Below are 60,948 nucleotides of genomic sequence, written 5' to 3'. Positions count from 1 at the left end.
CTCCATCTCCCACTCCTCCAATATCCCCAGGCCTGCTGCGTTAGGACTCAGCTGCCTCCCTCTCTTTCCTCCGCTGGAAACAGAAGCTCCAGCGAATGTTTTCAACTCCTGAGTCCACTCAGCCATGTCCCCCTTGCAAAATCCTCCCCTTCCCGCACCTCCCTGCACCCAGCCAGCCAATCCGCAGCCTGCGAGCCTCGCCAGACCCATCTCCCAGGGCCTCGGCGGGATAAAACCAGTCTGCGATGCTGGGTGGATGGGAACAAACTTCAGAACCAGAAGAGAAGCTGGGCCCAAGCCACCAGCGTGGGCAGGTGGACGCAGGCAGTGAGGGCCTGCGGCCAGCCGGCCAGGTAAGCCACCTCCGGAGCAGGGAGGTGCCTGGGAGAGAATGGGGATGCAAGAAAAGAGAGGGTCCCAGCAAGACTGGCAGTCTTTTCCCTGCTAAGTTAAATGGAATAAGGCTGGGGCAATGGAGGGAGAGGGTACCCGGCTGGAGTTTGGAGGTTCCTAGGTGTACCCTGATCCCTGATTCTCCAGACAGGAATATTGGCTAGGCCAGACTGAGGTTGGTCCCACGTCATCTAAAAATCACCGGACTCTTGACATTCGATTAAAGTCTAAAGGACAGGGCCTGCGGAGGGTACCTCAGGCTGAGGGCTTCTTCGCTCATGCCCCTTACTCTGGTACCTAATCCGCAGGGCAGCGTGGCGCGGGCACAGCCGCGACCTGCGTGAGGAAGCCCCGAGTGTTCCGCAGACTGTGAGCGACTCCCCGGCGATGCCTCACAACTCCATCAGATCCGGTAAGGACGCGGTGTAGCCAGGACCCCGAGCCCCCGCGTCGCCCGCCCTGCGTCCGTGCGTGCGCTCGCTCGGGTCCGTGGGACTGGAAGCTGACACTGGAGGCTTTCGGGACCCCCTGTGTGGCGAAGCAGCTGGGGGCGCCTCGGCCTGGCTGTCCACTGGGTCTGCCTAGCTGATCCAGGGTCCCCCTCGGCCGGCCGAGCCTCCCTCCCCAGGCCTCGATTTCTGCGGACCACAGGGAGCGGTGAGAGGTTCTTTGCGGGGTCACAAGGGGTGTCCTTTGCTCCTCCACAAACGTCCTGCTCGGCCTATAAGGCTGGACATCGAGCACTCTCTCAGGCCTGGACCGCGCAGGTGTTGGACTTGCAGCACCCTTGCCTCGGACCTCTAAGCCCTGGTCCTGCGCTCAGCGCTTGCGGTGACTGCCTTACCGGGACCAGGGACCATGAGCCTCTCATATCTCTCAAGCCAAAAGGAAAGGAGCCTGCGGTCTGGGGCCTGTAGCCAGGGGCGCACTCTGGTGCTCTGCTCCTAGCTTCTTCCTTGCCTGGCACGGGGCAGGCGGGGAGCCGCGCGCGGGGCGCCTGCTGGCGAAGACCCAGTGGCCTGCGGTTCCGAACCCCTTCCCCACCTGCGCTTGGGCCCAGGGCCTTCAACAGCGCCAGAGCTCCTTGGCCGCCGCGCCTGGTCTCCCCTGCCTGGGCCCAGGCCGGGCGGGGTCTGTCCCGGGAAGGAGCCCCAGGGTCTGGGCTGGTGGACGCGGTGAGCACAGCCACCCAGGCGCACACCCAGTGCGGGGACCCAGCGGGAGTGCGGCTCGGCCCGCGGTGATGGATGGAGCCGGGCCGGCCTCGGGGAAGGGGATTTATGGGGCCAGGGCGCATCGCTATCGATTTGGGCCAGCGAAGTGAGAGGAAATCAATATTTCAGATGAATTCTTGGCGAATATGAAGTCCCGCTCGGCAAACGGGACATTTGTTATAATAAGGAGGGTCTGATCGGGCGCAGCGCGCCGCTAAGGTCTCTATTTAGCCGAGAGCGCGCCGCGGGGCCCGGCTGTGCCGCGAAGTCTGGGGTCCAAGGACCAAGGCTTCACCGGGAGGGGCACTGGCGCAGAAAGGCGCAGAAAGGTTGGGGCGCAGAAAGATTTTTCACCCAGGTTCGCCCTAGAGCAGCGGAGGGCGGAGTCAGCAGGAGGACCCCTCCTTGCCCCCCCCCCCCCCGCCCGGGTCTCCTCTGAAAGTGAGGCTCGAATGCCCGGCTGTCCCCTGCGGGCTCTGGGCAGCTTTAGGGGCTGCGAGGTCTCTACCCCAGGCGCCGCGGGTTTGGTGAGGCCAGGAACCAGGCGGAGCTGCCCAGCACCCCCTAACCGGCTGCTCCCGGGCAGCCCTGCACGCTCCTACGCCACTTTCTAAGACCAGAACAGGGTTTCAGTCCCTTAGCCTTCAGTCAAATCAGGGTACAATACTGGGCGCCGCCCTCTCCCCTGGATGAGAAAGGTTCTCAAGGCCCAGCGCCTGGGGCCCCTTGCCTGATTCCAGACCAAGCTGGTCCTGGCCACTTCGGCTTGGGTCTGGGGTTGGGTTTCCCCCACCCGGATCTTCCACTGACCCTTCGGGCGATGGTAAGAGGAGTGGGTACCCTAGGACCTCGAATTCACCGTCCTGAGCGGGACTCTTTTTTTCCGACGCTCCCTGAAAACTAAGACTCTTACAGGCTCTCCGGCTGGCTTATTAATGTTATTAATTGTTTCGTTACATATTTTCATCTAGAAGCACTCATCAAAATAAACGGGAATTAAAGAAAGGCAAAAGGCACCACTGACTTTTACTTTACTTTTAACCAACAGTCCCAGATGATAAGACCCTGCTTTCCCATTAGCTCAGATGCAAATTACCCTTGGGTTTGAAGAAGCAGCCATCTGCCCTTGGCCCCGCCTAGCATTTTTCTGTCTGGGGGAGCCAAAAGCATTTCTCCCACCCTTACCCCAAAACAAATAAAGAAAGAGGCGAGGAAGGGAAAAGGGAACTTTTTCCATTAGTTTAATTTAAAACTAAACATAAAAAAGAAGAAAAAGAAAATTGCTCAAAACACCTCTACCGAATCAAAGCTGTCCGGGTTTTTTGTTTTGTTTTGTTTTTTGTTTTTCCTTGAAGCCGCTCTCTCAAAAAACCTGAACAAGAGACCCTCTGCCTTTCTGATCCGTTTACTTGACACAATAGCCTGTATTTAGGGCTAAATTCATAAACTGACCATGTTGTCTTTACAAACTCATTTTCTCCAGTTTTAGAGGCTTTCCAGTTTCCCCCAGGCACCTCCATTTCTCAGTTCTGTATTTGGAGATTTCCCCATGTAAGCGTTCTCTGGAGCGAACTCCGGGCGCGAGTGTCAGTTTGGATTTTCGCGCGAGCGAGGCGAAGCGCACCCTTTTCTAATCCTCTGAGTCGCCCCAGAAAAGTTTTCTGCGTGGCCTCTGCCGCCCAGGCCACTAAGGCTCGGCCCTGGCTCATCCTTGGGTAATCTTGCTTTGCAGCGAGATCATAATATCTTGTTTTCTACAGCTTTATTCTGAAGGACTGGTGAGAGAAAATTCTTCTGATGTGCGCAGGTGGGTGATGGGCTGAGCGTTCCGTAAAATCCGCCGGGATTTTTGTTGCATCGGGGAACAAAATCCTCTACAGCAAAATCATTTTTAAAATATTCAAAGATGCATGAGAAAGAGCAAACGCTATGTGAACATTCAAATGTAAATAATACCGTGTTCATGAGGGAGAGTTTTGTAAAATCAAGAATCCCGTTAAAAGTTACCTGAAATAACTTGTCACAACCTTCCCCCCTACCCCAACCTGTGTCCTGAGAAGATAGGTCAGTCAAGTGGTAAAATGAAAACTAAGATCCAGGAGAAAGAACGCCTCTAAATTCCTAAATTCCGTGGCCTGAAATCTAAAGCCCTTTCCTTACCCTTGGTTTTAGAATGGAGGAAAGAGGGATAAATGCTTTTGGGAAGGATCTATTTTCTTCCCAGGTCTCTTGCCTGGGTTAAAAATAAGTTCTTGGAAGAAGCAGGGTTGAAGCTCCTAAAGAGGTATTGGGGTTCCTCAATTCATCTTTGTTTCAAGATGGTCTATCCTCCCATCCTGCTCAATGCAAGTTAATTAGGAGATAATTTAGCTACCTTGTGAATTAGTTTTAAGATAAGTATCTTTTCAAGCTTTGTCACTTTAATTGCCCCACTGATTGATAAGAAGTAATTATTTCTAATTGACACTTTTTGATGTCTATTGGAAGCATTTATTGGGGACTTTTTTGGGGATAGAAGGAAAGTTTATTAATTTTCCAGTCTACACTCAAAAAGACTTTATGTAATTTTGCTGAGGACAAAGGAAGTGAAGGAAATAGAATAAAAATCAGTCTCGTGGAATTTTAATTATTATGAAACATTTGGTTCAAAGGAGAGCATCTAATATAATATGTCAAAACTTTCTATTTATGGCTTAAAATCTCTAATTTTAATAAGATGCATATTTTATGGTATTCTATTTCTCATGAGTATATGTATATCCACAAGCCCTTTCTATACCAACTTCATTTCAGAGTGGGTTTCTCTGCTTTGTAGTTAATTTTTTCAGAAAGTAAAATCAATAGGACTCAGTGCACTCAGAATAAATGAAATCATTTCTTGTAAGAGCTAATTGTAAGAAAGAATTACTAATAGTCATCCTTGTTCTGTAATTATTGATGGAGTTTGGGTATAAAGGTGAAACTTTACTTATGGTAACAAGCAGTCTCATTCCTAAACCTTGGAGTAAACAGTTTAATCATTTACATCCTCCAGAATATTTTACTGTGTGAGAGAAACTAAAGGATAAAGAGAAAAAGACAATGAAAAGGAGACAATGGGAGAGGGGAGGAAAGGGGGAAGTTGCTGGGGAGAATAAAATGAAAGCACTTATTTCAGAAAGGAAGGTAGCCAGGTACCTGGAACTTTTGCCACTTAATATAAGAAAATTGAATTACTGTTTTCAAAACATGTTCTTTTGAACACAGACTCTCCATCCTAAACTATCACTAAACATCACCTTAAACCCCACTTTTCTACACATTAAGAGGCAGACTCTTTGGGAGCCAGCTAGTAGGAATATTTGAGTATCAGAGTTTTGATGTGAGAGTCCACGGAAAGGAAACAAGAAATCGCCCATTATGCTCTGACAACTTATAGCAATTCAAGTGTTATTATTTTTATTTTATTATTAAAGCCCCTGTGATCTTCATCTCTAATTGCATATACCCAGTCTTTTCATAGAAAGACCTATGACTTAGGAACATAAGAAAACAGTCCTGCATTAACTCAAAATGGGCAAAAATGCAGACACACAGGAGAGAGAGAGAGAGAGAGAGAGAGAGAGAAATGCAATCACATGAGATGTGCGCCTGTCAGATTAATTTTAGCCCCGGCCTTTTTCAATCATTTATGTATAAAATCTTGTCTGCTTTTAATGATGTTTCTCCCAGATTACGTGGATCTGCAAGAATGAGGAAATATTTTAAATGAAAAAGAAATTTAAGAGGTACAAACAGCAGATAATATCACATACCAACCCCACTATGAGTGAAACTGAAAAAAATATATAAATAATGCAAAAAAAATCAGCAAGGGAGACTTTAGTAATGGAAAATTCCCCCGCAATTAAATGAAACAGTAATTTAGTGGAGATATGCCTGAATGAATTAGCATTTATTAATTGGTTCTCATAAAAACAATTTGTGTGTGTGTGTGTTGGGGAGGGGAATGTGGAATGTATATATTTTTTCATAGGAAAAGTTCCTCAAATGTTCATGTCAAATTATGTCATTATCAAAATCTATTTTGTGAAAAATCCCACTTCTCTCACTGGCAAGTTTTACCTGCACGCGGAGAGCTGGAGTGCATGGGGAAGAACCCCCTCTAGAAAACAAAGAATGGGGCTAGTCCCACTGTTCTCTTGGTACATTTCCAAATGTGAAACTGGCAGGATCTGCTCTGCTTAGGAACATCCAAACCAGGTCCCCGAAAACTCCCAGGTGACCTAACTCCTCTGGGGCACAGCTGGCTAACTGAGGCAGAGAAGGCAGCTTTGCGGTTCTGGTCCCCCAGCCTGCTGGAGCATCCTCGCTGGCTCAGGCAGGAACTACAGTTTGTAATCTCAGCGAGGAGCTTGCTAGGGTTGATTGGTGCATGGATGTGTTTACTTTCTCTCTCCACAGTTGGTCTGCTTTCAGTTCTAAGCATTTTAAAGCTGCTCTATTTATCAATCCAAGAGGTGCTGAGTTCTCAGTTGAGCTGAGAAGCTTTGAGCTCTATGGTTCTGAGTATAGAAGGAGCCAAAAGATACAAGAAACTGTTTTGTTTAAGAGAGGATAAAAGATGATTTTAAAAGGGGAAGGGCAGGGAAAGACTGAGGATTATTTCTACTTTTTAGTTGAGACTTGGGGAGAGGGTGAGCCATTGGCCCCTATCAGAACCCCACTTGCTTCAGAGGTACACAAATCTTTAAGGGTGCAAAAGAGCCTCTAAGAGAGTGGAATGTGGTCCAGATTAGTGTTCTTTAAAGGAATGATTCCTTTTAGCTTCATTCTGGAACACTTTAACACAAGTTCATTCAGGGAGGAAGCTGAAAGATATCCTGCCTAGGAAATATATGCAATGATTGTTCTAGTACAGGTGTTAGAAGATGGTTCTCTTTCAGAGAAAGAACCAGGGGTCTCCTGGTTTGAAAGCTCCATTTCCCAGCCTAGTCCCAGTTCACTTAGCCCTCATTCAGTGACACTGGGGTGGATTCGGTGAATCAGGGTGTCTTGGGCTGAGATTTCCCCCTTCCTTATTTTCCTGCAGTAGTGATACTTTTCAGTAGATCTTTGAGGTTTGAGGGTTATTTTCTCATGTCCAGAGCTAGACTTTGCCAAAAGCCCCTCCAGACCCCTCTCTTGGCCAAATGGGAACATGATGAAATTTATATAACCTACTGGCCAAAAAACCCTTCATGGAATGATTTCTATTTTAAATCTGTATTTCAGCTCACTGAGGCTAGTCCTTCCCCAAGAATGGGTATGGACAGAAACTAGCATCTCTTTATTGAGGCAAGTCTAAGATTGAGGGTACAGATGTTTAAGGGTCTCCTGAGATATTTGGGTCCTTTTTCTGTACTTATTCCTGAGGCTCCCCCCATAGTCACAAGTGTCATATAAGATGGCAAGGGCTTTGGGGGCTCAGTCAGCATTACACTCTCTCCTTCCCAATGCTATTTTTATGTCCAAAGAAAGAGAACTGATCCATAGGAACTGAGCAGACGGTGGCTCTTAGTCATTTTTCAATAAATGGAAGCTGTGATTCTCATCTCTGAGGAATGTTACAGGTATGGAATTGTGCTGAGAGCACATATATTCATCATCTCATTTAATTGTCACAACTCTGCCAGACAGGTGCTGCTGTGGACATTTTTCTTTTCTTTCTTTCTTTCTTTTTTTTTTTTTTGGTACTGGGGATCGAACTCAGGACCTTGTGCTTGCAAGGCAGCTGTGGTGCCACTGAGCGGCCCACTGTTGACATTTTTTAGAGAAACAAATTGATACTCAGAGAGGATGATCTGACTAATTCCCTTTCCACTGATCCATGCCTGCCTTAAGTCCAGCTCATTAGAGCTCAGCGCAGCAGTAGGGAAGGACCCCATTTGCAACCTCGGTAGAAACACAGCCAGAACCCTTGATAAGAAGGTGCAAATGTGACATTCAGAGCCTTCCATCTGTCAGCTTGTTTTCCTAATTATTGCCCCCACCTCCCCAGCAATTAATTAAAGTTTTCAGCATGGTTCTCAGTCTTCCCATCTGTGAAATGGGGGAAGCAGGCAGTCACTGTCTCAATCCCCCTTCCTGGAAATGCTCTGAGGAAGATGATCACCCATTAGGAAAGGCTTCTTTCACTAGGAAAGGGCTTTCTTTCAACACATTCCCAAGACTGCCATGTCTCCACATGCACAAGAAAAAGCAGCCACCCTTGAGCACCTCAACAGATCAAGTATGCAGGGATCCTAGTTCCCTCCCTCAGCAACTTAAAAACCATACTCAGCCTCCATGCCTGGGTCCATTTTGAGAACTGATGTGTGACACAAATAGCAGGAAGACTTGCCCACTGTGCCAGGGGCCACACTCACTGCCCAGTCCCCTGGTGGCACATCCCAGAGTGGTAGAGCTACTGGCTGGCCCTTCCCCAAGGTTAGGTTTTTTCCCTCTGCAGCTTCCTTGGGTCCCTCTCATTCAGGGGCTCAACAGTGAGGCCTCTGCTCCTTTGAGGCCCTCTTATCTTGAAAGACATTTCATTGTAATGTTTTCACTTTTACCTGTGGAGAGCAGCTGCCTAACTCTTGGGCTTATTGCGTTCCTTAGATGAAAACTGGTCTTTGGTTTAAGCAGAGAGAGAAAGTGAGAGTGAGCATTTCTTCTTTCCCTTCTAACTTTTTTCTTTCTTTCTTTTGTCTTTGGCCACAATGGGCACCAGTTTTGTCTTTTTCACTTGTTTTCCTAATGGCCTTGGAGTGACCTGGGTAGTTAGTGCTAATTAGTCCACTGGGACATATTGTCACTGTCTGGCCAGCCCAGCTGAGAGGTCCAGGAGCGGGCTACGGGAGGCATCTGATAGGAAATGGCTTAATCTGCTGTCGTCCTGTGGACTGTGTGTTTGCACACATCCAGGGCCTCTGTGTGTGTTGTATTTTTGATTCTTAAGCATCTCCAGGAGAACAGCAGAACTATTATTCTTGGGATAAGCTCAGGGGCGTGAGGTGTCAAGAGGGTGAGGGACTTTTGAAAATCACTGTGAAGCCAAGGCCCTGCCACAGGCTTGTCGGCACCAGAGCCCCTGTGCTGCAGCAGCAGGAGGGGAATAAGCCCTGGAGGCTTTGTTCTTGACCCAGAATTTGCTGTTTTCTCCCTGTGTGACCTTAGGCAAGTGGATTGTCCCTCTGGCCTTGATTTCTTCATCTGTATAAAATACAGCTGTTGTATGGTTTCTAGGAAGTAATGTAAATAAAACCAGTGTCCTTACCTGCCACATTGTGACTGCTGAAGACAATTTTCCTCTGTACTATATAGTAGTCACCAGGGAGGGGAGTCTCCTGGGAACATTTCCAAAGGTTCTATTGTCTTAGTATTTCCTATGAAACTCAAGGTGGGGAACTTAATAGTCGGTGCTGAAACTTGGCTCCATCTACAATCTAGGCAAGATTAATAGGCTGGAGACATAGGAGTGTTGAGGCTAGATTAAAAGGAAACATGGAAAGTGCTGGCCAAGCCCCCTGGACAATGGTCAGCTGTTACATAGCCCCATTGAGAAAAGGATTTATTTCATTTTATCAGAAAACCTCTGCTGGCTTTTGATAGAATGGGCTGCCCAACGGACTTTAAATTGGAATTCAGAACATTCTAGGGACTTAGTGGAATTGGTCTGAAGGTGAAAATGCACTCACGCGGGTGTACAATTATGCTGTGTATGTAACTCAGACAGGGCCCCAGGAATACTTGTCTTAGGAACTTGCTTTTAATCACCACAAAACCATTTTTTTTATTTTAAAAGGAATTAAAATCCACCAATTTTGCACGTTCTTCTCTCTTCTCTTTCTTTCCTTCACCAGCTACCTCTGACTTGTACTTTCCTGCTTTGTGTAATAGTGACCCAAGAGTGGCATGCTAGCAACTCCTGGTTGACAATTAAAAGTGAGTAGCTGAGCACCAGCCTCTGCCTTGAGCTCTGATCTGCTTTTTTTTGCTCTAACACTGAGATTCACTGTTATGCAGCATCAAAATGGAAGTGGTGGCAAAGGAGGGACTTCCTGACATGTACTGGGGCCCAAATGGCTGTGAATTTGAGGTGGGAACTCAGAGGAAGAATGAGGCTGGCAGGGACAGGGAGGGCATCAGGGTAGGAAGCGGTACCAGAGTTAAGCTAGGAAGCAGCTAGAATCTGAGGGTCAGTAGCTTAATTCGATTTAACAAGTCTTCCTGGAGTGCCACTCACCATGTGCAGGGCACTATGCCAGCAATTGTGACATTTGTGGCCAGGGTTGTAGAGGTAAATAACTGCCCTTCTGTTATGAAATGAAGTGACAGGCACCTTCTGGGCAGGCAGCAGGGGCCTTGTGATTTCTTTTCAAGAGGTCAACCCACCGAACCAGGAGGGGGAATAATCAGACAAAACAATTCAGAGACAGGACAAGGACAGAATACTGACAACCGGGTTGGCAGTAGCACCAGGGAGCCCCAAAGGTCATTTATCTTGAATAGCCACCCAGTACAACCATGTCATCACTGCTAACAACTAAACCTCTTTGGGCCTTCTAGATTCAGGTTGATCCTTGGAACACTGATTCTACCGGGGCTTGCCAAAAAGCATCCTGTGTAGGATCAACTGACTCCATGACAGTCCACACCAGGGCTCCATCTTGGGGCAGCTGGCCAGCTCTAGACAAAACGTGGCAGAGCTGTAGATGCCAGTGCCCTAGAGGCACAGCTACTTGTGCCAAATGGAAACATTTACTTTCAATGCTTAAATCCCTTTCCCCACATAGGTGGACATAAACTGGACACTTTCAATGCTTAATCCCTTTCCCCACATAGGTTTGCAAACTTTGTAGGACTTTTCCTCTTAGGCCTCCCACCTCCTTTGATGGTAACATCACTGTTGTCCTGAGAATCTCCCTTTCTTGGGGCCTGGCTGGCCCCTAGTAGCTGGAAAATTTCCATTGCCTGGGAAATCTGGGGCCAGGGAGCACTTTGTGCCCCTGCCCACACTGCTAACCAGCTCCACCTTCCTGGAAGTCACTCTCTGTACCACGTAGTATAAACAACATAGTGCACAGCCTCCTATAGTTTACAAGTTTGGGTTTTTTTTTTTTTTTCTGTTTTTCAATCTGTCCCACATAGATGGTTCCCATCTGGAGACAAAGGAACCTATCTTTCCCCTTTGGTGGAGGATAAAAGGGAGCGTTTAAGAGGCTGGTCTTCAGGATCAGACACACCTGGCTTGAATCCCTGTTCAACCTTGATACCTGTGTAATCTCAGGGACCTTGACTTTGCCCCATGGTCCTGCCTCAGAGGGTTGCTAAGAAATGGGGTGAGGTCATGTCTGTGAAAGATGTGCTCCTCCACGTCCCAGTTATCTTCAGCCAATCCAGCTCCAACACTACCTTTCCCAAAACCTTCCAGGATTCCTTTTCCTCCTTTGCAAATCCCCAAGTCCTAATTCTGTACTTGCATAGCATGTTTTGCAGTCTACTTTACATAGGAGCATTTATCTCTGCGGCTCTCTCCTTCTAGGCTTGAGCCAGGTGACTGTCTAGTAGGAGGTAAGGAATTTCATAAGTTTTTGTTACATTTCGTAGTTTTTTGTTACACTTCATGTTATTGTTATGCCTGGACCCAGAGTTGCTCAAGACTGGGAGAATCATAGTGAGGCTCTGTCATCCCATTGTATTGGTAGCAAACTGAGGCCCAGAAAGTTGTACCTTGCCCCAGGATTGACAAGTCTTGTAGTAGAGCAGGGACTCCTCAAACCAGAGACGATGGGGCACCTGGCATTGTGGCAAGCATACAATGAGGTCCTGCAAAAAGGACCCAGAGAGAGGGAGGAGAAGGGGCCTCCCTCACATGCTGACAAGGACTGGAAAGCCCGGTGGGATCTACCAAGACACACAGACACACATTTACACACCCATACACAACATACACATGTATACACAATACTCACACCCAAACATACACAGACACAGACTGACATACAGCCAGGCCTGAGACTGGAGAGAGGTGCAAAGGTTCTTAAGGTATGAAATTTAAGGAGGCTCTCCATCTAAGGCTCATGCAAGGGCAGGGAGCATGAGTGCCTCCTTAAATTTTGTAACCTGGATACGTGGCTGTCTTCAGTCCAGTCCTCCATATATGATACACACACCCATTCACACACCATGTGTACTCACAGACCATGTACTCACAGACATACACATGTACTCAGACATATAATACTCCCTCACGGACAAATATACTAGGAATAAGTCTTTACAGCATACATGTATATATGTTGAATAATGTCCTGAGCCTATGGGTGATAAGAAGAAAAAAGACAGTTCTCAGAGACCCCAAGAGACTCCGCTATGAAATTATAGGAGTAATTCATGAGTCCTGGTTGAATTCACAAGGAAGGAAATGGTGGAGAAGGAAAAAGCAGAGTGCGAGTTACCCAGGCAATGTGGTCTGCGTTGTGGGTCCATTCAGGTATAAGGCCTTCCTGTTCTTGTAACCTACAGTCTGAGGTCTGAATGGACGAACACTGGTATCTGGCCATGTTCTCCCAGGCTCTTGCTGAAATTATGGGACTCATCATTCTTGTTTCAGATGAGGCCCAAGGACAGTCAATCATTTGCCAGTATCATCCTCTAGCATTCCCTGGTCTCTGAAGCTCCTGGTTTCTCTTCTTCATAGGTCAGGACAGAGCTACCAAATGGGCAACGGCAACAGCAGCAGGACTCACCCTTCCACTTCTGGCCTTTTGGTCCCTGAGCATGAAGCATGGAGGGCAGGTGGCTGAGGGCTGTCAAGTAGGCTCCTCTGCTCAGCTCATGAGAAACGTGCTCTCTCACATTCCCTCCCTCGGAATTCCCAAACAGGTATACACCCTGGAGCCTCAAGACTTTTGCTCCACAGCCTATTGAGCAACTACAGCCCAGCTCACACATGCCTCTGATCACTAAAACCTAAAGAGGAAATGTGAAAGCCAGCAACAGCCTCCTGGACACACAGCACCATGCCTGTCACAGCACTCACGGGGACATATTTAGGATTATTGCAAACAATGTAGTGTCATCATGACTACTTTTTACATTTGATCAACTAATATTTGTATAACTTTTATAAATCAGTGATCCTCAAACAGTGTTTTCTTGCAAGGTGAGCAGAGGTGCTTAATGACATAATAAAACATAAAATAGTAGCAGGGCAATGTACATTTTTGAGTAAAATATCAAGTGTAAGGTATACATTTTTCTATTAAAGAGCTGCTACATCATCTTTTCGTTAGGCATCAGGATCTGATATAGCAGCATGTTATGAGTTCTGTTGTGTAAAGTTTGCTGTTTTGCAGCGTTCTTTGCAGAATATTGTAATCTTCCAGGTACCCCGTGTTCTTACAAGTGTCGGAACAGTTAGTATTGTCTTGAGGCTAGATTCATCTCATTTCCCTGTAGTGGACCTAGCTCCCCAATTTTGTGAAGTGATGAGATCGACATGCCTCCGACCATCAGAAGGTATGCTCAGGACACCTTCACTCACCTGTTCTTTTCCTCACAACGCCCTCCCCACACACACACACTTCTTTGCAGCCACATGGCATAGCATACATGTGTTGGTCATTTAAGGAACCCAGCTGCTTTGTAGCAGAGTAAGGACACACACAGAAAAGCCTCCCAAGGCATTCGCCCACTCACTTGTTGCACCTTATGTAGGTTGCTCCTTTGTCTTCTCAGCTCCTTAGTGCATACCTGAAGCCACGATGCCCCACCTTGAGATGTTCTCTGAAGATCTTGATAACCCTGAAGTTTCCATCCAAGCCACCCATAGAGATCACAATTTCTTTTGTCTCCTTCTCAGGTGCATGGACTTCTTGATCCTTTTCTTAGAAGGCTCCAATTCCCAGCTTGCAACCCTTCCCTGAGGAGCCTCTTTTCTCTCCTCAGGACCATTTATCTTGCTGAGTGGGTGCTTAGTCTGCACTCTGTGCCCAGACAGCCTCCTATAAAGCATCTTTTCCACTTCACTCTCTGACTCTGGCTCCCCAGTCCTCCTGCCTTGCTTCTTCACTGCTCGGAGGTGTGCTGAACCCTGCAGTGTGGCAGACATGGAGTTAGCCTTCAGTTTTATAGAATTCATGATTGCTTGCCTCTGCCTTTGTGCTGACGTTCAAGAGAGAAAAAAAAGCAAACTATACTCTTTTTTTTGACATTGAAATTCAAATAAGTTTATTTAAATTGAAAAATAATCAAGCCCTTTTGTTACAAAAATCACCAGGAGTATTTAAGTAAAGCAGTATTTTTAGGTTAACAACCAGATTTAACTCTGGACCTCTTTAAACAAGTGGAGAGAATACAGGAAAAAATAGGCTATTTGCAGAAAACATTATCTACATATGTACTCAGGTACAAATTTGGTGACAGAAGACTTCATTCAGTACATGCTGGCATCTCAGAAGCACTTCTCAAAGAGCTGAGTTTTACTTTTTTGGATTTTAAGAATGCCTAAGATCCTTCTTCATCCTCGATCTTGGGAGCCAAATAGTACTTTAAATGTCCCATGTTAGCAATTTTATACTCTACAACAAGGGGTACATCTGCAGACATATTGAGTGTTACTGTAGGAGAGAGTGGAGTGGCTTTTATAAAGAAGTTCAGGTACCTCAGTGCAAAAGTTAGCTGAACAGGCTCATTCATCTCTATGGTAACAGCTTCTTCCTCTGTCAACATTACTGGTTTGCGACAACTTAATGTTTCCCTTTCCAAGTTCTCCACTTGCAGAGACTTTCACTCCATCTTTTGCACATGATATTACAACAACATTTCCGATGTGACTGAGGTCTCGGCATTTACGTGCAAACTCACCAGAAGGCATCTTTACCACACAACTGTATTCTTGTTCTGGAATTCCAAGCTGTTCAACATCTAAACCCATTAACTTCATTTCATAGTCCGATACTTTCTCCTGATTTGGTGCTTCAAATACTAGTGCCAGGGTGTCTGCATTATCTTCAGCTCTTAGGGTAATGATGTCTTCATTGTCAGAGCATTTTAATATTTTGGACACACTGGTGAGGTTCACACCCATGGCCAGGTTGTGGTCACAGCGTTAAGTGTGGAAGCACAACGTGAGCTGCACGAGGGAGACGTGGGATGAGTCCATGCTCTGCAGGTTCACGCCGCCCGAGCTGATGTCCCAGCAGGCCTCATTGATGAGCTCTTTGAGTGCCTCCAGCACCTTCTTCAGGATGGAGCCTTGGACCAGGCATGCCTCGAACATAGTGGAGGAGTCACGATGACACAGCTGTGCACAGGGAAGAAGGAGTAGAGCCCAGCTGGTTTAGGCTTTCCGAAAATGAGAGCGAGCAGGCAAAGGCGCAGCAAGAGACTCAGACTAGGAGGAGCACGACCAGCTTGCTGCTCCCAGAGCCATTCAATGCTGCAGCTTCCACCAGCAAACTATACACTCAATCACTCTTTGAAATCTCTATTCTAGTCAAAGAGAGAAAGGAAAGACTTCAATCCAGCCAACACGAAATGCTAAGCTAGTGGGAAAGGGAAGCACATAGGCTGTGTCGTGGCAGCGTGGCCCAAGGTGTGTTGGCGGGGCCGGGGTTGGGGGGGGACACAAATGGTTCAAGGAGGGTCCAGCCCCAGCAGAGACGGGAATCCTAAAAATGTTTGCTGTTTGCATAAGTGCAGGAGAAAGCAATGGAAGGGCAGACAGGATTTAGACCAATTGTGGGAAGACTTGGCAAAAGAAGCCAGGCTGTGACATCAGAAAGTCTGTTTTAAGGTATTTTACTGACTTGTGCATGAAACTTTTGTCTTTCTCTGCCTTGACCTCATGCTTCTGTGGTTGGCACTTTTTATATCCTTTTTAGCTCTCTTGCCAAAACCACCTACTTCCTGAACCACCTACTTCCTGACTGTCCCCTTTGGGCTTTGTGGTGTTTTTATTAAGTGGAACAGCTGTGGCAATAATCTGTGATAGCTGTGTTAGTCACATTATCAAAATGTTCTAACTTCTCTCCTCTCCTGGCCCTGTTCCCACAAAACTTAGCCTGGTAATTTTCCAAAATAATCACAGACTCTTGCATGCACTTCCTTTTAATACAATCATTAACAAGCCTTTTGGGATCAGCAGCTGGAGTACAATTGGAGAAGACTCTATCCCACCTTGCTGATCCTATTTCCCACTATTTCTGTATGCAAACCCATGTTCCAACCAACTAGTCATTGTTTTCAAAACATACTGTGTACATTTCCACCTCTGGGCTTTTGCCCATTCAATACCAGCTGTGTGGAAAACCATCCTGGCGAGTACACTCGACAAAGCTCTGCTCCAGCGCCTCCTCTTCCAACAAGACCCTGTCAGACACCCTAAACTTTTAGATACTGCACTATTTGACTTCCTACCACACCTACTTTCTTCTTCTCTCCTGGCACTCAGTTCCTGTTACCAACAAAACTTGTTACTTAGCTTTTTCCAGTGGCTTCCTGCTTCAAACTAGACAAAAGTAAGAAGTCTTCCAGACCTCTCTATACCCCCAGCACTTAAACAAAATCCTATATAGACTGAAGACTTCAAAAATGTCTGTTGGTGACTTTCACCTAGTTCTCCAATAGCAGGTTTAATTATCTTACTAGATGACCTAATTTGTGCATTTGGGTTTTATACAAGTTTTTCTAATGTGAAGCACACCTGATCCTTCCTGGTAATATTGCTGTAATTACTCTTCTATTTTCTTTGTAACAAATGGTAATGAAGGCGCTGAGGAAATAGGGGATATAACCCTTCAGAGGACCAGATGCAGCCATGGAGTCTGGACTGCCCCTCTGGGACACATGCCTAGTTTTGGAGGAATCTTTCTAGCACAAAAGCTCAAATGCAGGGGAACCAGGTTGGACAAAAGTGGCCACTGGGACATGCAAACATGGGCAGACACGGGCCATTTTGACCCCACAAGGGACCTGTCTGATGGACGTGGGGTGTTGACTTGGCAGAGCGGTTGGTTAGATTTAGGGTGAGAGCATCTATGGGGATCAAGGATTACACAATTCTTATAATTCTTGTAGGCTGATGCTAAAAGTCCAAATGATGTCTGGCCATGTGGACATATATTGTACTAGGTGCTTAACAAATATTTTTAAATGAAAGAATCTTTTCTCCTCTCTGTCTGTGTCTGCGCCTCTTTCCTTCCCTTCCTTTCTTCTTCCCTTCCTTCCTTTTCTTGGCTTTAGAGATGTGCTTCTCATCTCTTCTCTAATGTGGAGATGCTTCAGAAGCTCCTGAATTCTGTTAGTAAACGGCTTCCTGGGAATCTGTATCTTTCATAAGTCTCAGGGATTTTTCTTTGGTCAGTGCTATGGTTTGGATATGGTTTGTTCCCAGAGGTGCATGTGCTGGAGAGTTGGTCCCCGATGTAACAACACTGAGAGGTAGTAGAACCTGTGGGAGATGGAGCCTAGCAGGAGGTAACTAGGTCATGGAAGCTCCACCATGCCCATCTTGTGGGAGTGGGTTGGTTCTTGCTGCACTGGATTAGTTACCATGAGAGAGAGTGGTTATAAAGTGAGGCCACCCCATGTGTTTAGCTTCTTCCACATGCACTCTGGCCATGTGACACTATGTATGGCAGCATGAGGCCATCACTAGATGTGGCTGCCTGCATTGGACTTTTCAGCCTCCAAATCCATGAGCCAAAACAAACCTCTTTTCCTTATTAAACATTCACTTTCAAGTGTTTTGTTAGAGCAACACAAAATGAACTAAGATAATCAGCATTTTATCTAAAGTTGCCCACTGGAGGCCTGTCCACATGAAGCTTCTTATCATGGCCCACTGGGGATACAGCCTTTGTCCTTGCATGGTGCCACTTCCTTTCAGAGCCTTCCCATCTGACTGGGGCCAGAAGCTGATTAGACTTGGAGGTAGACTCAGCTCTGCTCCTAACTGGTTGTTCACAATCCACTTAACCATACAAGATGGGGGGCTGGGGATTATCTCAGTGGTTCTGCTGCCTGTCTTGCAAGCACAAGGTCAAGAGTTTGAGCCCCAGTACCAAAAAAAAAAAAAAACCCATATAAGATGGGACCTCTATCTATAAATGGTGTTCACAATGCTAGCCCCATGCCCCCTTGTGAAACATATCCCTGATGCAACCAAGCCCAACAGATGTTTGGTAATTGGAATTAAATTTAGGAATAACTCCCTTGACAGTGGTTTGAAAGGGATGTGAATGTTAGGTAAATGCATAGTCATCCTTTAGACAGGACCCAGTGTTGAAAAGTTCTCAAAAGGAGAAGTATGGAGGTTCTGGCAGACTAGGGCCAATCTAGCCCAATAGTCATGAGTAATGAACAACTTCCTGGAGGCTCTGCTGTGTTTATTTATTAATGCTATTATTATTATTATTATTACTATTATTATTATTTTGCCATATGAGGGATGGGTCAAGAAAAAAGACAAGGTTCTATAGGAAGCATAGTGATGTCAAGAGAAGAAGGTAACTTAAAAAGGGTCAGATGTTAGAAAGCCCTTTTCCTCTGCCTGCCTGATAGAATTGGTGATACTGGAGAGTCACTTGGAGGGATGCTGTAGGGGCAGCCAAATATCCCAGGAGAGCAGCCCAGATACCTACTGTGTCCACCTCAGGGTTAAAAACTATAGATTTACACATTGGTTTGCTAGGACTACTGTGACAAAGTAGAACAAGCTCAGTAGCTTAAATAATAGAAACTTCTTTTCTCACAGTTCTGGAAAGCCAAACTCGTCAAATCAAGGTGTCTGCAGTGTTGGCTGCTTCTGGGGGTCATGGGGGAAGAATCATTTTCATGCCTCTCTCCTGGTTTCTGGTGGTGTGCTGGCAATTTTGGGTACTCCTTGGCTTGGGGCAACACAGCTCCAGTCTTTACATGGTGTGTGTCCTGTCTATCCTTGAGTCATCATTTCTTCTTTTTATAATGGCTTGATCATATTAGATTAGGGCCCATCCTCATGACCCCATCTTAATGTAATCATCTGCAAAAACACTGTTTCCATATAAGGCCATATTCTGAGGTAGTGGGTGGTTAGAACTGCAATACTATATGAATTTGAGGGAAATACAATTCAACTTATAATAACCTGAATGTTGCGTGTCTTTGGTCCAACTCAGCCCATATGCATCCCTGACCTGACCCCCAACTACTTTGGGTCTCAGTGACAGGAGCTACAGAAACCCTGGTCTGGAACTGACATGGACAAGAGGAGAAGCCAACATTGGCCTCCAAAACCTTTCTAGTTGCTCTCCCAAACCCAGAACCCCCAAATGAGAGCCTCACATCTGGGCTCAACACTTAAGAAGATAAAAATGGTGAGCAAACAAGCTGATAAGAAAACCCATAATCTTTCAGAGTGTACCTTGATCCAGAATAAATCCTGCCCGATTCCTGTCATCTTTTCCTCCATTCTGCCAAGATGGCACTTAGATCCCAAAGGGTCTAGGAGATAGTGGAGTGAAGAGGATGGATCTAGGTCAGAAAATGTAAGTATTGTTCTGGCTTTGCCAGACGGTGAGTCTGTGACATTCGATAGGTCGTCTCTGCTTCCCACCTGGGATACTCTTAGAAGTGTCCGGCATAGATAGGGAACACGTCCCCCTCGATATTCTGTTTGACTGCAGCTCTCATAAGGGCCCACCAGGTGCTATTTCTCTCATCTTCCAGCAGCCTCAGGGCCACCCCAGTAGTGTGGGGAATCTGCTCAAAGGCCCCAAAGAGCTCTCTCTGTTCTGCTTTCTGGAGGCTTCTGGCCCCTATTCCTGAGCAATCCCAGAGTTGCCAATATCAGGACTGGTAAGATCTTCTGTTCCATGGAAACTGAGGTAGAGATCTGCACTGTTACAGGTCATAGAGCCTGAGGAAGCCAGGCCTCCTGACTCTCTGCACCCTAACGTTTCTCCCCCCAAACCACAACCTGTGGACCTACAGATGGCATCTGCCCCCTCAGTCCCCTCCTGTTTTCTTCTGCAGTGGTGACTGTGGTTTTAGAAAAATCACCTTTGCTATGGTGCCAGGTTCTAGGGAAGCAGTTGTCGATAGGTGTGGAAATCACAGGTGTGCAGTTTTGTCACAGATTTGCTTGGTATGTTGTGCTCAAAAAAGCAGTTCTTCATTTATTCCTACCAGTTTTGCTCTTCGAGACAGCCAGGCCCCCCTCCTGCCCTGCCTCAAGGCATTCAAATCTTACACACTCAGAGATGGGGGCAGGTGAACACACACACACACACAACACACAACACACATGCAGACACACACACACACACACACAGGCTTTCTAACTGTGCCTGTGATTCAGGCATCAGCCCACTCTTAACTCCTTCCCGAGCCAGTCAATCATCTTATATCTTAGCATGTCAGAAGCAGAGAATCCCAGGAGTTAGAGGCCATTAAGTTCAACTCTCTCAGTGAGGGAAGAGTCCTCTTTTCTTTACTTCATGTGATTTCATTATAGTTAAGACTCCTTCACACTTCTGTCCTCTCAGTCACATTACCCCAATATAGTTGTTTGCCTCCACACCCTCTCCCTCTTCCTTCCTCTCTCTTTCTCCCTCTCCATACTCTACTCTCCACAGTTCACTCTCCACTCTCCCTCTCTCCACTCTCATGTTTCCATGTCCCACCAGGGACTCTTCTAGCCACCTTTCTACTTCCCTCATCTATTTTTTTTTAAATCAGTGCCCACTAAACCCATATTTATAACACTGTAATTCTGAGCTATAGAACCTAGCAGCACATGACAACATATGTCTTGGGGACCTAGATTATTTAGCATATAACCCCCATCCCCACCACACACACACACACACACACACACACACACACACACACCCTCATGCATAATCCGCATGGGTATTCCACAGAGCTGCTTATGGAAAGGAGATAGTGCATGTAAATGGAATGAAAAATTTTAAGGTTCTATAACCCATCAAAGGTTATTAACTTGTAATTAACTTGTAAGTTTCTCAAGGACAGGACTGTCTTCTACTCAGTAACCATCTTGCCATATACCTCCCTGCTAGAATGTTATTACACAGAGAGTGGGCACTCATTGAATTGAAATCTAATGAACTGAAAAGTACTTTAATATCAACTCATTTGTTAAAATACAGCATTCATAGCCACAGGCCTCTGACCCCAAGGGGAGCAAGGGAGCAGCAAGGCAGTTTGTGCACCAGCCTGGAGTATCAAAGTGTGTGCTCAGCAGCTGGCCCTCACTCCCAAATGCAGAGCCCTGGCCCTGGCTGTGCAGCCAAGAGGGTCCTCCCCCAGCCCAGATGTCTGACACTGGGCGTCCACAACCTCCAGGAAGCTCAGTGGAAGGAGCCACAAAGTGACCTCTAGTAACCCTCCAGGAGCCCTAACAGGAAATTCGTGCTCAATTAATTCATTAACTTTTCAATACATAGTTATTGACATCTACTGCGTAGATACAAACTCTGGGTAATCACAGGAGGAGCTTTAAAAATGCAGATTCCACCAGAGATTTAGCTCAGTGGTTCCGGCGCCTGCCTTGAAAGCGCAAGGTCCTGAGTTCGATCCCCGTACCAAAAAAAAAAAACGCAGATTCCAGGACATCCAGCCAAAAGACTGGTTGGACTGACTGAGGTGGAAAGTTCCAGAACTTGGAACTCCTCCAGTGACTTCTATGTGGTGTGCAGTTGGGCCGGAAGCAGTGCTCTGTTCCCTAGGAGGTGAGCCTGGGCACACCTGCCCTCCAGTTGCTCAGCATCCAGGCAAGGCCTGAATACTGAGACTTAGACAAGGAGCTGTAGACAGGATGTCAGCAGGGAGAGAAAGTTCCTAGATATTGTTCCTAGCAGGCCTCTTTGCTCAGGTCCCCAAAGGCCTGAGTACAGGGAGTAGATTAGCCACACTCAAAGTCACACCCACAGAGGGGACTCCCCCCCTCAGGAAGGGGAGCAAGTGGACCTCCTGCTTGGGGAACAGTGTGAGTCTCAGCCATGGGGAAAAAGTGGCCCCTACTCTTTGGCCTACAGATAGAATTCACAGGCTTTAATGAAGTTGACAAAGGCCTCCAGAAATCTTGCAGAGAGCTCCAATGGTCACCCTACCCAGGGAACTCTTGGACTTGATGACATTGAGGTGCAGTGTGGCCTGTGTGTCCCACTTGCTGCCAGCTCTCTGGCCTTGGTGGGCCCAAGGCTTCCTGACTTCTGGAAAGGTCAGGGGCTCAGGATGAGCAGGGAGCCTAGAAGGATGCTGACATTTGCAGCAGCTCCATCCCTGGAAATCCACACCGGAGAGGACCCTTCCAGGGAAGGAGGTGACAGGGTTAATCTGGGGGCTTGGGGGAGGCGGGGAGAAAGGCCTGGAAACCACACAGTGAAGCCAACCAGATTAATAGAGGAAGAGAGAGGGGGGTAGACCATTAGGAAGACAAAGAGAAAATCATGCTGGAGCAATAGAAAGGGAAATCTAATATCAACTAGGGAAAAATAAATGGAGATTAGGGCAAACAAATTAGCTTTAATGGGTTTGATGCTAATACAAGAATAACAGCCGAGCTGCGAATGCCTTTGAGGGGAAGATGGGATAAGGAACTTGAGCAGCCATGCAGGCAATAAAGATTATGCAGGGAAGGGGGATGGCCAAAGGAGCCAGTGGAGGGGGACTGAGGGAGGACTCAGGGTGAATGGATAGGGGAGAGGGGGCATGGGAGGGGTCTGCCATCTTTGACAGAAAGGGACAGGAGCCACAAAAGGGCTGAGAGCTGGTGACAGTAGGGAGGGGGCAGTCAGCATGGGGTGGAAATAAAAGAAAGCTAAGCAAATGGAAGACTGAAGACAGAGGCATAAAAACCCAGAGCAGAGGAGATTGGGAAGGAAAAGGATCGAGTTGGGTGTGAACAAAGAGAATGGGGGAGAATGAGCCTACTTGGAAGAGAAGAGGGAAATATAAAAGAATTAGGATTATTCTCTCACTGAGGAAAATCAGAAAAGGAAAAGTTAGGCTCCAAAGAGATGAAAACCTGGAGAGGATTCTGGAAAGTAGCTACGTTTGGTAGGTTGTGCAAGAGCATGCTCCCTCTCTGCAAAGTGTCTGGCTATACCTGGATTAATAGGCTGCTGCCTAGAGTGGTGGCAGGAGGGAGAGGGGCAGGAGCCCTGTGGTACAGAGTCTTCACTTTGGTGTCTGAGAGTCCTCAGCATGAGGCTCAGTTCTGCTCCTTTGTAGTGAGGCAGTCTTAGGAGAATTACACACACGCCTCTGTTACCTGTAAAATGGGGTGATGTGCTTCTTGCCTCAATGGGCTGTCATGAGAATTAAATGGAAAGATGGATTATGGTGCTCAGCTTGGCACATCACACAATGCTGCCTGTGATGATTATTCCAAAATTCTGACTAACTGGGGAGAGGGGCTGAAGACAGAAGAGAGCCCTTCCTCCCTTCCTCCATCCCCTTCTGAAATACCAGCCAAGTTTCATCTTGCCCAGCTATAGTCTAATATGAGAGAAAACTCTATCCATTCTGCATCTCCTTCCCTCTGCCTTTACCCAACCCTCTGCCCTGGTTGGGGATTAAAGAACAATGCCATGTTTTCACATTGCAGCCACACCCTGGGCTGATCCAAAGCAACAACATCCAAAATTCTGATCCTACTGGGAGCCCCTCTTAGATTTGCCAGAACTTCAGACTATAGAAAATTGGAATTGATCCTCCTGGTTCTTTGAAGAGTGTGGAGGGCCTGGAAGAGGGACAAAGCCCAGCAGACTAGGAGAAACATCAACAAGAACACCACAAGTCAATAAATAACCACCTAGTCATGCGCTCCAGGAGAGGAAGAGAGAAGCTGGCATTATTTCCTGCCCCTCAAGGCATTCAAAACCATGCCTTCTCTCATCACTAAGGATTTTTAAAGAGTGAGGATAGAAAATAATCCAAGCAAGAAGAGGGGCAGATGGGGTGGGGGAGATTTGTCTCTGCTAAGATATGAAAAATTAACTTGAAAGTATTACAGAAAGAATCCGGCATAAAAAATCCTAACCTCCAAGAGGGCAGAGACCCATCTATCTTGATCCCCTTCTATTCCCAATGTGGGGGGCAGTGCCTGTTATGGAAGGAGTGGTGGTCAAGGTGGATATAGTAATGGTGAACAGCATGCCTAGCAGGAGAGGCAGAGGGAAGTGAAGTTCATTCCAAGGTCATAAATTAGAGGTGAAGCAGAGGTTTCCTAATCGCTACCTAAACAGTTTCAGGGAATGAAAATAAATGAATATATGAACCTCATCCACGCATCAGTGCAAGAGGGCAGATTTGAAAGCTGCCTATCAGTTTAAGCTTCTGTGAAGGACTGATAAAGGGGCACTGGGCTGGCAGTAGAAGGATGGAGGATGGTAGAGCGACTTCTTTCTTTTTCCAAGTGGTTCTTGTGCTTGGATGCCTCAGAGCAACAGTCAATCTGGACTCCTGGTCTTCCAGATCAGACTCATATGTCTGGGAGAGCCAAGTCCCCAGCCCATGGACCCTTCCTTCAAGACTCTAGGTTCTGATCCCTCTAGGTCTTCTCTTTGCTTCCTCCAGCACTAGGGGCAGTGGCTACTTCGTGCAGCTATTATAGGTTGTGTATTCTTTATTTTAAATGTTTGGGATCAGAAGTGCTTTTGATTTCAGACTTTATTAGATTTTGGAATAGCTGAATATACATAATGAGATATCTTGTGAATGGGAGCTAAGTCTAAACATGACATTCATTTATGTTTCGTATGCACTATATACACATAACCCTTAGGTAACTTTATATAATATTCCTATGGATGAATTCTCTCCCTCTCCCCCATCATACACGTCAGGTATGAAACTTTTCATTTGTGATGTGTTGTTGGGCTCAAAAAGTTTTAGGTTCTGGAACATTGCACATTCTGGATTTTTTTTTCCAGTACCAGGAATTGAACTCAGGATGTTGCACTTGCCAGGCAGGCGAGGCACCACTGAGCTACATCCCTGGTCCACATTCTGGAGTTTTGATTGGGCTATTCAGGTTGTATCTCAGAATTACTTCTTTTCCTCCTTTGTGCTCTGATCTTCCTCCCACATCTGATAATTCCTTGTATTAAAAGCCTTGTGTCGAAATTCCTAGGAATAAGTTTCTTTTTCCTGACTATGCCTTGTCTCATACATATCTCATACCAGAAGAAGTCTGAGGAAAGAAAATTGCAAGAGCGAGCATGTCTTTGTCCTGAGCTCCTTGGTAATGAGAACCAGCAACCAGTTTCTTTTGTACTGACTGGATCGTGGCAGACTTAAAGGGCAACACTTCCCATAGTATAAGTCAGAAACTTCTGGAATGTGATGTCTGAGTTCTCAGGAAGGGTAGCTTTTGCCACCAACCCAATATCCTCCCTAGCTTGAACTATCTCCCTGGATGTATGTTGAAATATCCCCAACAGAGCTATGAGTCCCATGAGGGCAGAGTCTGTGAAGATCACCCACATCGTTCTCCCTAGCCAGAAATAGAAGGGAAAGGCTTCTTGGCTCAGAATTTAAAGATCCATGTTAATGACAGTTTTCCAGTGGTGTAAAGTGGTGACAATAGCACTTATCACACAGAGTGCTCCCGGAGAGCATGCTGCCACAGTCAACCATAATGGCCCTCATCAAAGTGTGAGCCCCACAGGTGCTCACACAGTTGATGTTGACATCAAAGGCTTTATGTAGACGCCAACAGGGAGACCTCTGCATTCATTCCCGGGCTCCTTCCGCAGCAAGGCAACCCTCTTTTTTCCTGAGCTGTGATATCTGGAACTCCTTCTTTAAGCAACTCATGTCTAACATGTATGTGTATGAGGAAAACAGAATCCTGTTTTAGGCAAAAAAATGTGTGGGCTTTCATCCAACTTGTTACAGATCTGCCTCCTTCCCTCCTTATCTGTCCACCTTGCTTCTTTTCCCCCTCTCCTTCCTTCTTTCTTTCTTCCCTTCCAATAACAAATTCAATCAGCATTTATGGGGTATCCCCTATGTACCAAGCATTACAGTAGATATTATGGTTTCAGAGATAAAGAAGCCGTGTCATCCCTCAAGGAGCAAACATGTAAACAGCAGGCCATAGCCAGTGTATGAGCATGAACAGGGACCCAGGGCAGAAGTCAGATGCTCTGAAACAACAGCAAGCAATTTTGTGTTGCTACAATATCAAGTTCCTGGCTTAGACAGGTAAGAAATGAGGTAGAGAGCAAATCCAGTTAGGTTATGGTGGGCATTGACTGCCAGATTTAGTAACTTGGATTTTACCATGAAGGAAATGGTGCCATGCCTCAGAAGGGTGTTTAAACATGAGAGAGATATGGCCAGACTTAGATTTGGATATGTTGTTCCCTGGCTGCATGGTAAAAGGATACTTGTGCAAGGTTGGATGGAGACCAATGAGTGCAGGTGACTAGTTAACTTCTATTCACCTTCCACTCAAATTATGTCACTTAGAGAGAAATGCCTTGATTGCCTTCAACTAACTTCATCTCACATCCTTCCCTCATTATTTTTTAACACTTCACCTGATTGTATCCTTCTTAGACCTTATCCCAAGTAGCAATTGTACATTTATTTGCCCTTTACCTATTAAACATACCTATCCTAAGCTACCTATCACTGGACTAGAAACTCAATAAAGGTAGGGACCAATTCTACGGAAGTGCTTGGTACATGGTACATATGTAACATATATGTGAGCGGATGAATGAATACATGGATGTTTGAATGCTGAGGAGAGATGGGAAGTAGGCACTGGTGTAAATATTCAGGAGACAAAAATGATATGGTTTGATGAATATTCTATATGGGGGTAATAACCTAAGGCTATTGGTTAATTCATGTGGTATGTATTTACTGAGCACCTCATACAGCTTAATATTGAACAAAGTAGAAGCATCTCTGTCCTCATGGAGCCTTCAGTATAGTGGGAGAAGACAGTCATTATGCATACATATAATTTTGTAAAAACTTCGTACCTACAAAAGCGATTAAATTCATCTGTGATGCCTCCCCAGCACCCATTCCCTTGACAATTAAAGTCTTTATTTCTCTCATTTTCAACCACGTTTTTTAAACAACAGGCATATTTGATGAATGCTATGCAAGAAAGGTGAAAGATACTACGAAGTAGCTGAACAGAGCTCCTAACACACTTTGTAGGATAAAGCAAAGGCACCTGATGAAACAACTCAGTGCTGAACTCTATAGAGTAAGAGGAGGAGATAAGAGGTGCAGGTGGAAGGAAGAGCATGTGCAAAGGCCTCAAGGCAGGGTACCTACCCACTGATAATTCCAAAGACATCCAAAAGGCCAATGACAGTGAGTGTGATGGAAGGAAGCCTGCAGGGGGCAGGCTCTACATTTGCAGGGCACTAGTGTTGCCACTAATCAAGAAAACAGTGGAGGAAGAGCCTCTTTATCACCTAAGAGGACATTTCCAATATGAAGATGAATATAAAAGTGGAGGGAAGACTGGATTAAAGATACCTGAAGTGCCCATAATGTCATCAAATGTTTAGAAAGTAGAACAGTAAGAGTAGGGTCACCGGAGTCACCCTGGTGGAGTGGGAGCAGCACTGAGGTTTTAGAGAAACCTGGGAACAAAACAGATATAATGTAACAAATGATAGAAAGGAATTCCATTAAAGGTATAAGGGACAGGAGATGGCATTTTCATGGAAACCTCTTCCAGAGGGAGAACACAGCACCCTCCACTCTCACCACCCACCCATCACCAAGTGTTCAAGCATATGCTAAGCATTAGACATAAGAGTAAGTTGATTGTTAAATAGGAAAAGAAGAAATAGAAGCAATGGGAACAGCAAGTGTGACTGCTTCTTAAGACATTTGATTGAAAACAATAAGAAGAAAGAGTTTCATAGTCAAGGAAAGAATTTCTTTTTCCAGGTAAGGCTAGCAAGGCAGCATAGACTAGTTTACTTGCATTTGTAGATCCAGAGAAAGGACCTTGTAGAAAATGAGAAGTAAATAACATAAAGGACAATTTATAGAGCAGGTTTCCAGAATAGGTAGCAGGATGAGAAATCAATGAAAAGTGAATAAGAAACATAAGCAGCAGTTTTGCCTAGCTACTGTCTCTCTTCTCCAGTCCACCTTAGGAGGACAAATGGGAGGCAGAGGCATCAGGCATGATCGTGATGCACCATGATGGGGACAAACCAGGTGCATAATGGTGCTTCCCAGCATGCCAGCCCCTTTTTGTCCTAGTTCAAGGGTCTAATGTATCCAGGTAACTCACATGAATGGTGGAGTGGGCTCATGTGTGGAGTTGGGACACCAGGATTCCATGGTATTGGGACAGGGAACAGTTGGAAACAGAGGCCCTGGCCTTTATTTTAGAAAGGCATCAAGTCAAGGGGAGCAGCTGGAAGATTACAGAGGAGAAAACATACTTGTGCAAGAGAGCATGCTAGGGATGGTAACAACACCATCCAGGCTAAGGGCATCCAAGACTGGTGAGCATGGTCAAGGCAATAGGCATAGTTGGATTTGAAGCCTACACCCCAGAAGCAGCCCCTGTACCTCTCGCTACAGCCCTGCCAAGACTCAAGCTCACACCCACCAGACCCTCTTTGAAACTAAAAAAAAACTTCAGATAGTTAAATGAAAATTTTTGCAGATCAACACATTGAACTATTGCCACGTGAAGGTTGAGCAGAGCTGCAAGGGATGAAGCAGATGGAAAAAGAGGAAAGTACTAGAATGTGAGATTTGGGGGAACCACAGTGGGGAGTCCTAGGAATCCCTGTAACAACCACATGTAAAACATTCTTTCATGGCATGTGGACACTGAAGCACTGAGCAAACCCCAGATGAACAAAGACAGGGCCCATGCCCTTGAGGAACTCACCAAAGAATCTAAACTCATAATGCTACTGTTCAAGTGCAGTTAGTGCTATGCAGGGACTTGTGGAAAGGATGGTGGGGACGTGAGAAAAGTACCCTCCTATCTTAAAAGTTTGATGTCAGTGCATGTAACGAGAGTTTTAACTAATGGGCCTCCTTCTCCTTTACCATCCCTACTCCGAAGAGCCTTCTAAGAGGTGAAAAAATTATCAAAGAAAGATCTTGACCCTACCCAAATGTCACTTTTCCAAAGGACACATTTCTGGACACCAAGCTTTACCTAGAGCTTTGCAGAGCTTCAAAACCCTTTCTTTGGGAGGAGAGGGGACTAGGAATTGAACCCAAAGCTTTTACACTGAGCTACAACATCAGCCTTAGCCCCATTGCTATTTTTTATTCAGTGGGCTCAGACTTGCCATCCGCATGCCTCAGCCTCCCAGAGTGCTAATATTACAGGATTTCACCACCTTTACTCTAGGACAAGTCCTGTCTGACCTGGGGAAGCTTGCATTTCCCTGCCTGAGTACTTTGCACCCAGGAACCTGCTTGTATCCAGCCAAGTGGTCTTGTCTTCCTTCTACACACCCACCCCTCCCCAACCACAATGCTCCAGACCTGCAGAGGGCCTTTGCTTATGAAGCCTCACACCTCCTCCTGGTTCACACCTTCCCCTCAACCTGCCTCTCACTCAGCCAGGGGGCTCCTACTCATTGCTGGCTTCCGGCCTCAAGGCCCACCCGTCTGCAGAGCAGCACAGAAAGGGGCTCAGCACAGTGGTTGCCAGGCCCTCCCCAGGGCAGGAAGGAAGCCTGCACCCACCTCTGGGCATTTGGTGGTGACTCACTGAGGAGAGTGCACTCCCCCACACCAGACCCAGGGAAGACAAAAGTCCTTCCATTACAGAGACTCACTTCAAAGCCTCAAACCATAGGCAACCAATGGCCCTTTCCAAACTCCCCTTCCTGCCTGTCCTACAGCCACAGTAAATGTCTTCCAGCTTCCTCAAAGCACCAAGTACCTTAAGCATGGAGTTTTTCCTCTACTTCCTATGGAAACATTTTCATTTGGTTTCCTCTTGCTCATTCCTCCATGCAATTTCACTCTGACTACCTATGGCCCCCACCAGCACCTAGACTGACCTCTTTCGTGGGAGTTTACATGGTAATTCCCAACTTATCTAACTGTATCCCTAAAAGGTTTTAAGTTCCTTGAAGGCCAGCCTTCTTGTCTTGCACAAGGCTGTGTTCCCAGTCCTTTGTACTTGAGTCATCATGGGTACTTGGTTAATATGTGTTTTGATCTGAAAAGAAGTGAAAACAAAACTGTAGAAATAATATTCTTACAAGACAGTGGAGGGAGAGAAGGAATTTGAGGAGTTGTTCTCTTACATTTGGAAACATCTGGAAACATCTTAGAAATACAAATTCTTGGTTGCATCCAAGAACTGCTGATTCACAAACTCAGGGCATTGAGTTCAGCAGTTTCAAACAAATCTCCCAAGTGGTTTTAACACATACCGAGGTGTGAGAATAACCACTGTAGTCCTACAGCCAAGCTCAGGTCATAGCATGCAACCACATGAATATTAAATATCAGAAAAATTTTACATTCATATCAAGTTTTTCAGCTAACCACACACTTCTCCATCTTCACCCGTGTCTTCTTACAGCAGGTGGTATAGGTCAGCAACAAGTGTAACTAGAAATTTGTTAAGCTCCATTCAATAGATACAAAGCCTGCAGTTGAAAACAAAAACAAACAGAACCACTTTCTCAAATGATACGATTAAATCTGGTAGAGGAAAAGGAGGAGTCTGGCCCAAGGCTTTTTCCACAGTAACCCAAAATCATTCAGACACCTGTAAAATAAAGCTCCAGAGAATTCACAGTTCAAGAGCCAGAGATGGGACTACAAAGACACTGGAGATGTAGTAATAATCTTCAGGAGGATTCCTGAGGGATTCAGTACCTAAAGATACCAAGGAGTCCTTCCTCATAATTTAAGACAGTAGCCTGTACATCTTGCAATATAGAAATAGGATAGTAGGATAGTTTTGTTTGTTTGTTTTGTATTTTAAGGAAAAATATCCAACTCATGCCCCCAGAAATGGCATTCTTTTAAACCACAACTTTGCTAAAGAGAAGAACCCCCAAGTACAGGAAACCTCGCTTCCAGATATAGAGATCTTACAAACACCTAAGCTCGGTGGACACAGTAGCAAAAGTTCTGGAAAAAAGGGGACAAAGCTGGACCCCAAGGGTCTTGCCTGTGTGTGAGTAGCTGTCTGGCACCCCCTGGTGTTCAGTATCAGGATGAAAAAGAGCTGGAAGGCAACCATGATGGTGAGTGGTATATTCCACAAATGGCAGTGTGGCCAGTGAAGGGGACAGCAGGATGGGCTCAGGAGTGGATAGGGGTCACTCAGTCTACCATCTGGGATATGCTGGAAGCCTCTCAGACCTCACCCAGTGCTGGTGGAAAAGCATTCAGTGGGATGTGTTGCCTAGAATGTGAAGCTGCATCCAAGCTCACCAGTGGCCTCCACCAGGATGATGGATCATCACGTCCCTCATGCTGGGTGTTTGACCAAAGGGTTTTTCTTCCTGCCTATTGCCCAGAGCAGAGGCTTATAGCCCTTTTTTTGTTTTGTTTTTAAGGTAAATTGACTGCTCTGCAGAAGATAGCTTGGGCCCCTGAGGAGACATTTTGAGGCAGATCTGAATGTGCTAAGTCAGTGGGTGATAATGGGCACTGTGTGCCTAGCAAAGGCACTCCCACCCCTGGCCATAAATAGTTTTAACTGGCTCACACAGAAAACCTGTGTAGCTCTTCCTTCCCGCTAGCTGCTCCCTCTGACTTCCACCCCCCACCCACTTAGGGTTCTGATCCCCCCTGGGCAGATCCCCCAAATTACAGCCCTGGTGTGAAAAGATATCTTTCATACCTAAGCCATAGCACCCTCACCGCAAGTGTGCAGGGCCAACCCATGCTTCCAAGATCAGCTCTGGCCACACAACAAGGGCTTACCCAGGAAGCCGCACCGAGCTGAGCCGTTAACTTTGGTTGGGTCCTGGCTCCTCCTCTTATAATGAGTCATTTAAGTCATATAAATCAAGTCATCAAAAGTCTCCACATCTAGTCTCTTCATTGGAAAATAAAGATCTTGCCCCTGAAATTAGACTGACATAGCTCTAGTGATTTCATAGAGCTGAATATGTTAATCAAACAGATACCTTCCCTCTTACCTTGAAGTCCGCACACATGCTTCACATGCTGTTCACATGTCTGGACAAGTTCCCTGCCTTCTGTCTCTCACTTGAGTAGCACCTCTTCACCTTCAGTCTCAATTTAGACACTTCGAGTAACACTTCTGCAGGTCCCTGACTAGGCTGAGACCCCCTGCCCAGATTCCCATAATCCTCTACATGCTCAGAAGAGGTCTTGAGAGGTGTTCATTGACTGTTTGCTGGTCTGGGCTCCTACTATGATAAACCCTGTAAGACCAGAGCAGGTAATCCAGCCTACCTTACTCACCTCAGCATCTGTCAAACATGCTGCAGTGCCTATCACAAAGTAGGCACTCAATAAGTAATGATTTGACTAGATGAATGAAAAACAGGCTGGAGCCAGAGGGCAGAGGCCAAGTCATAAACACAGCTGTGACTTGGCTTATCTCGTGGCATATCTGTATACTGTGCAAACTTGCCTCCAGCATGAGGTGGCAGTCTTGGAACCCACTGGGATGCATCCTGGTGAGGTCTCTGCTCATTGTTTTCAGTGCTCTGATTGGTCACTCAGGTGGGCCACCCCAAGATAGTCCTGGTCCATTCTGTAGCAGCCAGAGGAGCTGTTTCTATTCTTCTGTGTTTGTAATGATGTTTTAAGATCTGGTTCTGTGGTTCTGAGGAAAAAAGAGAAATGGGGAAACCCTGATTTCATTCTCAGCCTTCATTTTCAGAAAAGGAAAGAAAACCCAGGACAAAGAGGGGATTTCCTTCCCAAGGCCACCTGGCTCAGTATCAGTGTAGAAAGATGCTGAATCCTTCCTTTTTCACATGCTTTTTCAGAAGGAGAAAGAAGATAGGGGATTGATATTTGGAGTGAAGGGCTGAGGGTCTGAAGGAAACAGGGCAGACACACAGTCCCCAATTATGATGTACTTCTCTGCAGCCATCACATGGTTGGGGGGAATATAAGTTCTCCATACCATTCATGCCACATTCCCAAGGAAGTGAGAAGCTCTGACCAAGAGTTCACAGTCATGGTAACACACACACACACACACACACACACACACACAGCACTCGTATTCATGGTTTCTTCTCACCCAACCTCCCTGTCTGACCCTGACAGCTGTCCCTGGGAACGTTGTCGTTTTAGGCCATGGAGGGCTGAACCAGCTGGGAGGGGCCTTTGTGAATGGCAGACCCCTACCGGAAGTGGTCCGCCAACGCATCGTAGATCTGGCCCATCAGGGTGTGAGGCCCTGCGACATCTCTCGCCAGCTCCGTGTCAGCCATGGCTGTGTCAGCAAGATCCTTGGCAGGTAAGCACGAAATTCATCATACATCTGCCTGCCACCCTTGTGACCACAAGCAGACTCACACTTCCAGAAACTAAGGGGCTGCTCCCGATATCCAGCTTTGGTCCTGAGATCTGAACAGGCTGAGGTGGTACTTCAGCCTGTCACTGCTCTTCTGTTGTTTTCCTATCCTTCCTTCTTCCTTTATTTCTTCTTGCTTTAGTTTCTTCTCTCTTTTCACTTTCAATCCATATCAATCCTGCCATGTGCTCCTCAGGCAGGAGAACCCTTTCCAATGGTCCTTCCCCTGCTGAGACCTAGAAAAATGAAGCCCCTGGGGAAGGGACAGTGAGAGGTGGCTTAGTGTTTCAGGAGGAATGTGAGTTTGTGCTTCTCCCACAGCATCTGCAACAGAAGTACTGGGGTTATTTGGTGAAATTCATATTCCCAGGCCCAGCCAGCTGCTGTGAATCAGCCTCTCAGGGGCCAGGGCCTGGATGCTGTGATTCTTATGAAGTGGGCAGGAAACATATAAGAACACTAACGATTGAGAATCATCAATCTGTAAGAACCAGTGCAATACTTATAGCCCTGGCCATACCCAGGGAACCTTAATTTAAACAATACAAGAAATCAGGATTTAGACTCCAGCCCAGAACAATTCAGGAGAATGGGCCCAAGTTTAGGTATAGTGCTAGTCACCTGTCTTCCCAACGATTCCAGTTCTCTGTATCTATGGCTAAGAATGGCTGACTTAAAGGTCAGGTGGGGTCACGTAGTCTAGACTTCCACATAGTCCAGCCTTCAGAATTAGAAGTGACCCTGCACCAGAGCACTTGGGGCTGACTCAGCTCTATGATCCCTTCTTTTAACCCCTGTGTGGATAAAAGAGGCTATGCATGAACCATGGAAAGGCCTGGCTCCCTGCCCAATCCAGTCAGGGAAAAATGTGGCCTTTTGCTGGGGTCAAGAACAGGGGATTCCCAAGATGGGCTGTGAAGCACCAGAGAGGAGATGAGTTCTAGATACTAGTGACAAGCAAATGGAGTTTTAAAAAGCTGAATATAGCAGAAGAGAGCTAAGGGCTTCTGTAACCAGGAGAGGGGTGTATTGTGACCCAGCTCTGTCAAAGCAGCAAGTTGGGAGGGGCAGGGTGGAGAGAGGGGAGTAATGGAGGCCTTGGAAGAAGAGGCTCAGTTTAAGGAGCTAGACCTGGCCAGGGATCTGGAGGCCACAACTCCAGAGTCCAGGAGAAGGAGCTTCAACTTGAACCATGTAACCTGGAGAAACCAGTGAGTAGGGGTGAAGGATACAGCTTAGACTTGGACAGGGCAGGGAGCAAAGGTGAACCAACAAGACAAGGCAAAGGGCCCAGTGATCCCAGCTAGCTTCTCAGGGAGGGGTAAACCCAGGATGGCCAAGAGAACAATTGTGCTTTAGCCAAGAGAAAATGGATGGAGGAGGCCACCATTGTGAATTCTGCCATTGTGAATCCCCACTGCACCTAATAAAAATATCCTTTTGTGCGAGGGACATCTCTTGTGTCTCATACGATGACCCTGTAAATGCAGACACAGAGGACTGGCCAGAGGGATGGGAAGGACAGAAGCCAGGGGAAGGCTTTTGCTGAGGGTTCTGGCTTGGCAGCAGAGTAAACCTACCCAAGCAAGGGAAACAGGCAGTTCTGGGTACGTGGAGTGTTTGAGGCCAGCCTCAGGGCCATCTCACTCTCATAACTCTTCCCAAAAGCCTCAGAGGGGAGAGAGGCTCTGGCTAAGTTCCTGGCCAAAGACCCCACCTGCTTACTGGGTAATTCTCTGGGGTTCTCTATTGGAGTAGGTACTACGAGACTGGCAGCATCCGGCCTGGAGTGATTGGGGGCTCCAAGCCCAAGGTGGCCACGCCCAAGGTGGTGGAGAAGATTGGGGACTACAAGCGGCAGAACCCCACCATGTTCGCCTGGGAGATCCGAGACCGGCTCCTGGCTGAGGGTGTCTGTGACAACGACACTGTGCCCAGTGTCAGCTCCATCAACAGGTGAGGGATAGAACCCCCCAGGTTTTAGGAAGAACCTTGAAAAAGACCAGAAGAAGGGCCCAGCTGGGGTACAGCACCTGCTAGAAGGGCCTTAAACTGAAGAGTCAGGCAGGCACACACAGGTCCACAGTGTCACCTCTCCCTGCCCCCACCCCACGGTGTGCTAGCTACAGCTTCCTCCCTCAAACACCACATCCTCTTTCACTCAACAAAAGAATCTTCTTGAACTAGTCCTTTCTTGACCCCTAGCCTGCCCCTAGTTCAAGCATTCCAGCATTTGATTGGTCCTTCAATTATTCGCACACTATCTCAATCAATCATTTACTTCCTCCTTCATTCATTCACACAGAATTCACTCCTTTATTATGTGCTAGGCCCTGGAGACACACAATCCCTGTCCTTGGGGAGCTTACAGTCTAATGGGAACACAGACATGAATCAAATATCCACACAAACACCTCCACGTCCCACTAAGGAGAGGAACAAGAAGGAATGTGAGCTAATGTAGGGTAACTTGGTTTAGCGAGGTTAGAAAAGGCTTCTGCTAAGCAAGAAACAATGAGCAAGAGTTAACTAGGTGAAATGGGGGACAAAAAGAGCTCTGAGACAGCATATGCTAATAGGTTCTTTTACGAGAAGCTGAAAGCCTGTTGGCAGAAAGGGAGTGTGAGGTACACTGAAGTAGGAGATGTCCACAGAGGCTGCCCTTTAGGTGTTGGTGGGCATATTACATATTCTTGCTGTTGATCAATGAGCAATGGAAAGCCCTTGGCCAATTTTAAGCAGGAGAGTAAAGTGCATTTCAAACAGCCCACTGTGGCTGCAATAAAGAGCATCAATTAGAAAGGGTCAAGAGTGGATAGGGTAGGTCGGTGACCCCAGAAGGAGAGAGCTGGTGATGGCACACACTAAGATGTTGACACTGGGGTGCACAGAGGAGTCAACCCTGGAGAGGTTAACAAGGTCAAACCTACAGAATGTGGTGGTGGGTTTGATATAGAAGCAAGGGAGGCAGATATATTTCTGCCCTGAGCAATCCATGGTGCTAATCATGAAATGTGGACACAGTGGGAGGACCACGTGTGAGGAGCAGGGCTATGGGTTTGATGGTGGACTCATTGAATTGGAGATTCCTTAGAGATACCCAAGTGAGATATCAGAAAGATGACTGGTCTGGGCCAGCCACAGTCTTGTTTCCTCCTCCCCATCTTTATGGACCTTTCTGCTCTTCCCACAGAATCATCCGGACCAAAGTGCAGCAACCTTTCAATCTCCCCATGGACAGCTGCGTGGCCACCAAGTCTCTGAGCCCGGGACACACACTGAGTGAGTACTGAATCACTGGATGCTCACACACTCCTCACACACACCCCATCTGTGTACCCACACAAACACAGAGATGCATAAACACACCCTGGTACTCAGAAAACCTATGTGTGGGCTGAGTTGTTATGATGGCGCAGCCTGGCTTCCTGAACTACTCACTGAATGTGGAGGAGGGGGGAAACACTTCAGACAGCCTTGACCCTGAGAACCTCTCCATCAGTACGCCCTGCAGCAATGACTTCTAGCCCTCTCCAGGGACTTTGAGGGGTGCCACACCTATGTCCTGACCTTCCCTCTCCCTTTCACCCCCTGCAGTCCCCAGCTCAGCTGTCACACCCCCGGAGTCACCCCAGTCTGATTCCCTGGGCTCCACCTACTCCATCAATGGGCTCCTGGGAATTGCTCAGCCTGGCAGCAGCAGCGACAGCAAGAGGAAGATGGATGACAGTGAGTGTTAGGGGGGGCACAGGTGGGGAGCTAAAGGGGGTGGCCACAGGAGGGCACTGTGCTCAGGCTTTGTTGGGAAAAGAAGCCCTTCCCTTTATGATCCAGGACTTTGTAAGGGCCCCACCAGTCCACACATGCAGTCATATGCCCCCTCTCTTAGCTGGCCATGCCCCAGGCCCAGGAGCCTGGCCCTTTCCCTCCCTCTTCAGCCAGTATGCTCCTTCATATTAGTTGGGGGAGGTGTCAATAGGTGCCCTGAAAGCTTTCTTCCTGCTGGGGTACCAGGTGACCAGGACAGCTGCCGCCTGAGCATCGACTCACAGAGCAGCAGCAGTGGGCCCCGAAAGCACCTTCGCACAGACGCCTTCAACCAGCACCACCTTGAGTCACTTGAGTGCCCATTTGAGCGACAGCACTACCCGGAGGCCTATGCCTCCCCCAACCACACCAAAGGCGAGCAGGTGAGATGCCGGGCGTGGGAGGTGAGTAGGGGTGGGTCAGGGCAGGAGCAGAGGCAAGCTCTCCTAAGGAGCCTGGCAGCAAAGCCACTAGAAGTTGCTTCAGTGGGGTCAGGGGCCATGCTTCACACAGTCCCAAGCCCGACATAGGCTTTATTTTATCAAATACCCTGGTGTCTTCCCTCACCTGACACTTTGCAACTGGCCCTTTTAAGAGGTCAATGTAGCCTGGGGGTGCTGTCTTTCTGCCATCAGGGTCACATCCCATACTGTGCAGTGGTGGCTAAATCCTCCCCATGATGACTGCCTCATGTTGGACTGCTCCCCTTGCACACCCTATGAGCCAGCATTACTCATGTCCCCAAGCATGTCAGCTTCATTCACACCTCTTTGCCCTCAAATATCATGTGCCCTCTTTAACAAATGCCTTTCCTCCCAATCTCTGCCTGGAAAAATACCACATAACCATTATGACTCAGCTCACTCACCCTCTCTACCAATCTATCCCTGCCCCTCCTACATGACTCATCTCTCCCACTCCTGGTCCTGCATGTCCCTCACACAGCTCTCAGTGATGCTCACAGAGCTTCGTAATAGTGTAGTGGACAGAGTGTGAAGGCAGCTGACTTCTTAAGGAAGAGACATCTTTCTCTCTGGCACCTAACCTTGTGCTCCTCTTTTAATAGCCACTCAATCAGGGTATGAGGAATGGATGAACAAATGAATGAGTTCAGAAATCCAGAATCATAAATCACGAGCTACAAGGAGTTTTTTTCTTTCCAGTACGTAGTGTAGGAGAAATGGCTTCTAGTGGATTGGCACTTGTGAAAAGCTGACCAAGAGGTGAGAGGTCCCACTCTGAGGCCAACAAAGATGCTACAATGCTGACAACCACTGACCTCTCAATTTGTTGTTATCTGTCCATGGTTTCAGTGTCTTCCTCACCTCATCCCACCAGCTGAACTAACTAAGGAGTATCTAGGGTGTGGTCCATTGCCTCCTTGGTTCACGCTGTCATTTTGTCTAGAAGTGAGGCCATCCTGAACATTTGCCTTTAAGATCTGAGTAGGACAATGGCAATGGTGCCCATAATGAACTGGACCATTGCCAGTGACTGGCTGGGCTGCTGGTCCTGTGCCAGCCCCCACAGCTGGGTAGGCAACCTGCGTCAGCGATTTTATCAGCTTTGGCTGCAACAGCTACTGGGGTGCAGAGAAAGCTGGCCTTCAGCAAAGCCAAGAGAAGGCCTGGGTGCTCATCCCAGTCAGAACAGGCTCCAGGAGGGATGTGGGGCTCGGGGATGGACCTGCAGGAAGCCTGCTCTTTGAGAGTAAGCCTGCAAAGCCCGTGTGCCAGCACCAGCAGCCCTGGGAGAGTCAAGAAACCCTGCTGAAGAGACCCCAGGCACCTGCTGGGTCCCAGAGCCATATCCTGGCTCCATCCAAAAGCCCCCCAAAAGAACATATGTGATTACAGAGAGCTCTTGAACCATGCTGGGGTACATACATGATGAATCCTGGAATGAGAGACTCGTAGAGCAGACATGAGGTCTTAGAGACCCAAGTGACCACTTACTTCTGTATTCCCATTCGTGTGGTGAGATCTCAGGGTCAGGGGTACAGAGAGGGACTGAGGAAGCAGATCTTGGCAGAGCTCAGACCTGTGAGCCCTGGTGTCACTCAGATGGATCCACAGCTGCCTGTCTTAGAATTGGTGCCTCCATATATTCTTGTTTGAAGACTGAACAAAATGAAAGCATTTGAAAACTACTAAACTGCTCCAACCTCTCTCTACTGAGGAAGAAAAGGAGGCCCTGCAATTATTTTCTCCTTCACTCATACACTTGACTGGGTGGGAAGGGGCACAGAGAACCCAGCCTGTGACAAGGGCTCATTAAGTCTAAGCTCTTGGTTTTCCTGCCCTTGGTGACTGACTGTGCTGCCTCAGTAACATGATGTTCTCTCACCTGGGCACTGGAAGGTCCTCTGGCTGAGGAGCCAAGAAAAAAGCACAGATACTCACTCCAGACCTCAGCATGGGGCAGACTCTGACGTCTTGCTGGGAAATCAACTAGGGGAAAAGTGCTCAGCAGAAAGGTCATGTGGCCTCATTCCTGGTTGCTGTTTTACCACCAGGCAGAGTTAGGAGTCCATATACCTCTTCTTCCTGTATTTTACAAATCCACCAAGAAGATTAACAGAATGTGAATATCGTGGTGATAGAGATCAAAAATTTGGCAGCTTCTGACTCTTCCCATAATCCTAAAATATTACCTGTCACAACCACTTACTGAGCATCTGTTGTGACAAAGCATTCTGTGCTGAATGCTTTATATCAGTACTGTATATGAAAATTTCATTTAATCTTTACATCAGTCTTGGGAAGTGGATTCTACAATCCCTGTTAATACAGGTGAGAAAAACAGCGCTCTGAAAAGTCAAGCAGACTAAATCAACTTGGCCAATCATTATTGAACCAGAGCTTTAACTCACCCAAGTTCGGAAAGTATTATGCCACTCTGTCCCCAATTCAACTTCCATTCCAGAAAAAAATCCAGGCACCACTGCGGTGTTTACACCATTCGATGCAACATTCCCAAAATGTCTGACTGTATAAGTTTCTTTTAAAATTGTTTTTAAATGAATTATGTGGAGCAGAAATTAGATTTTTAGTAAATATTTTCACAACACATCCATAAGTCATTTTACACTTTTCTTACACTCTCTAGAAATTACGTATTTTGTTCAGTTTCATTAAGCCAAGCTCTAAGCAACTCCACCCTGCCTCTAAGTGGGCCTCTCAGAAGGCATGGAACCAGAGCACCATTTAGTCAGTAATTGCTGCTACACGCTGATGGTGCCCTGGTGGCCTCCAGAATTGACTGCAGCTTCCAAAAGTGCCCGGCATGCAACCAAAAAGTGCTGTGGCTCCTTTGAGAGCCCAGCTCCATGGAATCACTGAAAGTGATTGCCTTTAATAGACCTATTATATAACCACAGAGCATCCCTTGATTTCAGTTTTGCACACTGTTTCATACAGTGCAAAGCTGTGGATGTGTGTGACCTGTATATGGGGAATGGGTTGTGCTGTGCCTCCCTGGTGGAAGCGAGTCATGGGAGGGTGGAGGATGCTCTTGCTTTTAGTTGACTAAGTTCTTTTTTAAAGAAGCCCCTTAGGTCATAGCCATGCTCATGGCAGGCAAAGCCAATTGGAGACTACAATGAGGTCTTATTGAACAAAACCCACAAGCACTTGATAAAGAGTTTTTCAAACAAAATTAACACCAAGTTAATTGCTGAACTCACAAGCTTCTATTTGCTTGGGTTCAAAGTAAAAGGAGAAGAGAGCCGCCTTTTCTGTGAACTGGAGCTTCTGAAGTCCTGGTTTTAGTTCTGGTTTCAATACACTGAACTGGGACATTTACCTCCTGGGGGTTCAGACTCTGTAAGAACAAAACAGATTTCTTTCTCAGCCATGACACAGGGCTCCTGAGGGGATTCGATGAGAATAACAGAGGCAAAGTTCTAACGTCAGCTTTTTGCTGTCATCTAGTTTAGGGCAGCAGCTAACAGCTGCAAGGCACTGAAGTCGCCATCTTGGCTCTCTATCCCTTATAGGAGGGTGATTGTCTTTCTTGGCCTCTCTGTGCCTCCATTTCCTATCTGGAGAGGAATAAATTACAAGTAGAACAAAGAACTCAAAACTCCTCCTCACAGTCACACTCCTGTGGACTGCCTGCTCAGGCCTTGGCACTGCCCTGTACTCTGGACCCAAACTTTGTGGGGAGACGAGGATGGAGACTAGTGTCCAGCTAGGTCCTCTGAAGGACACACTCCATCCCAAACATGGACTCCCAAGCCACCAGCTCACCCTGAACTCTGGGACTTGGAAGCCTGGGACTGGGAGAACAGTAGGATTCTGAGTTGAATAGGAATGAATTAAATAAACCAAGTAGTGCTGAGAAAGAACAGGAGGAAGGAGATGAGGAGAAAAGAAGCTTTTCTCAGGGAGATTAGGGTCACTAACTCCAAAGACAGGCTGCAGGGTCTGTAGGAGGACTGGGTGGTCCAGGGGCCTCTGCCTTGCTGACTTCTCTTTCTTTCCCAGGGCCTCTACCCACTGCCCTTGCTCAACAGTGCCCTGGATGATGGGAAGGCCACCCTGACCCCTTCTAACACGCCCCTGGGGCGCAACCTCTCGACTCACCAGACCTACCCAGTGGTGGCAGGTAGGACTCCTGGAGGCTTCTGGGCCATCTCTACCGAGCTGTGAGGGTGGGCTGGAGGGCCAGGACAGCACAGCTGGCTGGCTGTCAGGAGGACAGGGCTGGGGCCTGGACCTGGAGAGGAAAGGTGGGCTGTGCTGGCTGGGTCTCAGTGGGACCCGGGGCAGGGCCTTCAGTCCTAGGCCCCCCACCGGGTCTCTTTGCCCCTCCTGAGGGTTGAGGTGGGCACACACAGTGCAGCCCCTCCCTCTGTGATGGAGGAAGGCACAGCAAGGGTGGAGCCTCGGCTCTCTCACCCACCTGAGAATCACCTGTAGCCCCTCTCCACCCCACCTCAGCTGCCCGGCCTGCCTGGCCTGCCCCCCCCACCACCACCACATCCCTCCCCACATCTCATGGCTTGGTGTGTGCATGTTCCCGCCCCGTCATCTCACACCCCTCTCTCCTTGTTGTCTCCCTCCCTCCGGCAGATCCTCATTCACCCTTCGCCATAAAGCAGGAAACCCCCGAGCTGTCCAGTTCTAGCTCCACCCCTTCCTCTTTATCTAGCTCCGCCTTTTTGGATCTGCAGCAAGTCGGCTCCGGGGGCCCAGTCGGCGCCTCGGTCCCGCCCTTCAATGCCTTTCCCCATGCTGCCCCCGTGTACGGGCAGTTCACGGGCCAGGCCCTACTCTCAGGTATGACAGGGCCGTCCCGCCGTGCAGCGCCGCGTGGGCGGGGGGGAGAGGTCCGTAGTGCCAACCCAGAGTCCCCTGGTTTGGGCTGAGCCCCCTCCACAGCCCCTTGTCCTGTCCATCACCAGCCACCCTTTTACCTGCCCAATTCCGCCGGTGCCAAGGCTTGGGTCGCAATGTCTGCAAAATCTGGGGTCCGAAGGTGCAAGCATTTTGGGGGTGCCATTGGGTCCACCACTCCCAAAACCCCAAGGAAGGATAGAGACCTTAAGGCAAGGAGCCAGTGCTATGAAGTGGGACCACTTGGTCTTGGTTAAACAATAAGAGAAGAAAACTTTGGAGGCAAAAAGGCATTGGCCTTTGAGCCAACTTCTGGATCAAATTCCTGAAAAGGAATGAGGATCAGTGCCAGTTGGTCCTCCATAGTGTAGCTATCAATACCAGCAGAATGGCAGCACCAGTGAAGGGTACCAGCATCTTTCAAGGGTCACCTCAGAGTGACTGGGTTCAGGGTTGAGGGGCCTCCTGCAGGAAACTCACCTGCTTCAAAACATGTGAAGCTATAAGCATGTTAGGTGCTTATGGAGCAGAACCTCTCCTTACACTGTTGAAGAGGAAAACCCAGCAAGGAGGAGGACCTAGTCAGTCTCTAGACAGGAACATGGTATTCCACAGGGTAAGGGCTGGGTCTACACCCCAAGGGTCAGACCTCAGGTACAGCCTGGCAGAGCTGGGTCTCCCTAACAGATGGACATTGTCCTTGGTAGTGAGGACCTGAGCAATGGCTGACAGAGTCCAGATTTGGCCTGGACACAGGCAGAGACCTCTAACAGTCTTCAGATATCTAAAGGGCTTCAACAGAAATGAGATTTGATGTGAAACCTGGGGGGTTCCAGGACTGAGGTAGCTTTGAAATCAGTGGAGCGTTCTTCATGTTAGAGTTTCTCCAAGGAGTGTGGGTCTTTAGTGACAGAGCTAATTCCCCTCTGCCCCCGATCCCCATCCAACAACCTTGAGATGCTACAGTAGAGACCAGTGGGGGTGGGTGGTGGACCTGGTACAACCAGGAGTCAGATAGGCCAACAGGAACAGTGGTTTTCAAATGTGTCAGGCCACGCAAGATGTCTGGCATACTGCCTCCAGAAAGCCACTGGACTTGGAAACCAGTGCACCAGAGAATCGGGGCTTCTGCCAGTCCAGAGGAAGCACAGGTCCTCAGATGCAAGTCCATGGTTCCTTTCTTATAACCGGTGACAAATCCTGTCTGTCTGGCACCTAGGATCATTTCTCTTCCCTGTAAATACCTATGTCTAATGGAGGAAGTCCTTTTCATAGAGATGGACACCCAATGTGTGGGCAGAGAGGCCATGTTCGAAGATCGGAAGCAATGAAAATGTTGACTCAATTTGAAACTTCAAGAGGATGAAATCAGCAGAGATGGGTCATTTGTTTTGACCAAAGTTATTAAAGGAGAAAAGCCCTAGCTGAGTGAATTTATGTCAGCCCTAGGAAATGGGATGGGGAGGATAAAGAGAGAGCAAGAAGAGATTCCTGTCTGCTGTGGGATAGAGAGGCTGGATCACCGGGCACACTTCTGTGTCTTGTGGGAATGGCAGCCAGGGCTGAGGGCTGTGGCCAAACAGGTACGCAGTGTGTGTATGGTGAAGCACATGGTGAAATGAAGCAGATTGTCAGTCACTGTGTGAGGTGCAGAGAGGGTTGGCAGGACCAGCTGAGAAGAAAGGGAAAGACAGACAGCAGCTGGAAACTGATAGATGTATCAGAGCACAGATGTGGGCTAAGGTATGAAGTATAGTGGGAATAGCCCAGGGCAAGCTCCCTGACCCTTCAGCTCCCACACTTCTCTCCTTCTGTCACTCTTTTAAGGGTCCAAGCATCCCTGTCAACATGCAGTCAATCAGGGGTGATGCCCCCAACTTCTGTCAGCTGCTAATTTAGTGGACAGGCCCACACTTCAGCCCAGCTGTAGGACTAGAAAGTCATCCAACCCACGGGACAAAGCAGCTGGCAGGAGATACCAGGTGGTCACTAGGCAGCTGGCAGCCAAATACACAGCGTCAGATGTCCTTCAGGCTGGTGGTCCTGAAAGCCAGGCACCGATGATGCTGAACTAGAGGTGTTAGCATCCATGAAGACCAGCATTGGCTCAAGGGTTACAGATTCAGCACAGAGCAAGGCTCTTAAGAAGAGCGAAGAGTGCCCAGCCTTGGAGGGACTAAGGTCCAGTCAGGTGGCCAAGATGAGGAAGCAAGTCAGGACTATTGTTCACTGAGCTGAGCCCAGTCCTGCAGATGATGGCTATGTCCCTGATGAGCTCAAGTGTTGGGTTGGAGCTTCTTATAGACTGTCTGCCTGAGGCTTCTGGTCAAGATTGGACCTAAATACCTAATACTTGGCCGACCCCTGTTTGGAGAGCTGGGAGGACAGGGAATGACAGGATGGGGGAAGTTTAGGAAGAAAAGAATGAGCCTAAAAGTCTGGGGACTTCAACCCCCCTCCAGAGGAGAAGAGGTGAATTTAAAAGGAAATGAGACCAAATAATTCCTAGGAAATGTTGCAGACAAGGGGAGAGGAAGGAGGATCTGGTGAGTTTTCATTTCATAATCAGCACAGCCATAACCTACATGAATCTTCCCAGCTCCCCTCCTCCTTGTGATCTGCTAAGACCTTCCTACCATCTCCTGCAACTCCGTTTCCTGCTGCATAGAATTTCTCCCTGAGTCACTTCTCTTAGCCCACATCTGAGTGGAATTTCCAGGGTGGCTGCCCTTCTGTCTCAGCTCCCCAGTCAGCCAAGAAAGAGGAAACATTAGGGTTTGGGAGATAATGAGATGGCTCCTAAAATGCCTTCCAGTTCCCTTCAGACATTCTAGTGTGGATTCCCACACATTGACCATGACAGTGACATCAAGGCTGCCCTTGTCCTAGCTGCTCCAAGGCTGACTCCAACTCAGCTGATCAGAAAGCTTGGAGTTAGGTTTTATCATCAAAGAGTCCATTACCCTCCTCCATCCTTTTGTGAAAAATTATATTTAGTTCTGCCAAAGAGGCTTCTGGGTTGCCATAAATTCTCCTTGCTATCAGAACAAGATAAGGAATTGAAAAGAGGTTACACAGAGGGCAGACATCAAAGGAGGCAAGTGAAATAGTCTGAAGTCATCTCTACCCCCTGAATTTCTCCAGCTTATGGCTTTCTGATTGTGTTCTCTACCACTATTGAGATTATTTACCAGTAGCTCTGGAGTGCTAGTTCCCTTAGAGAACCCCACTTCATAGCCAGCCAACAGGGCCCAGGTGTATGTCAACTTCTTAAAAATAGGGCCACATTGGAAGTATATTTGAGTGTAGAACAGAGGGAAGTCCACAGCAATGTTAAATTTATATGATGAAAAGCCTTAAAAACAGAAACGTAGGTAAGAGGGCATGTTAATCCATGATGATGGAGTATCTCCAGCTCATGGCTTCTGTTATTTTGTTTCTGAAAAGGATACAAGGTTCTTGGCTTTCTGGGAGAATTTTTTTTTTACAGTGCTGGGAATGAAGCCCAGGCTCTCATACTCATTCATGCTAGGCAAGAGCCATACTGCTGAGCTACATCCTCAGCCCAGGAAATCATTTTTAAGGAGTTGGAGTAGAGTTAGGTGAGACTGTTAGGACAATTGGTGGCAGCACAGTTTGAGTGAGGGCTGTCCTACAGAAAGTTTTACTGGTCTTTTCAGGAGGGTGGGTTTCGTGAGAGAAACCTCTCAGGGGTCTACTCCAGCATTTAATTCAGAAATCTCTATCCCCTGGCAGAAAATTAGGTGACCAAAGGGAGAATAAGATTAAAATCTCTGAATACAGTAAAGAAGCCCAATGAATTTTATTTGCAAGAGCAAGGTGGGGGTGGAGCACAATAGGTCAACTGTGGATCAGACTGTGGCCTGGGGGGGGAGGGTAGAGGGAGGGAATTTGTGCCCCAAGGTCTGGTGATAGAAAGTGATCTCGAATGTGGCCAGAAGGGAGGGGAGTATGGGACCACAGGTCACCAGGACCAGGAGGAGCCCTGGAGAGCACTGGGCCAGCACTAGCAAATAGGTGGCCTGAGAGCTAAGACTCATCTCCCACTGCTGCACCCCCAACCATGGTAGACAGATGCTGACTCAGAATTCTTCTCAACACAGTGTGCCAGGAAGCCCCTGCAATCAATCCAGAAGTAAGGTAAACCCAAGTTATAAGCTCTCATCGAAATTAGGTTCTCCTGTGATAGAGAGGAAAACGTGGTTTGGAGAAATTGATTTGTCCCTCATTTATAATCTGGTCTGGCTGCAGATCTCCCTCTCTCTCTCTCTCTCTCTCTCTCTCTCTCTCTCTCTCTCTCTCTCTCTCTCTCTCTCTCTCTCTCTCTCTCTCTCTCTCTCTCTTTCTCCACCCCACCCCGCAGAAGTAGGAAGTATGGGGCGAAGAGAAAAGGAGAAGGTATCAGACTAGAGTCAGCCACCACCCTCCTACATCTCTTCCCACCATGCCACCATCCACCCCTGTACCCTGCTCTCACAGACCTCCTGTCACTCAGTCCCTCTCAGTCCCCAGGGCCTGGCCGGGTACTTCCCCAAAGACAAGGAGGCTAAGTGTGAGGGCTAATACTATTTGCAGTCATATTTATATGAAGCTCAGGTTATCCCTTGGCATAACTTCAACCTATTTCTACTTTTACTTCTAAGTATACTATTCTTTTCCTAACCTGTGTTTCTAGTCCTTCCTTTGTTCCCCTCTCCACCCTGTGTCAGGTGAACAGCGCCCATATGTAGAATTCCAGTGGGTTCCACCCTGTTTTGTCCAGTACCAACCATAGCCTGACACTGCAATAAGTCAAACAAATTAGAGGGTGGTGTTCAGCATTTCAAAACCTTCACACAGTTTTAAATAATGCACACTGACATCTCATTTCAAAGAGGGCTTATTCTATAAGAGTTTCACTAACATAACCATTTCCAGAATGTGCCAGTTGTACTAATCATGTTCATCTATGAAACTCTGGGTTTGAATTATGCTAATAACAACCTCAGTATAATAGTAATTCGGTGTGTTAAGGTTACACTTATTTTTCTGCATTTTACTGTAGAAAAAAATGATCTAAAATCACACACATGGCTGGTCTAGGGAACACATAAAATTAGCCATAGAAACAGAATAAGGACCCCTAGCCATTTCCCTTGAGGAAGGGCAGAAGTTGTTCATTGACCCCTTTTGCTTAGTTCCAAATGCCCATCCCAGCCATACCCCATCATGACTTAGTGCCTGGCCTTGCTCTCTGCTCTATCCCCAAGTGCTTAGAAAAGTGCCTAGTACGTAGTACTTATTCAGTACATACTTTTTAATGAACTGATTGTCTTTGGGAAATCTCCAGAGAAAGAAGTAAGGAACAGGAAGTCATGGTGGTACTGATAACTTGCAGGGTTTCGTTGGGCATCCATCATTACCAGGCACCCCTCAAAGAGGCTAGGGTATGAAGGAGCTGGGGTGGGGCATAATGGGAAGAAAGTTGGATAAGCAGTGTTGTAGAGGATGAGACCTCGTAAGTTGATGGATAAGGGCTCACAGGTAGCCCATGTAAGTCCTGGAAGACAAAACAGCCCCCAAAAATATTTGGGTCAAATAACATAGTGGTCTCAGCTGGGAGTGATTTTCCCCCTACTTCGTCCCCACTGGGGACACATGGCAATGTCTGGAAACACTTTTGATTGTCACAGTGGGTAGGAATTCCTACTGGAATCTATTAAGTAGAGGACAGGAATGCTGGTAAACATCCTACAATGTACAGAACAGTCCCACAACGAAGATCTCGCCAGCCTAGAGTGTCAGTATTGCTGGGATTGAGAAACTCTGGAAACATCACCAAGAAGTAATATGATCAAATGACTCATTGTTCAAACTGGACCATTTGGGAGTGAAATGGGCACTGTTAACAAATATGCTAAGACAGCTGTCATCACTTTACCAAGAACTTTGGGGGTGAGGCAGAGTCTAGACTGGACCTGCAGAGCATGGGGTGATGGAAGAGGAACAGGCAAGGGATCCTGGTTGTTGAGCAGAGGGTAAGTGAAGAGAAGGTCATCAAGTCAGGTGGTATCTCCTAAATGCAAAGCTTTCACTTCCTGACATATTGAAGAAATAGAGCCAGGAAGATGTGGTCTTTACAGAGCTACATTGCTGTCACTAAGATGTGAGATAAACAGATATTGTCTGCTTTCCTGAAAGTGATTTTTTTTCAGAAATGCAGTTGACAGAAGTGTGACTCGTGGTCAAGTGTAAAAGCTAAATGTCTCTCAGCCGTGTCTCCTTTCAGCCAATAGATTTCCTGTCCCTTGTAACTCTGGTAGATTCTGTCTACCTGGGAGGCCAAGCCAAGGAGTGGAATTTCCTCCCTGGCTCCCTGGAAAAGAGTGTGGCGATTGATTAGCAATGTCTGCCATGGGCCCAAAAAAGACAAGTGATGGGCCAGAGGGCCACACACCTGCCACCCCTTCACCAGGCCATGTTCTTGGTTTTCTGCAGAGCTGGAGTTGAAAGGGATGCTCTAGGTCAAGTGTCCTCTAGGGTACTTATTTAAGTCAGGTGTGCCTTCTGCTGTGCTGGGGTGGGCGATAATGAAGACTGAGAAGACATACCCCGTGTCTCCCATACATGACATTTTTGTGGGTGACTAAAGTAATATACAAATAAAGCCACTAGAGGACAGGAAAGGAAACCAGACTGCAATTACAAGTGCTCCCTGCATGGTATCTTCTTCCTGACAGAGGAGACAGGAATTTGGGCTCAGAGGAAGCCAGTTTGGAGAATGGCTTTGGAGAGAGTGGGAATAGCAAGCGGGAAGACTTGCTGGCCTCAGAAGAAATGTAACAATCATCACAAGAAGTCCCCATAGACCACCTGATAACTCTGCTGTATTTTTCCAGGGCGAGAGATGGTGGGACCCACGCTGCCCGGATACCCACCCCACATCCCCACCAGTGGACAGGGCAGCTATGCCTCTTCTGCCATCGCAGGCATGGTGGCAGGTAAGGGGAGGACTGGGCAGGAGGGGAAGTCCTATAAAGAGCAGGTGTTGGAGAGAGGGGAACAAATGGGAACACACTGCTGTTAGTGTCCCATTCATGGCCTTCCCAAAGGGCAAGGATAGATGAGCTGGACACCTTCTTATGAATGCCTAGAAAATGCCTCAGGGCCATTCTGGCTTCTCTACTCCTCTCAGCTTAGCCTCTTCTTCCCAGATCTCTCATACTACCCACCATGAAGAAAAGAGAAGGGCCAAGACAGACCTCATTTCAAATCCACCCTCCCCCATCTCTTCTACCCATTCACCGAGTACATTCAAACATGGAGCCAAACATGAGCCCAAGCAGCTCATGGTCCCCCAGTGACTTAACTTTGATGAATCTCAGTTTACCACTTCTAAAAGACCTGAAGCGAATAGTGGTGGTGCTGAAATGATTGAAATAGTCTCCTTCACATTCCACATTCACACAACCCCAGTAAGCAGGATGCAGTTTCTGGGTATTCTAGAGATCCTGTAAAATATGGGGAGAACTGGGAGTGTTTTCTCCACCCTCATTTGGACTGCCCTGGAATCCTGCCTGCCAGTCATTTGGGTTTCTTTGTCTCCCAATGGTCATCCAATGGTCAGGATGTCCAGGTCCAGACAAATAAGGACAATGGGCATTTCTTTGGGAAAATCTCACTTTTAGGAACCATCTGGTAAAGATCTTGAGATGGCTGGGGTAGAAATGAGCTATTTCCGCTACCCAGAGAGGTCTCAGGCCCGGGACCTATGGACAGGGCTCTAAACTGAGGACAGGTGTGCCCCACATTCTAGTCCTGGGCCAGCCTCCCTGACTCTGACCCCAGAGGCTTGCTGCCTCTGCGAAGGTATGCTTCCCCCAGCAGGGGTTAATCTTTGCTAGCCACCCACTCTAGGCACCCAGTTCAGGGGGCGCTGGGCTGTCCTGGGCAGAGTGAGGGAGAAGCATAGGGAGGGAAGGCTGCTCAGTACTCCCTGGGAACCTGCTGAGCTGGCACTTGTTGCTGCCTAGTTACCGTGGAGATGTGCTTAATGCAGCGTTGAAAATACAGAATACTGACTCCTCTCTCTCTCCTGGCTCCAGACTCCCTCCCTCCCTCCCTTCCTCTTCTGGACCGTGAAATGAGATTGGTCAAGATAAAAAAGGAAAAGATTCGGTTATTTTTTTAAGAGTCTGGATAATGGGGCCTCTCAATCAAAATCCCAGACTCCAGTCGGCTCCCCCCATCCCCCTTCCAACCCCTCCACCTTGTCCTGCTGCCTGCTTAGAGGAGGAGGAAGAAACAGAAAGCACAGGCTTTGCTCTTAATTATGAATCATTCCCTGAGGGCAACCCCAGGGCAAGGGGTTCCTGGGACCAAGAATCTGACCTGTGAGGTAGCTGGAAAGCTTGGGCCTTTCATCAAAGACCCCCGGTTGTTTCCAGAAAGACTTCATCCAGAGTGGGTGCTGTGAAACACACACACACACACACACACACACACACACAACTACCACATTGACTGTAAGTGAATCACAAAAAGGAGGAACCTTGCCTTACACAGTGGATAGGCTCCCAGTAAGTTGGATGCAAATTAGTTTTCAGAAAATACAATACTATGTAAATGAATTACCTAGTTCCTAGGAATACTCTTGTGCAAATGAATTCTTAAAGACTTTTATTGTAGAAAAATAGAAAAATTATGTGTCCATCTCTTACTACCACCTGTGATCTCTCAGTTGACTTGAAATGAGGATTCCTTCTATTAAAGTCAGAAAGCTGAGTACCCACTGCATGCATGTAAGATACATAATAAATGCTTAAAGTAAAGCATACCAATAGCAGTCTTCAATCACTTGTGGAAAGGAGGAAATGATCATTTATTATGCACTTCTGCATGCCTGGCCATTTGCACATACAACTTTACTTCTCATTTAATCTTCACTGTAAGACTGAAAGGCTGATATCATCCCAGTTTTACAGATAAGGAACTGGAGACTTAGAAAAGCAAAGTAGTATGCTCAGAATCATAACAATGCTAAGTTCTGAGTTGTTCATACAGATCTTATGATTTCAAATTTAGAGCTCTTTCTACTTAACCACACTGCCTCTCACCGTACCAGAAATAAAGACAAAAGCTATAGGGAGGCAACACAGGAAAAGGACCACGACACAGACTTCTCATATCCATTTGCCTTAGGTTGTTTTCATTCTCTTTCTCTCTGTCTCCAATAACACAGGCACTCAGAACAGTTCTAGAACAGAACCAAAAGCTCAAAATAGGTGGTCCATCCAGCCACTTATTCCTATCAATCTATCCATCCATACATCCTACCACCCATATTTCCATTTTCTATCCATCTTTCTGTCTTTCCATCTCTCCACCCATCCACTCATTCTTCCATTTATCCATCTGTTCATCTTTCCATATAGCTATCCTTTCATCTGTCCACTTTTCTGCTCATTTTTCCAGAATCTATCCTTCCATCTATAATCTTTCTGTGTACACATCCTCTCTTCTATCCGTTTTTCCATCCATCCATCTTTCCATACATCCACTCACCCAGCCATCCTTTTATTAGCAATATTTCCCTCATCCACATTCCACACCTTTTCGTCCATTCACCACTTTTTTGCCTAACAAATACTGTGATGATGGTATGGGATGGTGGGGGTACAAGAATACACAGGATGTATCTCACTATTCATGGAGCTTGCAACCTAATATTAGACAGAAATAGTAAAAAGCCAATGAATGAATAAACATGATTTCAGATTCAGATATATGAGTGTGAAGACAATAAAATGTGATGATGTATAAGGAGCCAAAAGGAGGAGATAACTAATTTAGATTGGGTGATCAGGGAAGGCCTGTCTGAGAGAATGTTCAGAGTGGTCAGCTACATAATAAAGGGCCAACCATCCCTGCCCCAACAGGACAGCAAATACAAAGGCCCAAGGGCAGGAAAGAATGAGTTTAGCATGGTATCACACGGAAAGAAAGTGAATGTATCAAAGAATCATGAACAGTCAGAGAAGATGAGAAGATGTTGGTAGTAGTAGTTGGTCAAGTTTTCAAAGATTACTCAGGCTTCTGAGAAACTAGATTGTAGACAGTCAAGAAAGAAAGCACAGAGACCAGTTAGGGGATGGTTGTAGTAGTTTTCACAAGAAATGACAGTGCCTTGTGCTAAGGATAGCAGAGAAAGAGAAGAAAAGTGATGATGATGAAACATTTTGGTGGTAGATCCAAAAACTCTGCTAGTGAATTGACTATAGGGATTAAAAAAAAATAGAGGAAATAGATAAATATAGATGATAGATAGATAGATAGATAGATAGATAGATAGATAGAGACTAGGAAAGAGATGTAGTGGGTGCCAGGTGGAAATCAAGAGTTCTATTAGGCCTATTAAATCCCCAGTTTAATATTTCAGTAGGCACATGATATATTTCTAAAGTCAGAAAAGAATCTTGACAATAATATAAATTTCAGCCATTGGATAAAGCTGTTATTTAATGGCAAGTGATTAGACATTTCATTTGAAAGAGAATATGGATGGAAATTCACAGAATGCTCTCAAACCAAACTGGATTCTTCTACATAATTTAAGGTTTTAAAAGAGAAGCAGCCTGCAAAGAGGGCAAATAGAAAAGACAAATAAGTTACAAGCAAACTAGGAGATTGGGCATCATGGAAGCCAAAGGCATAGAGGGAGGGATGATCTAGTGGTTGAGGGAGTTGTGGACATAGAAGTGATCATTGCGGGGATCAGGTTAGAGATCGTGGGAATTTGAGTGGATTGGCATTGGCCTAATTGGCAGAGGGTTGCGAGGTAAAGGCAGACCATGAGAGAAAGAAAGTTGCTGGTGGCTAGAGAGGGATGTGGGTGGGAAGAGAATTTTTAAAAGACAGAATATAGCAGAGCATGTTTTTGTGCTGAAGGGATGAATTAGAAAGGGAGAAGAAGAAAAGAGGGGATAATTGTAAGGACCAAATAGGAGAGTAGGGTAGGGTGCAGAGCAGAGAACAGATCGGCCTCTCATAGGTACACGGACATTCATCCTGTATGGCTGCAGGCTGGTTGACCGATCTGGTAGTGGGAAGAAGCCACACTAAAGCCACACTACCTCCCCAGCCCCACGTCCTACTCCAGCTTCCCTGTGACTGAAGCAGACAGGTATTCAGTGTGTGTTAGATAAATGTATGAGTGTGGGGGTAAGTAAATGCATGAATGAGTGACAAAATGAGAGGGCAAACATGTACAGTATTTTTCATCTATTGTCCTTGTCCTTGAGAGCTTGCAGTGTTCAGCACCAGTGTGGCGTATGGGCATGGGCGGGACCTCAGCTATGTAGCTAATGTAGACCCGGCTTCCTCCAAGGGAGCACTGAAAGATGCAGAATAGTACAGCAATCAGCAGGGGAGGGGGCTGCTGGCACTGGAGGTCAGAAGAGACCACTGGTGTAGGGCCAGGCTCTCATGAACCAGGAGGCATTGGGCAAATGTCCTTCTCTCTCTGCACAGCAGTCCCTTCACTGTCAGAGTGGATGATTGGATTAGATTATTTTTTAGCTTTCTTTCCCACTCCATCCCTTTGCTCCTTTGCTTTTTTCCCCCCTCTCTTCCCTCTTTTATTCAATCTGTGTTTGGCTTAGTCCCTCCCCTGGAGGAACTGACCATGTTCTTACTGTGAGCTTGCTGCCTATCACTGAGCCCCTAGACAAGGATAGGGTTCAGTAGCTTCTGTCCTCTGCCTTAAGCTCTCCTTGATTCCACTCTTCCTCTACAAATACTATTTCTCTACAAGGAATCAGCCCACATGGGCCCTAACCATGGCATAAGGCTGGTTGCATGACTGATTTGAGTCTCTATTGAACTCTATTTTAGAAACTGTTTCATGGAAAAGCAATAAGCTAATATTATTGAGTGCTTCTTATTATCCAAGCACAGTGCTGAATATTTAATTTAATATGTTATCTTATTTAATTCTCACTAAACTCTATGAGACAAGGACACCTAATTTTGCCCAATTTGACAGATGAGGAAACTAAGCCTCAGAGAAACTAGTGACTTATCCATGTTTACATAGCCAGAAATAGGAAATAGGGACTTTACTTCCACTAGGCAGGGTCTTGAGGCAAGAATTTCCACTCCAAAGAGGCTAGGAAGGCTACAAGGAGCCATTGAAGATACTTAGTTCATAATCAGAAGTGCATTTCTGAAAGGATATGTGGACATTCTCTGGATCTTGGAGTTAGCAGGAACCTGGCTTTGTAAACAAAATCATCTCATAGGTGCATTAAGGAATTATCTGGAATTTAGGGTCAAAAGGTCTAAGGTCAAATTCTGCCCCACCATGGAGACAAACTACTTAGTCATGCTGCACTTAATTTCCTATTCTATAAACAGGCAGTGTGAATGATTGTGAGAATAAGAAGGAAGAATGAGTGGCAGAGTGGACTGTAAACCCCAGACCGAGTACCAGGAATAGCTGTGTTGCTCAGCTTAACTTTGTTGCTGTGATATAAAGGAATTCTTAAGTAATTTCCTGAGTAAATAATTCCTTTGGGAAAGCCAAGCAAGAAAGAAATCACAGGACAAAATGATTTGATTTACTTTGTGTAAATTCATACACTGAGTTTGCTTAAAGTGGCAACACATTCTCAGAGGAAGTCTCATAACACAGCCTCCCCAAGAGGGAAGCTTCCTCAATCCTCAGCATCTCTCCATGCACTTGTGTGTGCATGTGTGCGTGGATACAAATTTACACCTAGGGAGACTGAAAAGTTCTTATATACAAGTTCTCTCTTTGGCTGCTACACCCCATGCCCCTGCCCTGGGCCCCTGTGGACAGTCCGTTCTGCACAAGGTCCAACAGTGGGAGAAGATGGCTTAGAATCTGGGCCCTAGAGGCACAGCACAATCTCCATTCTGCACTCAGACTTCCAGGTTCATGAGCTTCTGCAGATCCCACAGCCTCAATTCTTAACCTGGAAATTGGGATGATGATAACATCTCTCTCCTGGGGCTCCTTTGAGGAGTCAGGTCAGTGCCTCCAATGCCTGGGGAAAAGAGTGCTGCCCTAAATGACCCAGACTGTGGACTCCAAAGGATGATGGAAGGTCCCCCTCCCAGGCTTGCTCATCCCCAGGCTCACCACAGCAGGCCCTGTAGACCCTTCTTCCCCACTTCACCCCACAGTGGTGCCATAATCTTATAGGTCTCTCACCTATGTGCCTCCAACAGGAAGTGAATACTCTGGCAATGCCTACGGCCACACCCCCTACTCCTCCTACAGCGAGGCCTGGCGCTTCCCCAACTCCAGCTTGCTGAGTAAGTCCCTGGGTGCCCAGGCCTTCTGCTGGGCAGGCAGCAGGGGTGGGAGGCCAGGCTGGGCCAAAAGCTGTCTGAGTCCTGGGAGACCTCAGATTAGGTGGAGGACCTGGGAAAAAGACTGTCTTTTATAATGGGGGTAATTAGCACAGTGTATCTGGCTACTGGGAGGTGGGGGGAGAAGACCAGAAACTTCCTGACTATATCTCCCTCCTGCTCCTCAAGGGCAAGTCTGTTAAGTGTTTGTTTTGCCTAAGATTTAGACTCTGGCCTGGAGAGAAGGGTAGAGGTAGACTAGAAAAGTGGGTGGTGGGGTGGATTACAGCCCCAAGGCTGCAGAACTGTCTCCTGCAGGTACCCACTGCCCTCCTTCCCAGGAGCTTCCCCCATTAACTGTCTGAGTGGGTCACAAACAATCATGATTCAGCACTAAAGCCCTTACACAGAAACCCTTGTTCCACCGAGTTCTCTGTAATTTAGCTTGAGAAGTGAAGAGCACTCAAGGGCAAGGTACAGGGAGTTGGTGAGGCTATTGCTTCAGGAAACTGGAAACAAGGGATCCCACTAGAGCCTCCCTGAGTGGTGGTTAGGGGTTGTCAGAGCAAATCCAAGCCAGAGAGCAATGGTTCAAGGATGGCCAACCTCACCATTGCAGGCCGAACCATCCATCCCCTCTCCTGCTGATACTGCCTGGCATTACAGAAATGACCGGAAGGATGACCGACCTGGGTTCTGTGGCCGTGTGCTCAACCCCAAGCCACCTTTGTTCAGAAAGAACTAGGGCAACAAGAATCTCTGGGAGTGAGGGCACCTTCCTACTGAGCCTCCCCCAGCCACCCACCTACCCAGGTATCCAGAGCCCAGGCCCAGACCTCCTTTACCAGTTAGGAGCCTAATCCCCCTGGATGTTAAAGGCAGATTCTCTGACCTGTAGCTGTTTGGGCAAGGCTGGGGAGGATCCTGATGGCCCCACAATGTGCAATTCTTGGTATTCTACATAAAACTGCTCTCCATTGCCCTCTCCCGGCAAGGAGGGTGCTGAAGGTCAAAGCAGTCAACGGGGAGGGGGCAAGAAGCCACCATTCTTATTCCAGCCAGAAACTCAAAGGTGAGGCCAGAGAAGGAGGAAGCAGGGCTGGAGAGGAGTTAATCTTTGATGATCAGATAGGCCAGGGGGATAAATGATTAACTGGACTTGTCTTAAAGGTTAGCAGATGCAGGCAAGGCTTTGCTGCAACTTCCCCTCTGACCAGCACTGTTGTTATTTTTTTAACATGTCCAGGTTCCCCGTATTATTACAGTTCCACATCAAGGCCAAGTGCACCGCCCTCCACTGCCACGGCCTTTGACCATCTGTAGTTGCCATGGGAGTGACCAGGCAACAGGAGGACTCAGCCTGGGACAGGCCCCAGAGAGTCATACAAAGGAATCTTTATTTATTACATGAAAAATAACCACAATTCCAGCATTGCAGCTCACTCCCTGTGTGGTTAATTTAATGAACTATGAAAGACAGGAGGATCTTGGAGAAGGCCAAATGTCTTCCAAGACTCCTTGAAGAGGGACAGGAGTCCCAGGGGATGAGAATCATTCCATTCCAAAAGTGACAGGAGGAGAAATGTGCCTGGGCTGGTACCCACCCAAGGAGAGAAGAGGAACCCATGGAGCTCAAGGGGGATGACAGATGGGACCTGCCTGGCCCAAGGGCACACAAGGACCATGTGCATAGCTCTTCCAACCATACAACTCCAGCAGTTGTGGACTAAGCAGGTCTTTCCAGCCCACTGATCACAGCCTGTGCCAAGGCTCTCCCCATCGGTCACCCTGAGAATCATCTCGTCCAGTCTCCTGCCCTCTGCTGTCCAGCTTGCTTGGCTCTCCCTACACTTCCCTTCTGGGCATGGGTGGAAGGCTAGGCAAATAGACCAGAAATTCCACCGGGTTGTCAGCTGACCTCCCTTTCTCTGTTGCTGTGAGTGTACAAGCACCACCCCAGCCTCTCCCATAGCAGCTCATCTCTTTGGCAGCTGCCATCAGCCAGAAAGCAACTGGAGACAGACATCCCAAAGGGCCCTGGCCCCTGGGGGATGAGGTGCAGCTCTGCCCAGAGCAGAGGCAAGCAGAATGGTAGAGACTGATTTCCTTCCCAACAGCTCCTGCCAAGCCAATGGTGCGCCTGCACTCCACCCCACGCAGCCACCAAGGAGACCCTGAAGCACCCCCTGAAGCCAGCAAGGAGGGTCCCTCTCTGGCCCCCACAGATCCTTCCCCTAAGACCTGATTGTAAATATTGTAAATGAAGCTCTATTTGGGTCAAGCTTCCCTCTTTCCATCTCCCACTTTGCCCTCTTGAGTGAATTGTCTCCCCACCATGTTGGGCTTCTCTCCTTGATGCTTCTTTCTTTTTTAAGGACAACCCACCATTGCCACATGACTCAATAAACCATTACTCTTCTTCTTAGGCTTTGGGCTTAGCTGGGGTAGGGTGCATTTGGGGTTGGCTGATATGCTCACTTTGGAGCTGTGGGCTGGAAAGGACTATCTAATGCCCCAGGACCCTGACTTAGCATTCTCCCTCATGTACAATGCTGGGTAAATCAATTCTTCCACTCTGAGTAAATGGGAGGATCCAATGAGCACGTGGCATGGTTCAGGTCAATCATATGCTCCTCACAAGCAGCTGCTGTGGGTATCAATAGGAAGCCAGAAAATCAGCAGAGAAGCCCACATAATCAGCTTGGGGGCCCCATGGTGATGAAGTAGGGAAGGGAGAACCCTGTGCTCTCCTATATGTCAGGTACAGTGTGGAGGGCATCATGAAAGTGAAATTGAGAGGAGCCTTATTTTACATAGGATGGAACTGAGGCTTAGGGAAAAAAAATGAAATAGCTGCCCAAGGTGGAAAGTTGGGGATTCAACCAAATCTTCTGATTCTATGTCAAGCACTTTGTGTGTGTGTGTGTGTGTGTGTGTGTGTGTGTGTGTGTGTGTGTGTGTGTAGTAGTAGTAGTAGTAGCAGTAGTAGTGGGAATTAAGCCCAAGGCCTTCACACTGAGCTACATTCCCAGCCCCTCTTTAAAACTTTGAGATAGGGTCTCACTAAGTTGCCCATGTTGGGTTCAAACTTGCCGTCCTCCTGCCTCAACCTTCTAGAGTGCTGGGATTACAGGGATGCACCACCATGCCTTAAAAAGTCAAGCACTTTCCCCCAATACCATAGGGCCTTCATCAGGGACGCCAGAGGGTTCTGGACACAAGGGGGTTGGAGGACTGCTCCGGAGGGTCTAGTTTCTTTTAATTCAGTCCTAAAGATCTGACTTGACTGAGCAATGGAGAGGTACAGGGTGGAGGGGCCAAGAGGGGGTGAGGGCGGCTTCAGGGATCCAAGACCACCCTTCCAGGAAGCCTAGGAACAAAGGAGGAGGCACAAGGTGACATGAGGTGTTGGCCCTGTGAGGGCTGTCACATGTCTGCCTAGACCCTCATCTCCATGTGGGGCCCAGCGGGAATAAAGGGGTGGGGCTGAGACAGATGAAAGAAGGGGGATCTCCAGCCCCACCCAGGATCTGCCAGGCAGGAAGGGGGGAGGAGAGGAACAGGGCTGTGACCTCCATATAGGGCTCCCAAAGGAGAGGCCAGAGATACTCAAGGCCCAGGTGGGGCATGAGAACAGTTGTGCCAGGAGGGGAACCTTCCCATGAAGGAAACCTGTCCCTGTCTCTTCAGGGGGAATCTGCAAGGAAGTTTATTTTGTTTTGTCTTGTTTTGTTTTGTTCATTTTTATTAGTCCACGTTGGCAGTACATAATGATTACATTCATCGTGGGGAGTTGGTACATGTACATCACACATCTTAATTCTTTTTATATCCCTTTCCACTCCCTCCCCTCCTGAAGCTCATTTTTCCGTGATAGGGCTTCCCTCGAGCTACAAGTGTGGCAGCAGGACTCTGCAGCCCATTGTATCTGAGGCTTTTCATGACCCGAACTGCTGGGCTCCTGAGCACCCTGAGACAACCCTCACCCAAGGATCCCTTTGAGATCCATGGTGTCCCCGGGAGCCCACACAGTGATCTTTTTCTGCATTCACAGCCAAAACCTCTCTGGGGACACTGTGTCTCCAAATCCTAAATGACAAAGGGGCTTGAGCTATACTTTTGCTGTGGTGACCTTCATACAAAACTCACCTCCCTTTGAGCTGAGCTGGTCATCTCAGGCCATCCGGCTGAAAGTGGCTGTTTGGTGATTGTGTGGTCCAGGACCTATCCAGGTATTCCATCCAAGGGACTCAGAAAATGTAATCATTTGCATACTGGGTGACAGACAACTGCAGATACCTTGGCACTGAGGATGGCATTGGAAGTTGAGGTGGTACAGGAGAAGCCACGATGAAGGGTGTGAGGACCAGGATAGAGAGGACACACAGGACACTTCTGGAGTGCAGCTGAGGAGCATGTTCACCAGGGGAGCGAGGGAAGCACCCAGGAGTGACTGTGTCAAAGGGGTTAATGCACCATGCAGGGAGACGGGGCCCCAGAATCGTGTGTGTTGGTGGGAAGACTGGGGCTAAGGCAGGGCCTGGGACATTCCCAGAGGATCCAGAGCCACCCGTCACTGCCTCCCACCACTGTACTTGGAACAATCCCTCTCACTGCCCATGTGAACAGACCTTATCAGCTGTCCAGACAGCTCATCCTGGTCCATACTCCCGTCTCCTCCTATCCTCCCTGCCTCCTTGACCATCCAGGCTGGCCCAGGGTGCAGGAGCTTGAAGGAAGTCCATGGGAATAAGGCAGCCCTAAAGGGCAGCCAGTGGGTTTCTTGCTGGAGGACAGAACAGCTGCAGCCCAGTCTCAGCCTACCAGGTGGGCAGAGCTACCCTGACCTTCTGGCTGCCATGAACCTCCAAGGGGAGGAGGACATGGGTGTCTGTCTCCAAGGCCAGCCCACAGGCTGAATCTAATCTCTCCCTTTTCCCTCACCTTCTTTCACATCGCCAAAGTTTTTGCCCTGACTTATTGCTAAATGTGTGTTCTGCCCACTGTGTGTCAGGCATGCGTTCGGCCCTCACAACAAACTCAGGCAAGAGCAAACTGGTGGCCACAGCCCACTGATCCTGAAACAGGAGCCAGTTCAGATTTTCCCACTCTTACCTGCCACCCTCGTCCTCCTGCTTCTATGCCCCCCAAAGCACACGCTTTTCCCATCTCTATCAACACTTGCTTTCTTCATGATACAGTTCCTTTAAGGGGGGATAAGAAGAGGGGGACCAAGAGGCCTGCTAACCCACATCAGTGGGTCTGTGCCTCAGCACCAGCTCATGAGTCAGAGGCAAGGGGAAGCCTGGGG

General features: G+C 47.4%; 1 protein-coding gene and 1 pseudogene across 7 annotated transcripts; one reads left to right on the top strand and one right to left on the bottom strand.

The window, feature by feature from the left end:
* Nucleotides 1–231: 231 nt before the first annotated feature.
* Nucleotides 232–58,062, top strand: Pax8 (paired box 8). 7 transcript variants are annotated; one of them, XR_002394811.2, is made up of 13 exons: nt 232–353; nt 702–805; nt 32,868–33,060; nt 34,876–35,073; nt 36,311–36,399; nt 36,715–36,846; nt 37,132–37,307; nt 41,412–41,532; nt 42,079–42,206; nt 49,163–49,264; nt 53,314–53,445; nt 55,515–55,601; nt 56,884–56,981. XR_002394811.2 is itself a non-coding variant. In XM_004844542.3 (12 exons), exons 2-12 carry the CDS (start codon nt 781–783, stop codon nt 56,958–56,960), a joined length of 1,383 nt encoding a protein of 460 aa, XP_004844599.1. In that variant the 5' UTR covers nt 232–353; nt 702–780; the 3' UTR covers nt 56,961–58,062. The 7 variants fall into 7 exon arrangements, 6 of the variants coding, with proteins under 6 accessions (XP_004844599.1, XP_012927630.1, XP_012927626.1 ...); XM_004844542.3 differs by lacking the exon at nt 53,314–53,445 and having other exon boundaries at nt 32,895–33,060; nt 34,873–35,073; nt 42,000–42,206; nt 56,884–58,062; XM_013072176.3 differs by lacking the exon at nt 53,314–53,445 and having other exon boundaries at nt 56,884–58,062.
* Nucleotides 13,609–16,490, bottom strand: LOC147829771 (DNA sliding clamp PCNA pseudogene; annotated as a pseudogene).
* Nucleotides 58,063–60,948: the final 2,886 nt, after the last annotated feature.

The sequence above is a fragment of the Heterocephalus glaber genome, unplaced genomic scaffold (assembly GCF_053883595.1).
Source record: "Heterocephalus glaber isolate CG9 unplaced genomic scaffold, H.glaber_assembly_v1.0 deba00000470, whole genome shotgun sequence".
Classification (NCBI taxonomy): Eukaryota; Metazoa; Chordata; class Mammalia; order Rodentia; family Bathyergidae; genus Heterocephalus; species Heterocephalus glaber.
This window is presented reverse-complemented; position numbering and strand designations above follow the sequence as displayed.

Bases quoted from the DNA above. Each gene is read 5' to 3' on its own strand.
- Pax8 (XM_013072172.3), top strand. From the start codon at position 781: ATGCCTCACAACTCCATCAGATCCG. The intron at 35,074-36,310 runs GTGAGGGATAGA...CTCTTCCCACAG, and splicing joins AGTGTCAGCTCCATCAACAG to AATCATCCGGACCAAAGTGC. The intron at 36,847-37,131 runs GTGAGTGTTAGG...CTGGGGTACCAG, and splicing joins CAAGAGGAAGATGGATGACA to GTGACCAGGACAGCTGCCGC.